The following is a 51,126-nucleotide window of genomic DNA, read 5'->3' as shown; positions in this document are numbered from 1 at the left end:
ATTATTATTGTTATTGCTGTTTATCTTTGCCATGAGGAAAGTAATACTTTTATCATTGGCTAATCTGCTTATGAAATTGCTTCTGATATTATAAAAGCCAAGAGGGTAGAAATTATCTAGGGAAATTGCTCAGCAGAGACCTACAGAGCTATACCATCAATTTCAGTGACGTCAGTTCTCCATGTTCTGATGGAAAACTGTATTTCAGTATTTTCCTCATTAACTCTGGACCATGGTTTGAGAAAAAACTGCTCCCAGCATTACCAAGTTAAGGTCAAGCTTGTCTTTCACTCCTGAAAATGAAGTTCTTTGGAAACAGAAGCTGTCAAAAATACAACATGAACACTATTGATTGATTGATTTTATGTGTGTGTATTTCACACAGACTATCCCAGTCTTATTCATCTTTATACTTGCATCCCAAATGGCACCCTCCCATAGCCCTCCCCCCACACTGGAGCCCTTATACTTCTGTCATCCCTGTTACCGTCCACTGTATGAACACTATTTATAAACATGTATCTTGGATTTAGCCAAGTATGGATCATGCTGGAGAAAGGACATGGCTGCAGAATTAGTGCTCTGCCTGGAGATGTGCTGCGATTTTGATATTGAGACTATATAAAGCACAGGCAGACATTCTGAAAAACACTCACCTTGGTAGGAAGTGTAGGAAAGAGTACAAGCCACCACTGCGAAAGAAAAAGAATAAATGTAAAAGACAAGACATCCTAAAGGGCTCAAAATGTTATGTTATTGCCTTTATTATAGTGTGGAAAGACTGACTAGTAAGTTGTCAGCAGCGACAGCATGAAACAATAAGTTTATTGGTCTGCTGTTAATCCCAGGAAAGCCATTAAGATTACTGTTTCTTTATGGAGCTCCTATATGGTCTATCCTCTAAATTGAGCTTGAAAATTTCAGAAAGATAGGTACTCAGAATGCTTTCCTTAAGCATTTCCATTTATTTCATAATTAGAAAACAGATAAACATTTACTTAAGAAATGTTTTCATTTTCAATTATATGTGTCTGTGTGTGGGTGTGTGGAAGTAAGTACAGATGCCCATGGAGGCCAGAAGAGGGTTTCCAATTTCCTAGAGCTGGAGTTATAGGCAGTTGTGAGGGTGCTGGGAATTGAACTCAGGTCCTTTGTAAGAGCGGTATGCACTCTCAACAGCTGAGCCGTCTCTCCAGTCCTATGCATTTATTCTGAGTGGTCTGATGGTGGACAAATGGGAAGGAAGTATAAATGACAAACACCAGTTCCTCTTCTGCATCTAGAGCTGTGTTGTTCTTTGAGGTGGCTCATGAGGCCACTGAGTTCTAAAAATGTGGCTAGTGTGCCCAAGGAACTGATGTTTTATTAATGGAACTCATAAACAATTCACTTTTACCTTCTCTGAGGCTAAAATTCTAAGTACCAATAGGAATACAACCCAGTCAACGAATCAGGTATGAAATGACAACCAGACATCTCAGAAACCACTCTTCCATTGCTTCTCCCTCCCTTTTCCCAAAGGTGCATGTGGGTAGGTGCACCCATGTCATGCAGGGCTCACAGAGGTCAGAAGAGGGTGATTAATTATAAAAGATTGCAAGCAAGTTAAATATTTTCTTTTAAATCATTTGGTTTTCTTAAACTATAAACTACAGCCTGCAGTCTGCCAGCTCCTGCTTTTGTCCATGTTCATACTTCTGTGTGGTGTGTGCCCAACACATGGTGGATGGATGACCAAGTCCCAATGGCTGCTTGTGGGCAGTGAGTCTTGAGCTTTCCAAAGCGCGCTCTCCTTTCTTGGATAGTCTGAGTCCATGGTGTCAAATCCATTTCCAGCATACTTTCCCTTGTGCTGGTAGCATTTTCCTTTGGCCTGAAGAATTTTCCTTAACATATAGTGTACATATACAAGGAAAAGTTCTCTAAGCTTTTGTCTAAGGTTACAGCTTGGATGTAAGACACTCCCCACATGTGTTTGAATGTCTGATGCCCAACTTGTGGAGATCTTTTGGGAAGTTGTGGAACTTTTAGGGGGTAGGGCCTAACTGAAGGAAATAGGTCAGAGTGGAGATGGGGCTTCAAGTTCATAGCCTGGCCCCACTTGCTGTTTCTTCTGTTTCCTGGTCTTAGGCTTCTGCCACCAGAGTGTGGAGTCATTTGCACCGACATGCCTTCTATCATGATGGTCTGTACCCTTCAACTGTGAGCCAAAATAAGCCCTTCTTCCCTTATGTTGCTTGTTAGGTATTTGGTTATAGAGGGGGAAAAAAAATCTAAAAAAAAGTCTGTTTCATTTCCATTTTGAAAATTTCCCTGGATATGGTGAATATTCAGTAGGGTTCTTTTTCTGCACTTTTTATATATCATGTTTATGTCTTTTATTTTCTGATGACTACTGTCTCAATTATAGAGTCACAAAGTTTGTCTGTACTTTGATAAATATGCTAGTGATAGTTTGTTAGAATTACTTGAGGCGGCCATGGCAGTGAGAAAACAAAGGCAGTTCATAAGCCAACAGGTACAGCAGTGTTTCCAAACTTTGTGAAGAGGAGGCAGGACAGATCTGACCTGAGGGCTCGGTTCTATGTATCCATCCCTCTCCAGTTGCTTTTAAGACTTTTCTCTATCATTGTTCCTAAGTAATGTGATGCCTGTACCTTAGAGTGCACTTGCCTACTTTGCTAAAGCTGTTAACTCTTGGTCGTCACTTCTTAGATATGTCTTTGACATTTTACTTCTTAAAATATCTTTAACATTTTAAAGCTCCTAGCTTGCAAATACCCTTCTTTCCATTAACTTTTGATTAATCAGATTTGGTTTTTCACCTAGATGTGGGTTATATTTTCCTCTGTCTTTGAATGTCTCACAATTTTATCAGATGCTGGATATTATGAATTTTAAAATTAATTTAATCCTTGAAAAAGTGTTGGACTTTGTTTTACTAGCTGCACAAATAACATCTTTCAAGGTTTATGTTTAACCATTCCCGGGCATTAGAGATTCTTGGGGGGCAATTTACCTCGACTGCTAAATCTTATGCTTGACCAGGACCTTTATTGAAAGGGAGAGGAAAAAGTACGGAAAGAAGCTTGCTACACCAAGACACAATGGAAAGGCCAGAGACTAGAAACATGATTCCACAACACTTTCTGTAAGCCTTTATTAATGTGTGGTTTGCTGAAGTTCTTTGCTTATTTTTTTCTGTCACTGCTCCTCTACTATAGACTGTGACTTTAGCTTTGCAAAAGACTTAGGTAAAAAATCTCAGTTCTGAGTTTTACTAGATGTTTGTTAAGCAACTTTCTTACTTCTATTCCTATTTCTTTCTAACCTCGGTCTTTATCTGTAAGGAGGTGGGGAGGGTATGGGTAGGAATCCACTTACAAAGTACTGTGAGTTAAAGACAAATGTATCTGCCATCATGCCGCCACAAAACTTAGCATTGTTAGTTCCCTTGAGTAAAAGTCCTAGGAAGAACACTCCTTTAGGCCAAGCTCTCAACCCAGCCTTCATGTCTAAAATCATATCCTCAAATGTTGATGCCCAATGGCCACATTTATTTCTGGGATGAGGCCAGAACATGGATTATTTAAAAAGTTTTCCAAGTGATTTTAACACGAGTGCAAAGTAGAACAAAATGAAACAATGCCCTGCCGACTGAGCCAGGGAAAGCTATCCTTTTCATCTCCCCCAAATCAAGGGGTATGTGTGTGTGTGCGTGTGTGTGTGACACAAAGCAAAACATATTAAGAGAAAAACAACTGCAGGCTATAACAGACACTGACAAGAGCTGGCAATACACTTGGCTGACTTCTTTGATTCTATTTTTAATATTAAATCCACACTGGTTATGTAACATTGGGGCTAAAGTTTTTACACAACTCCTTTTGAATGTCTGAAACTCAGAATGTTGATTTTATAAAAATCTTGGTTCTCATTTCTTCAAAAAGTATTTACATGGCAATTTCTTTTCATATGGGAAAGCTGGAATTTAACAAGTTATTTTTTTTAAAGGCACTGTTGACTGTGAATCCTTTTTTGTTAAATCTTCCACTCATTCTGAGGTTCATTCACATCTAAAAAGGGACTCTGCAAAAATTAATGCAGTAAAACAAAATAAGCCCAACACTGAAGCTATGACAACGGGCAAATGCTCAGTACAGGAACAGTGTACACTCAGAAGTACTTTTAATCTGGGATACCTTTAATTAAAATTTCCTTGTGCTCAAACCTCTTAGTTACAGGATCACATTGCTTAAGATCCATAATCTTCCAGATGATGTTACTGATATTTTAATAACAGTTAACATTTCTTAGGTTTAAAAATAAAATGTAAATCCTCCTCTACTTCAGGTAGTTTCAGAAACTTAAATTCAATAAAAATAATTTATGTGGTGGAATGACATATAAAGTATAACATTCCTTTTTCTTTTTTTTTTTAAAGACAGGATCCCATTTGTCTTAGGCTGGCCTCGAACTACTTAGCTGAGGATGATTTTGTTAGGATAATTTTGAACTTCTGCCTCTGCCTTTCAAGTGCTGATAAAAGATGTGCACCACCATGACTGGTTTAATGCAGCAATGGAGAACAAACTGAGGGCTTCATGCATGCTAGGCAAGCACTTTCCCAAATGGAACTACATCCCTAGCCCTAAAGTATACCATTCTTGAGAAAAGATACTATATACAAATGCACAGTATCATTTCCTTGAATTATTCACTTAAAAAGTATTCTAGGTATACACTACAAGATGCATACACTTTGAGCAAAACAAACATCAAAATGGTAATTTCCAGTAACTAGATATACCAATCTTTTTTTCTTAAGGGTGTGCTGGGCACAGAATAAGAATCCAATCCTCATTTCTAAAAGGGTAATATTAAGTGATATCTGGAAAGACATATTTTTTGTAGATAACATTATCATAAAAAGAACAGAATTAAATGAGCAAAGAAAATCACACATTTTTATTTATTGCATGCATGTGTATGTGTATGTGTGTGCGCCATGGCACGTGCATGGAGGTCAGAGGACTGCATGTGGGAATTGGCTCTCTTCTTCCACCAAGTGCATCCTGGGGTTTGAATTCCGGTCCTCAAGCTTCAGTGGTGGCAGGGACTTTTATGCTGAGCCATCTCACTTACCCCAAGAAAATGAAAGATTTAAGACTTTGAAATTTTTTTCTTTTTAGATGTTACTAAGCTGCTTCAATATAGCACAAGGATTTCATGTAAGAAATTAAGACTTGATGAAGGATTTTTATCTCTACATCAAAGGATTCTAATGGCATCTTAAGACTTGAAGACAAAAAAGTGCTATAGTTTCCCCGACTATTCAGCTGGAAGACAGGCAGTGAGAGTGTGCTTGAATGAACCAGAATCATTCCTTCAACTTGATATGTAAGTCAAGGAGTCAGAGTTGTACATATACTTATCAGTAGACACATTAAATATCTTCCAAGACCATATTCTATAATTTCCTTCCTTGTATTATCTCTTTAGGGAAAACAATTTCTCTTTTTCAATGTATAAACAAATGTCTTTCAAAGGGCAGACAGATGTCTAGTTTTACATTTGTGTTCATAGTGAAGCCTAATTTGTTCTCTTTAACAGCATTGGACTGGCCTGTGGCCATATCTGTGGGATATTTTCTTGAGTTTTGAGTGATGTGGCATGGGGGGGGGCAGTCCACTGTGGGTGGTGCCACCCCTGGGCAGGTTGTTCTGTGTTGTATAAGAAAGCAGGCTGAGCATGGGCCAGGAAAGCAAGCCAGTAAACAGCATCCTCCATGGCCTGTGCTTCAGCTCCTGCCTCCAGGTTCCTTCCCTGAGTTCCTACCTTGGGCTCCCTGATGAATTGTGACCTGGGAGATGTAAGCCAAATAATCCCTTTCCTCCCCAAGTTGATATTGGTCAGAGTATTTTGTCACAACAATGGAGAAACAAGCTAGAACATCCTCTCATCAGGCTTTAGCTTGAAAACTTAACACTTAGAAGAAGCAGAGGAAAGTATAACCAGTTAGAAATAGGTGAAAGACTAACAGTGATTAATAAGACAGTAATAAAAGAGGCATGGGGGGGATCAGGGTAATTCAAAGTATCACCTTATTTAAAAAAGTTCAGTTGGATGGGCTTTTGAGTAAAGTTTGTTACTCAGGTTCTAAATGATGAAATTCAGCAAGTAATCGGTACTTGCTATACTTTTAATCTTAGAAGAAACTATTTTTCAAGTCATTGGTAATGGTTTTCAAATTATAATGTGAATAATCCCAGTATTATATTACTAGAATTTAAATTTTCATTTACAATATTCCATATATATTGTCTTGACACACAAAATCCTTGAAATATCTGATGTTCATAGATAAAACTGGGGGCTTACTGCTTTCCCAGAAGTTCCTGAAGTATCTTAGTCCAATATTAATCCAAGTATTAATGATCTCGTCAATTTCAACAAATGCTAAGATGGACATATCTGGTTCTAAGTTACTATCCAGCTAGCAACTGGATAATGGAACATGCAGGGTAAGTCAGGAAAACATGTTAAGGAGAGGAAGCCCACTGAAAAGCAAATCCTTCTGTTATTTACTTACAGGGAAGATAATTCTCCACTGATTCTACAGAGCATTTCTAGTTTTAACCTAGCTATTTTCTGAAATGTCCTGGCGACTGGAACCAGGTTAGGAGTGGGAGCAGCAGAATGAAGATAAGGGTTGTTTTTAAGCACTGCCACAGAAGCTTGGGAAAAAGATAAACCTAGAATCACCAAAGGTCATTATTTCCTTAAAATGTTTTCAAAATAAATGTGAGACTAATCTTCAGAACAATGCACAGCCATGGATAAGTCAAAACCTCCAGGAAGAACCATATTTGGGACAACTCTTAAATACTATATAATCAAGACCCAGGAGAACTGACATGTTTCCGGTTTCCTGGATAAACAAACAAAACAAAACAAAACCCAACAACAACAAAACCCAAACCCCACTCCCAAATCAAAAAGGAAAGAAGGCTAGAAGGAATGGTAGGGTGTGGCATTTTAATACTTTATGAAATAGAAACTGTGTAAAGCATATAATCTCAAAGGAAAAAAAATCTCAAATATACAACTCTAAAAATGTTAATCAATGTTTAATGTTTTGAGGATAAAGTAACAAATGATTTTTTTTTTAAAACTCAACTAGCTTAATTTCCTCTAAATTTTTCTAAGAGTTAAAAATTTACCATTACACTTACTGATTTAGAACCATCAAATTTTACTTTTGAAAAATCTAATACCTTTCAAAAAGTTATAATTTTAATGTTAGCACAAAAATTACTTCCCTAACATTTTATTTTTAGAAAACTTTTCTGCAGTCAGAGAAACCTATTTTTGCATTACATTACTGCAAGGCACATACAGAACTCGCCTCCTTCAAAACACACAGAAGATATACTCCCTGAAATAGAAGTTTAAAACCCTTGGATAATTAGAAATACCACAAAGTTAACAATTTTTAGGTTAAAAACATTGCTCCTACAGGATCATGCACCTTTCTTAAAATCAATTCACCACATATGGATGGTTTTAAAACCACTTGCACTTGACATGAGAATACAGTGACGCTGAGAACAGACCAACACCAACCTGAAGTGACAGCCTGCTGCGCGGTGCTACCGCCTCTACAGACACTGACCATCTCCACTATTTTCAAAGACTTGAATTTAGTAATGTGCCAACTGGACCAGAAACAAAGAGTTTCTTTTTAAAAAAACCAATACATGTATCAGTTTCTAGACTCAATTCTTTCATAAAGAATGCTAAATGAATTATAATTTTCACTCAGTAAAACTGAAGATAGGCCATTTATGCTTCTACCAAATTTAATGCAGCTTAATTAGGGACCAGGTACACTTTTTTCTTCTGAACACTTCTGGTCAAGCATGTCTAACCATAAATGCAAATGGAATTTTAAGAGGTAGATATTCTTTCCATGATGCATTTTGTATTGTCAAGAAAATAAAAACAATCACTGAGTGTGTTTTCTTAAAGTATAAGGGTCTAATGAAAAGGAAAAATAGTAGATAGATATAGGATTTGTTACAGTTTGACATTTTAACAGTCATAACATTGAATGTTTTGTGACCAAGTGCATTTTCTATTCTCTCAGGATCAAAATACGAGTCTGCCAACTGTATTAAATCCTCCTCCACCCCCTCCACCAGTTGGTCCACAGCTTCCTGGTGGATCATTGTCGTCAAATCCATTGGGCCGAAATGAACAGGAGGCAGAAGCAGCTTGTAGGGCTCGTGCTCGAGCGTTCAACTCTTGTTCCTAAAATTAAAAACAATTTTTATATAATTAAAATGCTAAATACAATCTATCCTAAGTCCTACTGAAGTACCCAGTTACCTTGCAGGAAACAAGGCAGAGAGACTAAATTCCTCATAACTCTAGAGTGACAGATCCCAAAGTCATCTTCAATATCTCACTTTACAGCAGACTAACATGAAACTCATAAAATGCTCTAATACAAGAGGAATGGAACTTTTGTACAAAGAAAACACCGATCATCACAATGGGTTATCTGCTCTGTATTATCACTGATGCTATTGTGGAAGTGGATAATCATAGTATGTTATAAATCACAAAAGTATGAATTTCTTTTTCTCTCTTTCTTTCTTTCTTGGTTCTGCTTCCTTAGGTTACTTCTTAACAAACAGTAAGGTGGATCCCAAGAAGTATGGATATGTAAAACGAACCCTATCTCTTTAGTAGTACTTAGAACTTTCCCTAACAGGTTACTAGAAATTATACCAGAAAACCAGTCATATTTGTCTATGTGTAGGTACACATTAAGTGCTTAATAAATAAAATGCTCTGAATTTAGAACATTAGTAGCTATTGGGCCAGCAAGATGGCTCAATGGGTAAAGATATTCGCTGCCAAACCTGATGACCCGAGTTTAATCCCTGGAACTCGTACGGTGGAAGAGAGAACTGACTCATACAAACTGTCCTCTAACCTCCACATATGTGCAATGCATGCGTGCAAGTGCGCACACATACACATGCAAAAAAATTAAATGAAAACAAAATAAAAAAGAAAACAGAACATTACTCAGCTTCAAAACGAGCAAATGTGAATAAATAGTGCTAAATTCATGTGGCAGGGTGTAAAACCGGATTCTAAAGCAACAGTGAAAAGAATAGCTGCTTGTGATCCAGTATGTGCTCAGAGGCAGTGGGGTAACCTGTAAGTCAATGAGACCTGGGTTTCGTTCTCAGCAGCAGCAGTTATGGTTATAAACGCGTCTGTCAGTTCAGTCAGAAACTAGACCTCTGATAAATATATCTTAATATAGATAATCTGTTTATTTACAAAAGCAAAGATTGTACTGGGCCTTATAGTATACATTTTATGAGATAGACATTTTCTATTTCAACTTAGCTGTCTTCTTCATTCTACCTTCACCCCACCTTCAAAACTGTGGGGTTAGAATTAGTGTTCAAACGACACAAGGTAAGGAAGATAAGAATTAATACAGTCTACTTCTATTATCTTGATACTAAGGCATCCAACTGAGTGTTAGTATTTGGTACCCAGCCAGTTCTAAATTTATTTTATTTTGTAGATTCTTTTTTGTGGCATTCTAGAATACTGTGATACTCCTTTAAAATGTATCATGTATCATTATTTGGGTATTTTATAATGCAGTAAATTTGAAATCTTTTTTGAGAGTGTTTCCCTAAAAATCAGTAATAATGGCTCATTTCTTCTCTAGTATTTTAGGGGGTCTGTGACTGCCAAACACAAAACTTTTAAAAACTTCATTTAAGCTCATGTGAACCATTCAATTAATATTCCTATCATTTCACCTGTAATTTACTGCTGGTTCTTTTTTGTTTTGAGGGCTGGGTCTCCTTATGTGGTACATGCTAGGCTTTACCTGGTCATCCTCCTGCCTCTAGGTAGTGCCAGGCTTATAGCCATGCACTGGTACTCCAGCTTTCTGGTCCTTTTAAGTTGAAAGAAAGCTGGAAAATGTCAAAAAAAACCAAAAAACAAAAAAACTTGCAGCGGGGGCTGGAGAGATGGCTCAGTGGTTATTGAGCACTCTTGCAGAGGACCCGGGTTCAATTCCCAGCACCCACATAGAGGCTAAGAACTGTCCTTAACTCCAGTTCCAGGGAAATCCAAAGCCCTCTTCTGATCTCTGCAGTATTGCACGACACGGGTGCACTCACATACATGCAGGCAATACACTCATACACATAAAAAAAAAAAAAACTTGCAACAAGACCTTGACTAACATTAAATGAAGTAATTTCTCCAAAAAAAGAATAGTCACAGAAACTTTTTTTCCATAGCTCTTACTTAGCTAATTGTTCTATCATCCCCTTGGCTCTGTTGCTATATCCTCTAAGAACAAAGATCTTTCCTTCACATATTCATTTAGTATTTTTAAATCTTACTATCTGAATGTCAGTAAGTTTCCCTTAAAATATTTACAAAAAGACACGCCTTTAATCCCAGCACTCAGGAGGCAGAGGCAGGCAGATCTCTGTGAGTTCAAGGCCAGCCTGGTCTACATAGTGAGTTCCAGGACAGCTGGGGCTACAGGGAGACCCTGTGTCAAAAAAACCAAAAAAAAAAAAAAAAATTTACAAAAAGAACCTTTGGGAACCAACATCAAATTTAGCAGTTGTGGGGTCAGTGAGATGGCTCAGTGGGTAAAGTGTGTGCTCTGTAAGCTAGAAGACCTTACTTCAATTCCTGAAACCCATGTAAAGGTGAAAAGAGAATGGATTCTACAAAGTCCTCTGACCGCTACATGTGCACCCACACTCATGTCAACACATACAGAACAATAATAGTAAATTTTTAAAAATTAGTTGTTTTCCCTGGTATGTGGACTGAGGGGAAGGGGGAAGAAGATACTAACATTTTATTAAATGTTATGTTTCTGTATGGCATGATTTTATAACCCTCTCTAATTAAATTCATCTTTTGCAATTACTAACAACCAAGATGCGTCTCTCTAATTAAAACAAATAAGGTCTTCTATATTGCATCTAACTGACACTTTTCATAACACACTGACATTAGAACATACGATGGTTCATTTCATATAAATCTAGATGTAAGCTTCAGTATTTCTTGAAAATGAGTAAAGCTCAAAATTAGTACATTAAAGTAACTTCCTAAAATGAAACTTGTATTTGCAACTTACCTGTAAATACAGTTTATTGTCTTTTGTTATCGCGTCCATAAGTTCTTTCTGTAGAGGTGGGTCTCCACTGACCCAGAGTCCATTAGCTGGATTATTACTACTTGGCTCATTAGTGCTGTTTTGTTTTTTATACAAAAGCACATATGCTGTGTCTTTTGGAAATCTACTTGTAATTTTCTGGACTGACTGAAATGAAGTAAATGTCACTCTGCTGTCATTAAATAGAAACCATTCTTTTGACATTTCCTTATTTTCCAAATCCTGTTCAGTAACTGAAATGGGACTCTCTCCCTCTAGTAAATGGCACATCTGGTATGAAGACTCTGTACCTGTTATATTTCTGGCATAAGAATAGTAATGCCCACTTTCAGAGGATATACCAGAGTGAACAACAACAGAACTTAATAGGTAGGGCACCAATTTGGAACAGAAAGCTTCTTCAGTCCCAGAAGGCTTTAATTTTTTAGCTAGGTTCTCATTAATATCAGAGAAGTCAACATCTATAGACCAACTTTCTGCCAACGATGAGAAGGAAGTAGTTCTTTTAACTGGTAACTCCAACACCAGTGGCAGTGACACATTGTCTAAAATTTTTCTTCTCACATGATACTTCTGATCATATGAGAATCTCAGGAGCGTAAGAATAAGGTATTCAGGTTCCTCCGTGATTTGCATAGTTTTCTCAGCATTCTGCAGAGAGGCACATTTTTCACAATAATACTGGTTATCACCAGTAAGAATTTCTGGAGCCAAAAAATAATTTAGTAAGTCAGTTACTGAAGGTGTGGTTTCACCTCCTGGTTTCTGAGGTACATCTTTACTGAGGAGAATCTTCGCAGATTCACTAGGGACAGAAGTGTTTTCCATACAATGAAACTCATCAGGAAGACTGCCTATTATTTTTTCATTCACAATTGAGTCATAGACAAAGGCAGCTGTTGCTGGATTATAAACTACTGGTTCTTCTGGACCAGGGACACCAGTTTGCATTAGGCCATCATCTTGCACATTGGGTAATGATGCTGGATCTTGGAAAGACAAGTTTTCCATAGAAGGGGTAGGACAAAAGGCCAGTGAAAGATCCGTGAAAGCTTCCACTTTTTGTGAGGTACTCCTACAGTTCAAGCAACATATATGAGTCTGTAGTTTTCCTCCAAACATTTTTTCTATTAAAGTCTTCTCACCATCACTTGTGCAAGGGGTCTCTGCTGGTATAGCGACCTTATTGGCTACTTTTTGCAAAGTTTCACTGCACCCCAGACCCTCAGAAGGTTTGTGTGAGGACTGAGCTCTCAAGATCTTTTCTTCTTCATGGAGTCTGAAAGAGGATATATTATATAGGCAAGTTTAAATGTCATCTATATTTTGATATTGGTGGCTTATATAAGCAAGTTATTATTATTATTGTTTTGTCTTTTTGATACAGGGTTTCCCTGTATCCCCAGCAGGCCTAGAACTTACTATGTAGATCAGGCTGGCCTCGAACTCATAGAGATCCACCTGTGCTGGGATTAAAGGCATGCGCCACCATGCCTGGCTAAATAAGTTATTTTTATCAAGGATAATGCTTAATTAAAACATAAGTTTTCTCTTCTTTTAATCAAAAGTATGAACAGAGAATCTAGAAAAAAAACAGGAAACTAGTACTACTTTATTTCTCACTTTGCTTTCTTTGTACTGTTTTATAGGACATATTCCACTGCAGCTAATTATATACGTTGCTTAACTGTCTTCTATATAGCTGCCTGGTGTAAACTCAGCAGTCTAGCACAAAGAAACCAATGAACATACCCTAGCTGAAAAGGAGGAATGAAGAGGCTGAGCCCAAATGATTTCACTAGTAACTCATACAACAGAAAGGAATGTACACTGAAAAATATACAGATATATTACTTTTAATATTTATCAATAAGAAAACAGTAAAACATACTAAGCCCATATAATTATAAATTGGCTTTTAAACGTTTTCATTCCAGGGTCCCTTTGTAATCACTAAAAAAAACCCCTACGAAACCTGAGAGCTAAAGTTATTTGGGTACTATACTGGGGTGGTTTGAATGAGAAATGCCCCCAAAGCCCATGAACACTTGGTTTCCAGTTGGTGGCACTGTTTGCAAAAGGTCATGGAATGTTTAGGAGGTAGAGCTTTGCTAGATGAAGTCCATCTGTCACTGGAGGTGAGCTCTGAGGTTTTGATAGCTTGGCCCCACTTTCTGTTCTCCCTCTGTGCTTCATGTGTGGATGAAATGCAGATTGATCTCCCTGCTTCCTGACTGCCAGGCTGGTCTCAAAATCCTTGCAGCCATGCCTTCCCCACCATGGACTCTATCCCTCTGGAACTGTAAGTAAAAATAAACCTTTTCTCCTCTAAGTTGCTTTTGGTCAGGGTATGTTATCACAGCAACAGAAAAGTAACTAATACATACATATTACTGATATTTACTATATTAAAAGCCTGAGAATAAAAGTAATAAAATGATACATTTGCCAGGCGTGGTGGCGCACGCCTTTAATCCCAGCACTCAGGAGGCAGAGGCAGGCGGATCTTTGGGAGTTCAGAGCAGCCTGGTCTACATAGTGAGTTCAGGTCAGCTGGAACTACAGGGAGACCCTGTTTCAAAAAGACAAAAAAAAAAGCCCAAAAAAACAAAAACAAACCAACAAAAATAATGAGCCTGTTATCATTAATAAATATAGCATTTTTAAAATGAAAAATAATGAGAATGGTACTGTTTTACATTTTGTAAGTATTCTAAGCATCTGGCTTCAGAGAAGACAGCTGGATACTAATATCTGTATTGTATTCTATCTATTGATGCATTTTTTTAAAAGATGAAATATGTGAAGAAAAGCTGGTCTCTCATAGACTTGTAATTTGAAAAAAAAAAACAACCAAAACAAAAGACAAAAAACAAAAAAAAGCAAAACCCATAGATTTCTAAGTTTTTTGGGGAATGTTAGGAATCCTTCTATTAGACTTTGATACTTGCTCCAAAGTAAAAGAATTCAAAAAAAGAAACTAAAAGAAAACTTAAATATATAGTAAATGGAAGGATATTTTAAAGATCAACATATACACTGAAAACTAAAAATAGTATTAAGTAGAAATGAAGTGTTGAGAGAAGGCAGTTTAAATTGCAAGCTTGAATTACTTTTTACCTGTCTAGTAGAAACCTGAGGTATTCAGAACAGTCTTGCTGTGACCTGGGAGTAAACCATGGCGGCCTGGAAGCCTCAAAGAATATCCGAGGTGCATATGCTTCCCTCTTAAGAGCAGTAAAGAAAATACAAGAAAGTGATTCTTATAGCATGAACCAAGTAATGAAATCTTACTATATGATATTTAATAAAGGTTACTTAAAATATTTTATTATTTTATGTGTCTGAGTGTATTGCTTGCATGTATGTAAGTGCACCCATGTCACACAATGCCCACAGAAGTCAGATGGGGGTGTGAGATACCCTGGAACTGGGGTTACGGATGGTTGTTGGGAGCCATGTGAGTGCTGGAAATCGAACCCAGGTCTTCTGCAAGAACAGTCAGTGCTCTTACCACTGAGTTATCTCTCCAGCTCCTATTCCTTAAAACAATATTGTACACATTGTACTCTATCTTTCCTAAAAAGTGTCAGACATGGGGGCAACTCAGAAGCTGAGAAAACAAGTTTAAGCTAAGTAACCTTTAGTCACAAGTTCTCACCTCTGCAGAGCTGATACCCAAAGAAGCTATGAGCCTTGCTCAGGTCAAACAGCTAAATGAACAGCAGGAGAGATTACACTTGAACTCAGATATTTCAGACTCTCGATATGCACTGTTTGTGGTATTCATCCCTCTAAGACAGTCATGTATTTGAATCTCTAAGTTTTCGAAAAATAAAATGTGATAAAGATGTGTTAATGAACATGTACTGTGGATCAAGTAATTAGGAGCAATGCATATCTACTTCAGTTGAAAATTCCTCTGTGTGGGCACATGCCATACATGTGCAGAATGGGAGCACTTGGGTTAGGGATCTTGCTAATTTTCTTCTCTCTTAAAAAAAAAGTACAGAGGCAGTTTAATCTAGTGGTTGATCATGAACTTTGGGATCATCTAGACTCAAATCCTAGATTTTGCCATAAAAAAGAAAGAAATAGACATATGAAAAGATCTGATAATGACCTGAAAATCTGAAATTCTCTCAATATTTTGAATATTTATGGCATTTATCAATAGTGCCATTCTCAGTTAAGGAAACTTTTACACACGTTAGGAAGAAAGTTCAGCATACTAGTTGATTGCCAACTTCAAGTTAGGCTCATTTTTTTTTTTTTAGCAAACTGGAGATATATATATATATATATTTTTTACCAGACAGATTGGTTTTGAGGATAAAGAAATAAAAGACTCTGTACGAGGGCTAGAAAAATGTTAATGCTTGGTAAATATTAGCTTTACTAATAAGAGAAAAAGGCTTTGCAATTATTTAGGGAAAGCTACCTACCTAAAATAATCCCTGTTGTTCTGCTACCAGAGAAGGTCTCAACTGTCATAGAACTTTAATTAGGCTTTCTTGTTAATTTCTTTCTTCTTTTCTTGAAAGCCGGGAAACCTCCTAAGGTTTTCTTTCCTAATAGCTCTGATTTAGTAAGTTAATATAGTATATATATCTGCACAAATATACATACATATACATTTTTATGTATAATATAGTAAATATAGAGTAGTGATAAATACAGAAATCAAATTACTAGGACACAATGGGAGAGGGTAAAGCTAGGGATCTTTTTGGTTGTTGTTTAATCACAGTCTAGTATTGCTTTGCAGTCAAGACTAGCCTTAAGACTTTTGTCTGATCCTCCTATCCCAGATGCCCAAGTACTAGGAGTACAGGAATATGCGACCATACCCGGCGAGGAGAGAGCGTTCATTCCCCCTCAGTATTAATAAAGCCATCATTATCATATCTCAGTCCTGTTTTGATGCTTTCCATTTAATAAGCTATATTTGACCTGCAATCCTAGCACTTGGGAAGCAGATGTAGAGGCAGGAGGATCAGGAGTTCAAGGCCAGCCTTGGCTACATCGTTTGAGATCAGCCTGTGCTACATGAAACCCTGTCTCAAACAAATAAGTTATACTTGAGATATCTCTCAGCTTGTAGATGGAAAACAGGAGATTCCAATTAACTCAAGTCTTATCAGTTCTGAATCTCTATTCTGGTTCTAGTTACTGTTTTGACAGACCTCTGTAACACAACTGCAATTCGAGTAAAACCAGAAAACAATATACATTATATGTGATGGACGTATATAATTTCTATGTATGTTCAAACCTAATTTAGATTCCTTGAAAACATGGTTTCCCCTTTAACTCTTATAAGAGACTCCATATAGCATCTCTCAATGTCTGTCTGTCAAATGAATTATGTGACCTTCAGTCATTGCCATAATTTATTTCCTTATATTACTTTGTGAATATAAAAGATCACTATAAAATAAATCACTACATTTTAATTTCAAGAACCTAACAGATAATAGATCTGTAATTGTAATGAAAGGTACATATTAGAAAACAGAGAAAAAAAAGCCTAGCACCAGAAAATTATTTTAGTTGTTCATATTTGTGCAAACTAAATCAAACAAGCTAACAAATAAAAACTAAACCCCCAAACAAAAAACACATACATGTAATTCTTTTTGTTTTGAGAGAAGGTCTTTCTATACAGCCCAGGCAGACCTTGAACTCAGGGCAATGTTCCTGCCTCACCCTTTCAGAGTGCTGGGATTACAGTCAGATACCACCACATCCAGCTTTAAAATTATTTCTGTATTAAGAGATTTATTGGATAGGAAATCAAACTTTATGCATAATAGCTTTTAGGACAATAGATCAGCTTAGTATTTATCTATAAGGATGGGAAGCAGGGAGAATAAATAAAAACTCTAGATATTTGAGACAGCATCCCTTTAGAATTTCTAAGTGAATTGCTGCCTTGGGTAAGATATGTGATATATCATTTCATCAGTTAAAAAGGTTCATAATAATAAGTAGTTTACAAAACATTATCATGAAGTTAATATACATACACTACACACATATACTCACCTGTGTATGAGCCAAGAAGGCAAAAAGATGCTGTAATTTTTTCATTAATGAATTGCGCCCATTTAGATTTAAAGATAATACTTGTCTTCTGAAACTGAAAGAGAAGTATTTGTTATACACTAATACATGCACTTAGAAAAAAAACCTAAAGGAAACTAGGTTTGAATTTATTATCTTCAAAGTTCCACTTCACTTCCATGATAGTCCACTGTTTATCAAAGTTAATGGTACACCTGTAACACAGTGAGGGAGGGGAAGATGACAGTAAGTAGATACTACCATGTGGCCTGGCATGGTCTACATACTGTTCTACTTCTATTTCCTGGGCTAACAAATGTAAATAGGCTAATATATTAACTTATAACTTACAAAAGCAACTTTTAAATCTTTTAAATATTCATGCATCAAAAAAATCTTAGATACATTTTAAAGTTAGGGTAATTTAAAGAAATGTGGTACAGGACTGGAGAGATGGCTCAGTGGTAAAAGCATATACTGCTCTTGAAGAGGACCAGAGTTTGGTTCCCAGGACCCATGCTGGACAGCTCAGTTGCCTTTAACTCCAGCTCCAGGGGATGTGATGGCCTCCAAAGTCACCTATAATCATGTGCACATACCCACACACAGACACACACAGACACATACACATGCCTAAGAAAATAAAAACACAGCTTAGAAAATTAGTGTGGCCCAAGCCAGGTGTGACGGCATACACCTGTAATTTCATCACCCAGAAAGATGAGAGAAAGAAGAGTATGCATATGAAACCAGCTTGGAGTAGACAGTGAGCTCCAGACTGATCATGGCTATAGAGACTCTAGCTGAAACAAAAGAAAAGAAAACAAAACAATTCAACAACAAAATGAACTATTCAAAAACACAGTGCAAGAAGCAAGAATAATTGATTAAATATTTGGAAAAAAATCATTATCAAGTAAAGAAGGGGGAATTTCTATGGGTCTGAAATACAGACAATACAAAAATGGAAGATGTGGCTACATAAAATTACATATATCTAAAAATAAAAAACACTATCTAAATTTGAATACATCCCTGGAAGAAAGCATGAGTCATAGGATTATCATGCAGAATTTATATAAACCAACATTAAAAACAAAGAACTATACAGGAAGACACACAAAGAAAAGGTCGCTCATTTGTTTTGTTCTTTTGAGTAAGGAGGGGAAAATTCTAAAATGGTCAGCAATATGCAAATAAAAACAAAGGAACCTGAGTACACACTGTGTGCCTATAGTCAGTCCCAAATACTCAGGAGGCTGAGGTAGAAGCTTCATGAATTTGAGGCCAGGCTGGGAAACACAGCAAGACACTATCAGCAAGACACTTATTAAATCAAGTACCATCAAGAGGTATGGGATCACAAGTACAATCATATATTAGTAGATAAGTTAAAAAATTGAGCTGGGGAGATGGCTCAGTGGGTCAAGTAAGGACCTGAATTCACATCCCCAGTATTCATGTAAAAGCTGGGCATGAATGCCTGCATCTGTAACCCCAAGTGCTTGAAGGCAGAGATAGGTGAGTCCTGGGACCTTGCTGGCCAGTCAGCCCGCCTAGCTGAAAAGGGGAGCTCCAGGTTCTGCGAAGAACCTCACCTCAGAAAAATCAGGTGAAAAGGTAGTTGAGGAAGATACTGCAACATCAACCTCTGGCTTCCACATGATCTTTCATGGGAAAGAACATTTATACCACAAACACAGACACAGACACAGACACACACACATGGGAAGGGGTGGGGAGACTCTTAAAGCATTTCAAAGGAAAGCAATTTGGCATCTTCTGTTCAAAGAAAATCTTATCTGCACGTGGCTAGAGAAATGTTATTAGCAAAACAATCCGATAAGGAGTATGGTTAAGTAAATGCCAGGGTTGATGAGATGGTTCAGCTAGCAAAGAGCCTGCCATGCAAGCCTGATGACCTGAGTTTGATCTCTGGAACCCACATAAAGGTGGAAGGAGAACGGACTCCACAAAGTTGTCCTTTGGTCTTTACACGTGTGTTATGCCATGCATGCTCCCACCCCACGGTAATTAAACAAATTTAAAATAAGAAGATAAATCATGTCATACTCAGTCAATCAGATTCACATTGTTCTTACTTCCAACACAGTTATTAAATGCTAAAAGCAAGTGGCTGGCAAGGAATAGGATTCTCTAAAATTAAGCAATCCAGGTGTTTTTGTATTAAATACTGATTTATAATCGTACAAAGATGGCCTGGAATAATGCACATAAAACTGATAAATTTTGAGAACAGGTGTGTAATTTTTACAATATATATTTATAGAGTCAGTTTTTTTAACTTAACCACAAAAAAGAAATCATATGTTATTTGAGAAAAAATGTTATGCTATTCTGATATACCATTATTGGCACCATAAAATAAGACATGGTTTGAACTGTTCCTGTCAGCTACATTGCTTTCATGTCTCTGCTTTCTGACATATATAAAATAAAATGGTTGGCCAGATGACCTCTAGTGGTCATATATGGACTGTTTAGTCTTATATCTAATAGTCTATGATTTCTCTGGGCAGGTGTTAACAACTTGCAACATCTTTTGGAGAAGTTCTACAAATATGTTATTGGTATTATAAAATTCAAATTCAACCACATTTCGGCTTTTAGGAAAAGTTATTTTGTGCTTTCAAGGACAGCATTTTTTTTTTTTTTTGGACAGGGCCTCATGTAGCCCAGGCTGGTCCTGAACTCATTATGTAGTCAAGGATGACTTTCAACTATTGATCCTCCTGCCTCTACCTCCCAAGTGGTGGGATTACAGGCATATACCACTAAGCTGGGTTTTACAAGGTACTAGGGATTGAACATGGGGTGCTACATGCATGCTAGGCAGGCACTCTACCAACTGAGCTATATCCCCAGCCCAAGGATGACATTCTTCTAACAATGAATTCTCATTTATTTGTTTGCATACAAAAGAAGATGGCTTTGAAAAGTTCACAAAAGGGCAAAGGAACATGCCTATTTATACATTTGTCTTGTAACTATCATGCTCGGGTAGAAACAGAGTTTATCTCTGCTCCCCTTTTTTTAAATTAGGGGAACGTATGAAGACCCCACTACCACAAATCATGCAGTTGAATTCCCATATTTGGAGAAATCACAGGGGTCAGCACATCCAGAGTGCAATGGATAAGCACTGCTTGGGAAAACCACCTTTGTGAGCATATCATCTCCCCTGCCAGGTACACTCCAAAAGACATATGGATTAAAAAAACACGGTGGGATAACAGAAACAAAGATACAGGAAAAGAGCACTGAAGTATTCTAGGGCACTTACACCCTTTGGAATAGGTTCAGTCAATCCCTTGATTACATTATTAAATATTAAGGCACAGTGATTTAAAAAATAATAGCACTGTAAATACAGAGTGCAATCTAATCACATAGAATTTACATGTTGGCATTTCAATACTTCCTAAACATTAGAAGCAGCTTCATTTCTGAATGAGGCAACTGGACATCAATGTTAACACTTAGGACATTTATAAAGAATGAGCAGACAATCCTCACCTTCTCATGTTTCATCAGCATGTACTAATTTCTAGTTAAAATTCAAAGGTTCAAATTAAACTTACTCTGTAGCCATAAACAATGCTTGTATAACACTATTCATATAACACGTATTTCCTAGGTTGATAAGACCAGTTTTCCCAGTTTCAGATTTTCCAGAAAGTCTAGACAAGCAAGATGCCAAAGCATTGGATTGAGAAGTCCAGGCACTTTGATTGAGAATCAACTTAATCTTCTCTTCACTGGGCTTAGGAAAATCCTAATTCATAAAAAGAAAAGACAATTGAAAAATAAAGTAAAAACTAATTTTGTTATTAAATTAACAAACACCATAATGAGACTCTTCCACTGACACTTAAGGTTTCTTTGCTCCCACTTAGTTTGAGATCACTGACAGCACTTGGTTAGTCATTAAAAAATCAAATTACAGCTGGGTAGGGTGGCATGAACCTTTAATCCCAGTACTCTGGAGGCAGAGCAGAGGCAAGAAGATCTCTAGGAGATCCAGGAAAGACTTGTCAATATAACCAGTGCCAGGCCAACTGGGGCTACAGAGAGGCTCTGTCTCCAAAAAAACAAAACAAAACAACAAAACAACAAAAAAAATACTTCATGCCTGAGCAGTGGAAAATAAGGAAAATTGGAAAACTCATTTCCACTTAAACAGATAGCTTTTTTTAGACTGAGAGCACCATCTAATACTCAGACCATAGAAAATAAACCTTTAAAATGGAATTTTAAACTTCAAACCTCTTTTGTTGTTGTTGACAGCTGTGAGAAAATACTTAGGAAGAACTATGGCTATTAACGTAGAATGGTGAAAGCAAATAAGATTATGTCCTAGCGTTAATGACATCTCACTTTAACTGCATTTTTTAAAAAGAAAAAGCTTATTTCTGTAAAATAATAAACTGAATAGTTGGCTGTAGAAATGTTCTACCACAATTTCCCATTATACTATAGTGTGTAACTCACAAATATTGGCACAACTATCATCATACCTTTACTGCCTCCAGAATAGGTTCGTAGAGATCTGGAAATCCAGAATAATGATACATCATACAGTGTATCAACTCTGCTAACTGCACTAAGAAGGCTGTACTGGAAGGCAAGCCATCACTTTTCAAAGAGTGAACCAGATTAACTACATGGGGGACAATCTGAAGAGAAAAAAGACAAATATTTCTTAATATACAAACTGACAGCATATCCTCCAACCTACAAATAGAATGCAAATGTATGATCAGCACATATGTATCTCTATATTTCATCATAGCCTTTTTCTAAAGAAGTTATAGACATTTTGGAATAGCAAGGTAAGTCTACTTTCTGAAATCATATCTTGATTATACTTACATTAAAAAATCATTTTATTTTTTAAATTTATGTGTGTGTCTGTGTATCTGCCACATTTGTGTGAGTGTCTGCAGAGGCTGGAAGAGGGTGTAGGATCCCCTGGAGTTGGAGTTAGAGGTGACTGTGAGCTGCTTGACATGGGTGCTAGGAACTGAATTAAAGTCCTTTGGAGCATCAGCAAACATGCTTAATTGTGGAGCCATTTCTCCAGCCCCTGTTAATTGCATTTAATATGCCTTTTTTTCTGGCTCAGTGGTTAAGGCAGTTTGCCACCAAACCTGATAATCTGAGTTTGATCCCTGGAACCTAATTGGTAGGAGAGAACTTACACACACAGATATGCACACAAAAGCATTTTTAAAAGGGCTGGCAAATTGCTCAGTACGTAAAGATGCTTGCCACCAAGCTGAGGACCTGAGTTCGATCCCCAGGACCCACAAGGTAGGAGGAGAGAATTGACTTCTGTAACTTGTCTTTTGGCTTCCACATGCATATCATGGTACATGTATGCATGTACACACACACACACACACACACACACACACACACACACAAATAAATGTTAAACACTATGCTAAAAACATAATATGCTTCTCTTATTTTAAGCACAAACTAAGGTATAAAACACTATTTTTAGTCCTTGCTGAATTAAAAAAAATTATTTTTGTGGGGGGAGAGCTAAGTCTCAAACTACAGCCTTGTGTATGCCAGGCAAGTGCTCTACTATTGTATTCCCAACCCCCCCAAATTTTTTAATACCACATCGAAACTCTGACAAAACCCTAAACTGGAATTGGCTAAAGAGCTCCATCTAGTGTGAGAATAAAATTTTTCAAGGGAAAAAGTTATACATACTTTGCATAGTGAAGACTTCAAGAAAGCCTTATTTTTTTTTTTTAAGAATTTATATATTTAACTAATATGTAACTAAAATGTGCCCAGATAACAAGATTACATTTTTTCTTTGAAAAGTACAGGGATGATGTCTAATTTACAGAAATGCCTAATAATTAGTATGATAGTATGCTTTTCCAACTAATTATTATTAGTGTAATTTGATACTATATATTTATACTTCTGAAGGTAAAGGCATCTTTATGTTCTATTTGCAAAGCAGCTCTTTGCTTCTAACTCCTGATAAAGTCAATTCACACCTCTGGCAGGGACAGGTCATCATACGGTACTGTTCCAATCAGCAATCAGCTACCTTTCTCGGCCCTTCCTCTGCCCAAAGAGTCACATAAATCAGATTTTTAAATAAACAGTGATTTCTAATCTGCTCTGTCTAGATTTATTCTTGTGCCAAATGTATTAAGTCATATTGTAGCCTCTACATTACCTTCTTTAATTTTTACCTCTAACAGAGCGGTGGACATGGCCAACATATGACATCTCAATACCTATAAAGTATTTTAGAACTGTGCAATTGAGTTCAAAACAAAGCAAAACAAAACAAACAAAATAAGACAAAAAAGGTTGGGCTCAGTGGCCCACACCTTTAATCCTAGCACTTAGTAGGAAGAGGTACTCAGACGTCTATGAGATCAAGGAAAGCTTGGTCTACATACCAAGTTCAAGGCAAGCCAAACACAAAAACTCATGTTTTAAGTACATGATTTTAAAATTTTAATTTTTTCCTAATTTTGTCCTTTACAATTTCATTCATGTACATAAGCACTCTAATTACTCTTACCTCATGTACTCAATTATCTCCCTTGTGCCACTGTCAAACTGCCATCTGCCCAACAAATCTCTTTTCAAGTAAGTTTACAATTTTGTACTGGGCCACACTCATAGCTATCTTTGGCTATGTGTGGCTGCATGCAGCTTGGACATGTCTGTTACCAGTTCTTAATGAGTTCATCTTATTGCTATCATCTGTCTCTGTCTCTGTCTCTGTCCCTCCCTCTGTCCCTCTGTCCCTCTCTTCTTCCTCCCTATCTTGAGGATCCAACCCAGGGACTCCTGCAAGCTGGATGAGGGATCTAACACTAAGCAATATTCCTAGCCCTCATCTCTATTATTTCTAAACAAATCTTAATGATGAATTTGCCCCGTAAGACTACAATCTGTCAGATACTTTTTTGCTAAAATAGTCTGAAATCCAAAATGATTTTGTTTCCTTAGAGGTGAAGGAAGAGAGAGATGAAAGAAAAAAAGAATGTTTAAAATGGAATTTATAGGTCTAAGTCATTCCAAAGCTTTTCTACTATAGACTTGGTCTTGGCAATCAGGTTATAGTTGTATGCTATTAAGTCCTAAATGGGTAGTATCATCACTGACATAGAAATAGGACTTTAGTTCTCCACAGTTACACAGACAGATTGCTAAGCAAGATGCTACCTTCTAAATACTTTCTCTGAATGTGTGAAATTAAATGTCTTTAGACACTATTATAATACACATTAAATATACTAATTGCTATTTGAGGCAATGTATGCAACTTATTTAATTAATAGCTGGTATTTTTGTTTCTTCATTTTAACTATCCACCTTAGCATCTAAAATTATTTTTTTCCATTCATAAAAAGTATATGATGGGTCTGGAGAGATGGCTCAGAGGTTAAGAGCACTGAATGCTCTTGCAGAAGACCCAGGTTCGATTCCCAGCAACCACATGGTGGCTGCAAACTGTCCTTAACTCCAGTTCCAGGGGAAACTGAAACCCTCTTCTGATATCCACGGCACTGCACGACTCGGGTGCATTCACACACAGGCAGGCAATACACTCATACATATAAAATAAAAATAATAAGTAAAAAATAATTTAAAAATATGAATAGCAACTTGGCCCATAACAATATCACTCTTGGTTCCCCCTAAACTTTTCTAGACACTTAATGTGCTGACTGATCTATTCAATTCAGGTTATTACTAGACTTGGTCAGCCTTGCATCCAAGTCCAACACTTGATTAATTGGAGATGCTGTTAATTGAACTACCACATGCCCCGTTACTAGATGCACGAGCTAGTTTTAGCTGAGCAGACAGTATATTGAGTACGTAGGCAACAATCAGGTTTGGCTTTTAGGCCTAAATTAGATCCTAATTTTCAAATTTCAAACCTAAATATTCCTTAAATAGGTGATATGAAGCTTGGTTAATCTCAATAGACAAAATATCAAAGTCAAACATTTGTTATTTCAACTACTTTTTTCAGAAGGGAAAAAAAAAGCAATCTAAAAGGCAAGTATTTATTTTTCATCCTTTAAAAAACCGTGAGAAAAACAAATAGGGTTGGAGTACAGTCTAAGTAATTAATCACAGATTAAGGAATGCCTCAGTATGAAAAGCAATAAACAGAATAGGTGACTAAAGTATGTCATAGACTCTGTTTCCTAGAAACTTTGGAAAAGAAGTCTTTTCTCAAATGGCCCCTATCAAACTGTGCCTAAAGACAAGGACAAATACTTGATGTTTTCTCTTCTGGAACACTTTGCTAGTATCTCTGTTAAATTTCTCAAATTTGAGATTTGTTTGACAAAGAATCTTACAGTTTCACCATTAGTCTCACCAAAATGAGAGCAATGGCTACAAAAATCACTCATTCAAAATGTGAAATCTGAGTTAATGCTAACGTTTGCTTCAAACAATATCTGTGGATTTCCCCCAAAGGAAGAGACATTGAGTGGCCCGTGTGGATATGCTTCTCCTAGGCTGTACTACTAGCTGAACTCTTCACTTCTTCATCAGTCTCCCTGAATTCTGTTGTGGTATATTAGTATCCCTAAGATGGAGGATGTACTGTGATGAGTTTCTATTACTGTAAAACTGAGGATCAGCCCCCTTGGGCAAAGCAGGTAATCTCATGAATGCTTTCCTGTGATGATCTAGACAGGTAAATGGGCAGAGTCCAAAATACCATTTTGTCATTCCTCATCTTCACTGACTCACAAATAATTGAAACCAAATCAAAGCCAGCAATGGAGCTGGCTGTGAGTGCTGGAAGTGTAGACATAGTTTAAAAATGGAGCTAGGAGACTGGAAGGCAAGCTAAATCTCTGGTTAAAACATGTTTTCCTGCTTTCCAAACTGGACAGTCAGTAGTTTTCAGCCACTTTAATCCTGCACTTTCCATATGTGTAGACAGTCCAGCAAAGGCATCTCCCAGTGGGGCAGTAGCTTCCATTGTTTACAATGACTGGAAGTGGGGCAGTTTTGGAGAAGCACAAACCTTTTTGAAAATGTATTCTGTGGAGAGATATTCCACAAGCTCAATTTTCTAAGGAGCTGTAAAGCTATATGAAAACAGGTACAAGCTAATCTACAATCTTTTCTTTATAGAGCTATGTGAGCTACATTTTGCAAACAAGGTTTTTCTAGTGTAGAAAGCCTGTATTTCACTTACCAAATGGAAAGCCTCTGGAGAATGCTGGAAGCTGAGCAGCATGTGAGAAAGAACTGCGAGAGCACCAGGCCTCACGAGAGGAAACCAAAGTCGGTTAAAAACCTGCAGAACAGGACACCCATCCTGAGTTAATAAGAACAGCATTCATCCAGTCGTTATTTCCACAAGGTTATTTATGTGACTGTCCCCATTCCTGGAAAGTCTTATCAGAATATATGTTATTAGATTTGGGGGGAGAAGGAAAAAGCAAGTAACCATATCAGTAAGATCAAGGAGAATTTTATGGCCTAATCAATTTTCAAAACTCTCTGATTAAGTGAAAATATGTCAAAGTTCTAAAATAAGATACAGCATTCCGATTCACTATTCAATTTATTCAATACACATTTTGAGGCTGTGCGCAGTTATGCACACCTTTGATCTCAGCACTCAGGAGGCAGAGGTACATAGGTCTCTGTGAGTTCAAGGCCAGTGTGATCTACACTGCCAGTTGCAGGCCAGTCAGGGCTACATAATGAGACCCCCATCTAAAAACAAACAAACAAAACAAACAATTATTTATTGAACACATACTATTGTTTAGCACTGTTTCAGGTCCTGGGAAAACAATACTGAATCTAAAAGAATCTCAGTCATACACAGCTTATGGTCCAGAGGACATGTAGATAAAAAGTAACAAACTGTGTGTGATAAGGAGTGAAAAAAATATAGAGTACTATGAACAGGAATTACTGGGTGGCAAAGGAGTCTGTTATTTTATAAATGGTGTTAAAAATATCTCATGAAAACGGACTATAAAGCTGAAGGATATGCTACAAGCCTAATGGGCACCAAGCACAAGAGTATTCACAGACACGGCAGACAGTACTGCAAAGGACCCAGGTGTTCCAGACTGGGGTGCCAGCGATGTATCAAGGGCAGTGTCACTGAAGCAAGGACAGTGTCACTGAAGCAAGAGATAAAAACTAGAGATGGGGTAAGAGAGGTCTTTTGTAACATTTATAAAGAACCAAAGGAGGCCACTGAAATCTATGCAACAAGACTGATGACTTTGGACCATGGTAACAGTGATGTAACTGGCTAAAAGTGGTAGAATTCAGGGTATAGTTTAAAAATGGAGTTAGTAGGATTGGTAGGACAGGGGCTGAGAGATAATGAAGAGAAGTAAGGATAGCTTCAAGGATGATGGCCTAAGAGAATGGAAGGATGGAATAGTATTTACCAAAATGGAGAAGACTAGGTTTGGGAGAAAATATTGTAAATAAGACTGTGGATAAGGTGAATGTGAGGTTTGAGTACAGGCTACCCCTTTCTAAGTACAGACTGCCCCCTTACTACTTTCACTTTCTCTTGCTACAATAAATCTTTTGAGATCTTGCCAGATGTTGCCTTTGAATTGTCTCACCCTCTGAAAAGGATTCCCATTGCTGTGTGCCCAGCCTGCCCTCAGTTCTTGGAACAGCCACTTTGTTGGGGGAAGTCCCTGTGCTTGCCCTGATCCCTGCAATTCCATCTGTATGATCCAAGTGGGATCTGCCATTCGTTCTCCAAGCAGGCCAATTGGAGTTTCCCCTGGGATTTCCACATTAGAATCCTGGTCAGAGAGATAGAGAGAGGAGAGAGAGAGAGAGAGAGAGAGAGAGAGAGAGAGAGAGAGAGAACCTGAGCTTAGATGACTGAATACATGGATATGGAATTTGAGAGAGAACAATGAACAAAATAGGTCTCTGCCAGCCTTTATGCTGCACACCTTCTATGATTGCTGCATGGCACAAGGCACCTACACTTACAGTAGGTATGGACTGAGCTCTAAGGCAGTCTAAAAGTTAGAAAGGAGACTGGCATGCCAGTGAAAGACAAAACTCAAGAGAACTAATGTCTTGGAAATTAAGTAAAGAAAGTGTTTTTTAAAGTGAAGAGATTTGGCTGAGGATGTGGCTCAAGGGGTGGAGCACCTGCCTAGTCCTGAGCTTTATCCTTAGCACTGGGTAAAATCAAAACAAAGAATGGTGATTAATTGTATCCTGGGTTTGGCAACATGGAAAGCCCATCCTGAAAGGTAATTTTGGTAGGCTGATAGTGGTAGAAGCTTGATGAGCTGGATTCGAGAGCTAATGGGAGGTAGGCATGGTGCTGCATACATGCATCCTACTAGCTGTGAGGCTGAGGCAGGAGGATGAGTTTGAGGCTACACAGTAAAACCTTGTCTCGAAAAGAAAAAAAAAAAAAACAAACCATCATCAACTGTTTTTACATTAAATGCTTGAAAACAACAAATTAATTTTAATCGTCTATCCCAAAATGTCAGTGACTTTTTCCCTTAAAGTCTATTTAGAATGAAAATACATTTCAATAGATTGAGCTGCTTTCACTCACCAGTTCTATTTTCAGCAAAGTAACATCTATCAAAATAGTAAACTTCTGAACAGCTGCGAGTCCTTTCAGGAGAGCGATCACCCATGTATCCACATGCTGAGCCAATGGCCAAGACAGCCAGTCAATCATTCTGAAATTTAATGAAAAACACAACTATCAGGACTTACAATATTTTCAGCATTATTTAGTTAGGAATAGCAAGAGTATAACAGAAAACCACTCACTTTGTGACTCACTACTTCCTAAGCTTTCAGTAAAAAGACACAGAAATGAGAAAAACTGTGGCCTATCTTCAGGGAGTTAGCAATCTTGTAATCTGACAGTTCCTTTATTTGATACATTCCCATAGAAACATTTCTCATAAATGCCAAATTTTAAATGGATGCTATATAGGGATCTCAAGAATTTATTAAACTTACTGTAAAAGGAGTTTAAGTACAGACATCTGAACTAAGATGAGAGTATCAAACAAGCTTTTGCTTTCCTCGTAAGTAATACAGTATGAAACATACTATAAAAAAGGCTACATTTGGGGTTGTGGAACAAGTGTCTTCGTCTTTTTCACAATCTTACACACAATGACAAGAGAAGAAATATTCAAATACATAAAAGAACATTGACTGCATAAATATTCTAATGACTGAATTTTTGATTAATGAGTGTCTTCCTTCTTAAATATTAACCCAGTTCAATGGAAAAAAGACATAGTAAAATGGGGTCTGATGGAGATTATTCCTAAAGTTAGCTATAAAGCAGAATGAAACCTACTACAACTCTTTTGGAAAGCAGCCAGGCTATATGCTCATGTAATTTGCTCCAGTAATCTATTTTAGAGGATTAACTACTAAGAAAATAGTAGGGAAAGACACTCTTCAGGTTTTTGAAGTCAGGGTGACTAGCTTAAAAATCTCAATTCACAATTTATCAGCTGGGGAATCAAAATAGCTTACTCTTCCTCTCACTTATAGAAATGCATGCTTATTTTACAGGGCTATTAAATAAATTCAGAACACTGGAAATACTTATTATGAATGTATCCCTCCAGTAAATATTAATATGGGGGCAATAAACATCTTAAAATTTTTTTTCATTACTGTTGTATGTGAGCATGAGCTCACATGCACATATAACATGGTGCCATGTGTGGAGGCTGGAGGTCAACTTTGTGGAGTTGGCTCTCTCCTTCCACCTTTATGTGGTTTCTGGGGATCAAACTCAGGTTGCTAGGATTATGTAGCAAGTGCCTTTACCTGCTGAATCAGCCCAACAATAAACATCCTGATTGTACAAAATGTCAAATATAAATACCAAGGACATAAATTTATGAGTTAAAAGAACAACTATTATGCTAAAAGGACTGACATCTAAATTAGTCTGGCTGTTTTCACAAAAGTGGTATATATAATCTACATTCATACTGGAATATGACCTTTACAAAGTTCTTTATTTTTGCCTTTGAAATAGGGACTCACTCTGCTGCCTAGACTGGCCTCAAACTTGTGGCAATCCATCTGTCTCAGCCTCCCAAGTGTTGGGTTTATAGGTATGCACAATCAGATTTTTGCTTTTAAAATTAAAATGTCCCAACAAATATAAAATGTGGTTCCCAAAGTTCAATTGATATTATTGACTGCCAGCTATATGGACAATCCCTCTATCCCCCTGTATACAAATCTTATCTTTCTGCTTTTTCTGGCTTCTTCCAACAATGACAGTTACAAGTTATTGAATCACTTGCTGATGGCTATTCTGTACCTTCAACTACTATAGGGCTGATTTTCAGAAACTTTTGCAGTCATTATATATACATAAAGAAAGAAGAGACATATTTGTATTTCTGTATAAAGTATTTTCATGTTGGGGTTCAGGTAAGTAGCTGAGTTGATGGAGTGTTTGTCTAGAATGGACAAAGTCTTGGTTCAATTCTTAGCACTTTACAAACCAGGTATGGTGGCATATGCCTGTAATCCCAGAACTTGGAAGGAGGATCAGAAGCTCAAGGTCATCCTCAAGTACATCTTGAATTCAGGGCCAACCTAGGATACATGAGACTCTTTCTCAAAAAATTAAAAACAATGCAGGCATGGTGTCACACACCTTTGACCCCAGCACTCAGGAGGCAGAGCCTGGTCTCCATAGTGAGTTTCAGGTCAGCTGGGGCTACAAAGAGACCCTGTCTCAAAAAGACAAAAAAAAAAAAAAAAAAAAAAAAAAAAGAAGAACAAGCCAGACATGGACATGGTGGTGCATACCTTTTATCTTAGTATTTGGGAGTCTAGGAGGGTAAGGAAGGTGGCTCTCTGAGAGTTTGAGGCTAACCTGCTCTACGTAGAGGAAGTTCCAGGTGAGCCAGGGCTACACAGCGATACTCTGAGTTCTAATTTGGTTTCTCTTCCTGTGACAAACAACATGACCAAAGCAACTTGGGAAAGAAATGCTCCACTTCATTCAGTATCATTGAGGGAAGCCAAGGCAGGAACTCAAGGCAGGAACTTGAAGCAGAAAGCACAGAGGAATGCTGCTTGCTGGCTTGCTTTAAGTTCAGCTAACTTTCTTACACATTCCAGGCCCACCTGCCTAGGGATGACACTGCCAATAATGGGCTAGGACTTTCTATATTGATTATCAATCAAGAAAATGTCCCACAGACATGAGGAGGAGGGGGAGGAGAAAGAGGAAGGAGGAAAAGGAGGAGTATATTCACTGTAGCATTGTTTAAGACATGGTTGAACTACAAAAACCCTAAATATCCACCAATAAGGAAAAGATAAATGTTCTCTAATATTGATAATGTAGAATACTAGAGTTTTAAGAATGAGGTAGAATGAGATATGAATTTATCCATGGCAACCTAAAATAGAAATATTTGATGGCTCTTTTGTAATCCCAGCACTTGGGAACTTGAGACAGGAGGACTGCCATGAGTTTGAGTGTAGCCAGTGCGGCACAGTGAGCTCTGGCCAGTCTGGGTAGGGTACAGAGTGAGGCACTGCCTCAGCCCATCATCTCCTCCCCACAAAGATATGAAATAGTGTTAAATTAAAAATAATACTGACATGCCTTAGCAATTAAGAGCATTATCCACTCTAGCAGAGGACCTGCGTTTGGTTCCCGGTTACATGGCGGATAGCGACCATCCATAACTCCAGTTCCAGGGGGATCTGACACCCTCTTCTGACCTCTGTGGACACTGCACTACACGGGTGCACTTACATACATGCAGGCAATACATTCATACACTTAAATAAAACTAACAAATATTAAAAAATATAAAAATCAATACCAGTAGCTTGTTTGTGTAAGGAGAGAACTGATTAGAAAGAAGAATAGGCAGGGAAAAGTTCACTTGGCAATGGTTTTTTATTACTATTAATCTTTTAATCAGCCATGTCTTTAATTTTCCTTTTCTTCAGCCTTCCCATCTGAATAAATCTCCACTCTACTTATCTCAGATTTAGAAATTATAAGGTGTTATGGTCTGAATACTTCTTAAATTTATGTGTTGAAATCTAATTTTGAATCAGGAAGTAAGGCCTTTGGGAGGTGGCTAAGACATGACTGACACTACCCCACACATGGGATTACTGTGCTTATAAAAGATGCCAATGGGAGCACCTCTGCACCTTCCACCATGCAAGGATACACAGAAGGCTCCATGGTGTCTAGATCAAGGAATTTTCTACTCATCTCTAAGAAATGTGTTTCTGTTTATAAATTACCTAGTCTAGGGTATTTTGGTATAGTGGTCTAAAAAGATTAAGATGTACATCATTCATGTAGGGTGTGGTGGCATAGCCTTTAATTCCAGCACTTGGGAGGCAGGGACAGGCCGATCTCTTTGAGACTGAGGCCACTCTGGTCTATATAGTGAGAACTAGGCCAGCAGGGGCTATAGGGATACCCTTCCCTAAAAAATAAAAAAACAAAAGATGTGCTATTCATGAAAAAATTATTTGAATGTTTATTACATTCAAATTTTTAAAATACATAATTCATTCTTTATTACTAAATAAATTGCTTTATTAAAGCTAGTACTGTATTAGGCACTGAGACTGTAACAGTAAGATATGCTTTCTACCCTCAAATTGGAAAGAAAAGCCAAACAAGTATCACCCAGTACTACTGATATTTGAACTAAGCTTTGCTGATGTAGAATGTGAATTTATTTTGTGTAGTTTAATTTTAACTGTAGTACTCATTTATGTATTTCGGTCTTATCTCCTCTAGTAGACCATAATTTAAGAGTAGTGATTCTGTTGTTTTCATCTAATACTGTGGGGATCCCTAGTACTTAGCACAGGGCTTGGCACTGATTATTGGGAGCTCATTTGATGAACAAATAAAACCGTTTATTCCTACAGCTAAAGAAATTAAAAAAAAAAAAAAGAAAAAAGCAACTTTAAAACCATAACATTGACATAGACAATATCACAAAATGCAGCAAAACATATTTAATCATAAATTATGAAGTATAAAACCAACCTTTAAAGGTAGCTTGAGGATCCTACCCAGCTTTCAGTCTTACTTGGCTCAATGTTTTTTAAAACGTGGAAATTTCACACAGAATTTAACTTCAGCCTTCTTAGTTATGGATGGTTGTTAGCTGCCATATAGGTGCCAGGAACCAAACATCTGGGTCCTCTATTGTGCTCTTAACCATTGAACCATCTCTCCAGTCCTTCTTTTGAAAATTTTGATGAAGCATGACTAGACTCAAATTTCCTTGTGTTATCAGACACATAGATTTGAGGACCATCTTTGTTTTTGGAAGGTGCTTATGTACCCCAGTGTGCTGGATAGTTTTAGTGTCAACTTGACACACCTGGGTTGAGGGAGCTTCAGTTGGGGAATTGCCTCTATTAGACTGTCCTGTGGCCATGTCTGAGGGGCATCTTCTTGATGAGTGATGTGGGAGGGCCCAGCCCACTGTGGGTAGTGCCACCCCTGGGCAGGTAGGCCTGTGTTGCATAAGAAAGCAGGCTGAGCAGGGGCCAGGGGAGCAAGCCAGTAAGCAGCATTCCTTCATGGCCTGTGCTCCAGCTCCTGCCTCCAGGTTCCTGCCCTGAGTTCCTACCTTGGGCTCCCGGATGAACTGTGACCCGGAAGATGTAAGATAAATAAACCCTTCCCCAAGTTGGTAGTGGTCAGAGTGTTTTGTCACAGCAATGAAGAACAAACTAGGACACTCAGTCACTATTATTTCATGGATTCCTGGCCTGTTTCATATTTGAACATTACTCATGGTCCTGGAATTATCTGACCAACTAGAAAATCGTTACTGATTTCCACAGACAGTGGGAACAGAAAAAGTGACAGTGTAAGAAATACCCTTAAAGAAAGAATTCACAGAAGTTAATGATATAAATTAAGATGAATAAGGAAAAGGATGGAGTTGAAAACTGTTTATAGAATTGTGATCAGAGAAATCAGAAGTAAAACTAACAGATTAGTTGATTCAATTAAGTTTAACAGCATACAGAAAGAAGAGGAAATTGGAGTTTTTGATATACAGAGTGGCATTAATACACATGGAGTTTTCTGTGAACACAACATAAAATACTTCCATTTGCATTATCTGACAACTATAATTTTATAACAGAGGCACAGAAACCATTTTGTTTTAATTCTCACCTCCCATTTAAATGGGCTCAATATACAAGAGATAAGAAAATTTAAAACACAAAAACTATGTAGATTTGGAACAATAAGAGAAAGTTGAAGTTCAATTATAAAACAATATTGTCACTAAAATAAAGACACTCAACATCTGGAATAAACACTATGGGTGGCAGCTTTAAAAAAGCAGCAAGTTTTAGGACAGTGCAGATGCTCCCTGACTTATGACAGAATGTCTTAAACCTATTTTAAACTGAAAACACCTTAAATAGTAAATGCCTTCAGTACACCCAACCTACCAAACATCCTAATTTAGCAACAGTACCCAGAAGAGTACTGGGAGTTTACCCTTTGTTTGTGTGGCCAACTGGGAGCTGTGGCTCCCTATTCCCACTCACTATTTCAAGAAAGTGTCATGACCTCCTAGGCTAGCCTACGAGAAGATCAGAATTCAAAACTGAAAGCATGGCTCCTACTGCATGCTTGGTGTTCCTGCATCATCAAGAAATTAAGAAATCACAAACTGAACTAACCCAATCTGACACTGTCTATATTGATTTTATTCTCTTTAAATACCCATCATTTACTTTCTCTTTAGTATGGTCACCTCAATGAACCCATCCTTATCCATCTTATTTATGGCAAACCTCCAACTTATACACTGTCTCTCCTCTTAGCTGCTTTTCCCAATAAATACCACTTAACATACTAAATTATTTACTGTATATTCTAAAACAAAATCCAAACCTAAAACAAAATGAATTTTAATTATTCAGCAATAAGGCAAGAAAAGCCACGCCAATTTAACTAGGGTACCCATTAGTGCAAATTTCCACATTGTACATCTTTAAAATCAGGATGTATGCTGGAATCAATGATGTGATAATAAATTACTGTCAGTTCCTCCAAATATAAAGAAAGCTCATTTAAGGCTGACACTTAAACATGTTATCAGAAAAGCCCAACTTTTCACAAAGGAATGACTATCAGATTGACAGCTGGGTTCCCATCAGCAACAGGAGATGCTTGATGACAATGTATTATTACTTTTAAAATGTTAAAAGAAAATAACTATCAAATCAGTATTCTATATCTTGCCAAATTCACCCAGTTAAGACTAAGGAAGAAGGCTGGGCATGGTGGTGCACGCCTTTAATCCTAGCACTTGGGAGGCAGAGGCAGGTGGATCTCTGTGAGTTCCAAGCCAGCTAGGGCTACAGGGAGACCCTGTCTCAAAAAAAAAAAAAATCCCGACAAAACAAAACAAAAAAACCGAAACCAAAACAAAACAAACAAAAGAAGACTAAGGGGAACAAAATAAAACACAGCTTCACAAAGAACAGCAAAACCCACAGGGAAGAAATAAGTTTGCAAGAAACAGTAATAAACAAAGAATTCAGAAAAACACGATCCAAACAAACAATTTCAGGTAAGACTCTAAGATAAAGCAGAATAACTTGTCTCAAACCTACGATTAATGTCTGGAGTCAGTAGGTACCTGCAGAGAGCCTGGGTCATGCTTGCATCTTTTACATTTGGGTCTGTGGTAAGGCTCCTGATGAGGACAGTGATCATCTGGAGAGGAATATGCTGAACAAGGCTTGCCAAGGCTACTGAAGGCTCAAATGATGCATCTATTTAGTTAAAAAGAAAAAGAATTATCACATGAGGTTCAGGTATAGTTCAGGAAAACGAAACAACACACACGCACTTGCAGTAAAGGTGCTAATTCAAGAAGTTTTTATATTATGTACTGTGAGTAGACTTTGAAAATGAATTTACAGCAACAAGAGATTAGAGTGAATAGGAACAGCCAGGCGTGGGGGCGCATACCTTTGGTAGCGAGCACTTGAGAGGCAGAGGCTGGTGATCTCTGTGAGTCTGAGGCCAACCTGGTCTACATAGCGAGTTCCAGACCAGCTGGGGCTACAAGGAGACCCTGTATCAAAAAAGCAAAAAACAAAGTAACATGATAAAAAAAGTGAATAGCAATAATCACTCATTTTATAGAGAACACTGAATTATAAAACCTTACCCACTGCTCCTAGATTTAGTCAATAAGCTACTTCATTCTTTAATATTACATTTTTGTGTTAAGATACTGATTTGCAAAGTAGTAATCAGAGAAGACCTGCAGGGTGTCATTGTAATTTCCATGTCAGAGACTCCAAAGTAGTTTAAAAAATATTACAGTAGTTATTACACTAAGGAAGGCTTAAGAAATATTAAGAGTTAAAATTAGATGAAGGGCTGACTTTGATTAAACTGTATAAACTTGAGCAGATTCCACACGAGCACTTTTTCTACTACAGCTTAAAGACTAGGACAACAGATGTTACAACTAAAATTACAGCAAGGAAAAAAATAACCAACTCAGACAATATAAACGTATATATACAGCTGGTATGTATTAAATCCATACAGTACATGAGCTCAACCCTCACTTCTGGTTAAGATAAAATGAGGACACCTTCACCAGTTCAATTCTGAACCACAAGGGGTGTAATTAAGAATGGGTCTATGGAGTAGAGAGGAAGTGAACCTGGTGATGAACCTGTGATGAACAAGTGACAGAGTTTAAAGCCCCCAGGCTTTCAAGAACAGAGATAAAATTCTAGGTGACAGTGTGTTCTACTAAGCTTCTCATCTGACCCTTCCCAGGCTGGGAAGAACAGAGCTCAAGGCACAAGCCAAGACCAGCACCAGTTTTGGCCTGGTTCTCCCTGCATCCCCCTCACAGGGACTGCTGCAGACAAAGAAGGCCAACACTTAAAAACGACAGCAACCTGCCATGATGAGTGACAGGTGAGGTCTAACCAATGGAGTTTTTAAAAACGAGGGCATTCAAACCAGAAAATATCACTCCAACAAGATGAAAGGGTTACATACGGTAGTAATTTGGACTCACCATCATACTACCATTAGTCACTAATGACTAGGAGCTCTTCCCAGGCGCTGTCAGCCTCAAAGCATCCCAAAACTTAAGCAGAGGCTGGGTAATTAAGCAACCTGTTGAGTGACAGCGACCTAGATATTCTCCACCGTTTTATAATGGAATTGTTTATAAGCCCCAAAGTAACATCCTGATCAAGGCAGTGAAGTGGAATCAAATTTTGGATAAGGGTATCTGGATTCCCTCTTCATCAGGGACGCTTCTTACTGAAGGATTTATTTAAATAAGATATGCTTATTATCACCCACTGGGGAAAAAAAAGGAGACTGTTTTCAGAACAGGAAGTGTTGTGGGTTTATGCTGGAGACAAGGTTGAATTTGCAGACATTCTCCTGGAACTAGACCCTTACCTGTGGAAGAGATGCTTGCAAACACTTCCTGCAGGGAAGGCAGCAACGTGGAGGGCTCTGCCTTCCAGATGTTCTGGAGCAAGTTACTCACTTTAGTGACCTGGGAGACGTACTCCCGTAGCTCTCGCTCCTGCGTGGACACGCACTGGAAGTGGCCTATCGTTCGAACCAGCTGTTGACAGAAGGTCACGGCCAGCTTTCCCTTGGGGATGCACTGCACGAAGTCAGTCAGAAGGTCGCTCAGCCGAGCGCAGAGCTGCGGCTCAGGCCGCTCGCACACCATGCGCAGCACCTCCACCTGCAGCAGGCTGAAGAGGTCGAGCACCGATGGGCAGCTCATGATCAGCTTCAGGCCGTTGTGAATGTAGTCCAGGATGGCTACGTCCTTCCTGTCCAGCGAGTGGTAGCCCTGCTGAAGGAGGCCCAACACGAAGGTCTTGTTGAAAAAGGTCTCGAACTCGGGCCGGTGGTACCGAGCGTACGCTTCGAGCACCTGGTGGCCCACCTGCCGCTGGAAAGGATCCTGGCCCTCCAGGATGAGCCGGGTCGTCAGGTCAAACATGGCCTCGCACTGCGCCTCATCCAGCCAGTGCTCGGCCGATTCCACTACCTTGCGCACGATCATCCGCTTGAGGGGCAGCGGGTGCGAAGAGCTCACCAGGCCCTCCAGGATCTTGTCCATCGTCGCCACGCTGCAGGGCCGGGCCCAGGGGAGAAGGGGCGGGCGGCAACAGCCCCGGGCTGGGGCCGGAGAGCACCGCGGCGGAGGGGAACGTGGAGCCGAGCAGCAGCGGGACCGGCCACCGCCACCGCCGCCTCAGCAGCCACATTTATTGAGTAGAAGGGCCCATCCAAGCCGCGACGGGAGCCGGCGATCCGGCGCCGCGGAAGGGCAGCCAGTCCCCGCCCCCCGCCTAAGGCACCGGAGGCCCGCACTCGGCCGCCTCGCGGGGCCGGTGATCCCGCTCAGCATCAGGAGGGAGGGGCCCGCAAAGCCCCCCGACTTCGGCGAAAGCTCGGGGCCGGCCGGCAGCCGGGCAGCGACTTCGCGTCCCGGGGCGGTGCGGGCGTCCAGGCTCTTGAAGGTGGACAGAAGAAACCCGGCCCGGGCTGAGTCAGGAGACGCTGTCACTGAGAGTGCCGGCTAAGCCGGAGAGAGGAACAGCAGGAGCAAACACCTCTAACCCGGAAGCAGAAGTACCGGAGACAGGAAGTGAAGCTCGTCGGTACCTCGGAAAGGCCCTCCCTTGTCACCCGCCCCTCCCATTCCCCCACTTTCGACTTCCTTCCTGTTCGCGCCCCTCCTCACCTCAACGCCTACATTCGACCAGTTGCCTGGCTCGGTCCTCCCCTTCGCCTGTCTCGTCCCGTCCCTTCCCCCACCGCCCTTTGCCGATGCGCAGACGCCGCAGCTTCTGGGCGAGTTACTGGATCAAGGCCGCGTCACTAGAGAATGAATGTCGAGTCACAGGCCGACTTCTGGGAGGACCAGCCCCGGCGGTTGATGGGGAGAAGGTGGACTCTGGTTCTCCCAGGGCACCATTGCTCGTGAAAACTGGAGGAAGTGCTGTTAATTTAAAATCTTGTGACTGAGAAAGTCTTGGAAATAGAAGAGGAGCATTGGATGAGAAACTAGGAAAAATCGAAAACGAGGATTGAGAAGTCTGTTTTTTAAGGAGAAATCTCTTAAGGTCCTTGTTCAAAACTGTGTTAGTTCCTAAGTAACCCTGGCGTTTCCTTACAGTGTGATTACTAAAGAAAGAACTGTACTGGTAGCAGGTGCACTTAGTTATGATTTGTTGTCACTAGAGTTTTAGCAATTGTTGGTAAAAATATAGTGAGTTTTTGTATTGTATGCAAAATATATCAGCTGATCCTCAATGGGGAGAGTAAGGTAGAGAATAAAAATATGTATATGTACCTATATAAAAGTATTTTGAAAATAGAAAACTACTGAAAATATCCCTAAATTTTACAATAAATTTTTTTTTATAATAAAGGACAAAAGCAGGCATCATGTATGTGCTCTATCAAGTGTGGAGATTCAAAACATATTTTTAAACTCGGGCTGGGGTTGTGGCTTGGTGGTAGAGTACCTCTCTAGTATGTACAAGGCCCTGGATTTCATCCCTTTTACCAAAACAAGAACTTCAATCATAGGCTTTTATATTGGAAAATGTTGCCTGATTATTGTTTCCTTCAATATTGTTTAATAAACAGCTTTGAAAACAGACATTAACGGTCCGATTGATTAGTCTATTACAGATAAAGCTCTAAAAAAAAAAAGTTCCAAGTGTTCCATAGGAAAAAGAAAAAATAAATGCAACTTGGTAGATTGTTTCTATTTCCTAGAGTGTTTAGTTATTTTTTTTCTTCCCCAATTAGCAAACATGATTGCATCAATGTATTTAACATATCCATTAGGATAGTATTAAAATAGCAACTGAAGGTGGGCATGGTGGCCCATGCATTAAATCTTAGCACTGAGGAGACATGGATCTCTGTAAGATCAAGGCCAGCCTGGTCTCCATAGTGAGTTCCTGCAGAGGCTATAGGAAGACCCTGAAAAAAAATTAGCAGTTCAGAGTTGATAGGAGCTGGGTTAAGAGGAAATTGAGATCCAATTTATTTGTAGGAAGAGATGGAAGAATGAAAGAGCGAAGAGGCAGGTAATTGGTGGGCCTACAAGACAGGAATGGCTTTCATCTTCCACACTGTCCTTTTTCAAGTAAGTAGAAGATAGAGCTACAGAGGGAAGTTTGGCTTGGCTTTCCTGCTACACTTCAAGGTAAACACAGCAAAGAAACTGAAGTGTTAAGATGTGCTAGAGTTACGATTTTTAAAAAAATATTTTTATGTGTATGAGTGTTTTGCCTGCAGGCACATAAGTGCATCTGTGTTGTGTGCTATGCCTGTGGAGGTCAGAAAAGGGCATCAGATCCTCTGGAACTGGAATTATGGGCGCTTGTTAGCCACCATGTGGGCGCTGGGAATCGACCCCCAGTCCTCAGTAAAAGCAGCCAGTGCTTTTAGCCACAGAGCCATCTCTCCAGCCCCTAGAATTGTGGATTTTATTTTTATTATTTTTATCATTTTGTCCAGGCTGAACTCAAGCAAACCATATAGTTGAAAATTATCTGAAACTACTGATCCTCCTGCCTTCCATCTCCTGAATGCTGTGCTTACAGGTGTCGTGTACATGAAATAAAATAGGTTTTACATTTCTGTAGTCGATTTCATATCTAACAGGACACTACTTGGAACTTACTAAACAATCTAACAATGTTTTAAATGAACAATGCTGAAAAAAATGCTTGTGTTTGTACCAAGAATAAAGAATTTTGAAAGTCAGAAATAAACAACTTGTATATCAAAGCATACCATCAAGAGTGTGAAGACAACCCATATAATGGGAGAAAGTATTTGAAAAAGCATTTGATAAAAGATTGTACAGACTTATAATATTATAGTTCCTACAACTCAAATAACAAGTTTTATCAAGGATGTGGAAAAAAAATTTTTAATGGGATTCTGAAGGGTCCCTTCTGTGAAAAATAGTCCAGCAACTCACCAAACGTTTAAGCATAGACTACTGCCACTTCTAGGCATATACCTCAAAGAATTGAAGCAGTGACGCTTAACAGATACTTATACACCAATGTTCATAGCATAATGGCCTAAATGAACAAATGTAAAATGTACACACACACATTGCTCAGCCTTAAAAGAATGGGATCTTGATACTTGCTACAGTTGTAGATGGACCGTAAATTAGGATGGCTAAATGAAAGAAACCGGTCAGAAAATGATAAATATTATATGATTCTGCTTATATGAGGAAATTAGAACAATGCTTATATGAGGTAACTAGAATAGTAAAATTAATGAAGGAAAGTAAAATAGAGGTTTCTAGAATGAGTAGGGAAGGAAGAATGGCTATTATTTAAAGGGTATGTATTTTCTGCTTTGGAAGATGAAAAGTTCTGGAAATGGATAGTAGTAGTGATTGTATGTATAATGCAAAAGCATTTTATGAGTACATGTTTTTTACTTTTTTAATCGAGCTTCTTAAATTTCCCACTCAAGTCTGCACCCCCTCCCCCATGCATGCCCCCCCACCCCCCGCTCCACTGAACCCTATGCACTCTGCCATACATGCTGAGTCCTGTTCATTCAGGTGTTTGTACCCAAATGTCCTGCCATGTAAATGCATCCACTGGAGTCTAGTCAGCCCATCCAGTGGTCATATGTAAGTCATATTCTCCCTCACCCAGCAGCAATTAATCTCAAATAGTTCTTGATCTAGTGCTGGCCTGCCACCTATTTCTCACCTCCCTTTTGGGCCCTTGTTTAATTGAACTGACATGGGTTGCATGCTTGACGCCACTGCTGCGACAGCCTCACATGAGCAAGCCTCCAGTGGCCTGGAAGTCTCCAACTCCTGCATTCATGAGCCAGTCCTGGATCTTACCATCTTTCCACCTCCTCTTTTGCAATGGTCCCTGAGCTGTGGGTGAGTGAGGTTCCATATAGGAGTCCCATCTTGTACTCTACAGTCTCTTATTCTCTGAAACTTGGCCAGTTGTGGCTTTCTGTGTGCATCATACTCTGATGTACATGGAAGCCTCACTGGCGCTCTCTCTGCCTATTATTCTGCCATGTTCCATGAGCCTTGTGGAGATTCAACTGTAGATGTGTCACCTCATACTGGGCATTTCCCAGGTGTGTGTTCTCTATGCCTGACCAGATGTGCAACTCTGCAGTAGCCTCCATCTGTTGCAAAAAGAAGCTTCTTTGATGAGTACTGTACAGTATGCTTCTCACTCTAAGGGAGGTCTCTTCTATCTGGCACTGCATTCCCTGCCAAGCAGCTCCCAGGTACACATATGCATTAATGTTCAGACATTCTACGTGCATTTCTCATAGGGGTTCTAGGGCATCACTTTTCCCTCTAGGTTTCCTAGCCCCCCAAGATTCACTCATCTCCACTTTTTTTCTTCTATCTGGCTTCCCTCCTCCCTTTCTTCCTAGTCATAGTGACCCCATTATTCCCACCCTCCCTCCAATACCTCCTAACCCCCACCATCTTTCTCCTGACTTCCCTCCATCCTCCACACCATGGTCCCTTGCAAGTCCCTCCCTCCTCTCCTCCCTGCTGATTACTCCCTCTTTTTCCACCTCCCTCAGGTAACATCTGTTCCCCACTATCCCCCTTTCAGGTTGTTTCTTGTCCTTTGCCTGGCTTCTGGTGTTATGTCAGAATTCATATACTCACATATAAGGGACTGGTGCTACAATCCACAAATGAGGGAGAACATACTTCACTTGCTTTTCTGTGTTTATGTTACTTCACTTAGTATAACACTGTATAGCTCCATCCATTTACCTGCAAGTTACATAATTTCATTTTTTCTTACTGCTGAGTGGAACTTCATTGAGTAGATGTACCATATTTTTATTAACCATTCATCAGTTGAGGGACATTTAGGTTGTTTCTGTGGGAGACAGGCTTGATCCTAGAGTGGAAGTCCTAATGACAGCTATACAGCAGGTCTGAGGCAATGGCCTGATTGCTGGAGCCAGGAGGAATGCCCTGTGATTATTGCTCCATTTGGCAAGTCGTAGGGCTGATGCTTGAGGCTCGCCACTCCCTAGTTGCCACCCCTTGAAATTCCAGGTTGTGGTTTATCTACAGCTTGCAGCACATGGGCATAACAACAGCCATGGTCACATGATTTACTGGAACCAGGGCTGCCCATGTATGGCAAAGTCATTGTGTCCCTGTCTGATTGGTCCAGGAATCAGGGCTGCCCGTATATGGCATAGTCATTGCATCCTTGTCTGATTGGTCCAGGGACCCTACATAAGCTTGTAAATTCCTCAATAAAATAGATCTGCGTCACTGAACCTGGTCTCCTGTGTCTGAATGTGGCTCCACTAACACAGTCTCCTCAGCAGCCCTGGGGTCCAGGATCAGGCAGTGGCGGTGGCAATTGTGAAGGCAGACTGGCTGGCCAGCTGCAGTTTCCATATCTTGGCTATTGTGGAGAGAACAGCAACAAACATGGATGTACAGGTATCTGATGAGCTCTTTGGGAATATGCCAAGGAGTGGTATCACTGGATCATATGGTAAGTTCATTTTTAGTTTTTTTGAGGATTCTCCATACTGCTTTCCATAGAGGTTGCATGAGTTTGCATTCCCACCAGCAGTGAATGAGTGTTCCTCTTTCTCAACATCCTCTTCAGCATTTGCAGTCTTTCCTTCTCTTGATCTTTGCCAGTCTGACTGGGGTAAGATGGGATCTTAAAATGGTTTCTATCTGCATTTCTCTAATTACTAAGGATGTTGAGCACTTTTTAAGGTCCTTCTTAGCCATTCTTATTTCTTCGTTTGAGAATTCTCAAACGAAGGTCTATTGCCCTTCTTTTTATTGGGTTGTTTAATTTTTCTTTCTTTCTTTTTTGAGTTCTTTGTATATTCTGGATATTAATGCTCTGTTGGATGTATATCTGATGAAGATTTTCTCTCACTCAGTGGGTTTCCTCTTCCCTTCCTTAGTTGTTTCTTTTGCTGTACAGAAACTTTGTAATTTAATGAGTTCCCACTTACTTATTGTTGACCTTAGTGCCTGAGCAGCTGGTATCTGATTTAGAAAGTCCTCTCCTTCACCCATATCTTGGAGGGTTCTGCCATAGTCATTCATTTCTTCAGCTCTTTGTATTGCTCCCAGAATTCTCTGAAGGCTGGTTTTGAGGAGAAGAATTCCTTCAGCCTATTTATGTCACTCTAGCCCCGCAGGTTTCAGGTTTTATATTGAGGTCTTTGATCCATTTGGAATTGACTTTTGTGCATGGCTGTTTAGAATTGGGAATACTTTGTTCCATGCTCTTCTGGCTTTCATAGTTTGCAATGAAAAGTCAGCTGTTATTTGGATGAGTTTTCCTTTATATGTCACTTGGGTTTTTTTCTCTAGTAGCTTTCAGTACCCTCTCTTTGTTCTGTACATTTAATATTTTTACTATGATATGTCATGGGGACTTTCTGTTCTGATTGTGTCTTGGTGGTGGCCTCTGTGCTTCTTGAATCTCTATAGTTCTATCTTTCCTTAATTTAGGGAAGTTTTCTTCTGTAATCCTGTTGAAGATCTGTTTGAGCCATTGGTTTAAGTTTCTCCTTCTTCCTGTATGCCTGTAATATGTAGATTTAGTCATTTCACACTGTCCCACATTTCCTAAGTATTCTATTCCTGTGTTTTTTTTAATTTTGTATAGTCTTTAAGAAATCCAGATCTTCAACTTTATCCTCAATCTTGATATTCTGTTTTTCATTTCATTCATTCTGCTTGTGAAACTTTCTCCTGTTGTGTCTACTTGGTTTATTGAGTTTTTCAGTCCTGTGTTTATTTCCATTTGAGTTTTCTTCAGTATTTCTATCTTTTTACTTCATTTGCTTTTCAAGTTATGAATTGTTTTTGATATTTCATTAAGCTGCATATTTGTGTATTCTTGGGCTTCCATCAAAAGTTTATGCCTTTTCTCTTTGAGTTCTTTGAGTTGTTTGTCTGTGTTTTCTTTTATCATGTTTATGATTGTTCTTTTAAATTCTGAATCCTGAGGTTTTACATGGTGGTTCTCAATGCTGTGCACTTCTGTAGGATTCGTGGTTTTTGTTGGGGACATATTTTTCTGGTTTTTCATATTGTTTGTGTTTTTGTGTTGGTGTTTGGGCATATGGATATTCTTTGTTGGTTATGTGTTCAACAGGAACTTCTACTCTGTTTTGTTTAATTTAATTTTGGGTCTGTTAATATTGTTTATGTAGCTTAGTTACTAGTTACTTAGTTTAGGTATGGAAGACAAATTGGTGGATATTTCAAGTTCTTGCTGCATAATAGACTTGTCAGAGTCCTGACTCAGCAGGTCTGTCTGCCTGATGGGACGCTGGGAAGTTGGTGGTGAGGGGACCACCTGCGGACAGCCAGGGAAGAAAGCTGTTCTCTGGTGTGTGAAGGCAAGTTGGGGATGGGGGCAGGCTATGAGGTCTCTGGAATCCTAGGTAGGTTGGAGGTGGGGGCATCCAAGGAAGAAGGCTGGTCTCAGGTGTGCAAAGGTAAGTTGGGGTTGAGACCAGGGTGTGAGGTCTCTAAGGAAGTAGACTGAAGAAATGGATGGTTTGGGTGCAAAGGATCAGGAAGTAGTGGGGGGATCTGGGCCAAGAGGGTAATCCAGGGGTCTTGGGTGCCAAGAGAAGAGTGAGCCTGTGTCCAAGGCTAGAAGGACAATAGGACGTGGGAGCTGGGAGATTGAATCAGGTTGTGGGAGTTAATGCACAGTGGGTGGGGTCAAATTTATCAGGGAAGGAGGCTGGCCTCAGGAATCCCAGACAGGTTGGGGGTAGGGGCAGCCAGGGAAGAAGGCTGGTCTCAGGTGTGCAAAGGCAAGTTGAGGTTGGGGCCAGGCTGTGAGGTCTCTAGGGAAGTAGACTGAAGAATGGGGTGGTCTAGGTGGAAAGGATCAGGAAGCAGTGGGGGGATCTGGGCCAAGATGGTAGCCCAGAGGTCTGGGGTGCCAAGAGAAGATGTGGGCCTGTGCCCAGAGATAGAATGACAATTGGATGTGGGATCTGGGAGATTTAATCAGGTTGTGGGAGTCAAGGCCAATGTGAAAGTATTTTATGCCACTGAAACTTATACCTAATGATAGTTTTTATGACTGAAGATGTAGTTCAGTTGGTAGAGTGCTTGCCTAACAAGTAATCAAGTCTGGGTTCAATTCTCAGCATTAAATAAACTGGATATAGTGGTGCATACCTATACTACCAGCATTTGGGAGGTGGATGCAGGAGCATCAGGAGTTTGGGGTCATCCTCTGGAATGGGATATATGATATCCTGAATTAAGAAAACACAAAAACTTAAAAGAATGCAAATGTCAAACAATCTAATCTAAAAGGAGCAAAAGACATGAAACACATTTCATCAAAAAGGACATACAGATGGCAGGTAAGTACAGGAAAATATGTTTAGCATCACTAGCCACAAAATAACATAAACTAGAACCATGAGATAAATAACACATTTGTTAGAACAGTGAAATAAAAATAATGTGACAATACTAATTCTGGTAAGGATGAAGAGAAATTAGATATCTTGTAGATTGTTGGTTGGAACACAAAATGGTTTACCCTCTCTGGAAAATTATTTGGCAATCTGTCTTTCTTTTTTGAGATAGGGCCTCATTACCTAGCCCAGATTGCCTCTCGAATACGGCCAATAAAAGACTCCAAAACTGTGTGACATTTCTCTGAAGGTATTATATAATTATCATATGACTACATAATTGAGATCCTAGGTATTTGTTTTAGTTTGCTTCTCTGTTGCTGTGATAAAACACCAAAATTGACTTGGGAAGAGAGGGTTTATTGCACATTATAAGTGACAATCCATTATTAGGCAGGAACTCGGAGGCAGGAATAGAAGCATAGATCACAGAGGAATGCAGTTTGCTGGCTTACCCTTCTCGTCTGTGCTCAGCCTGATTTCTTATATAACCCAGGACCACCATCCCAGGGTGGCACCACCCACAGTAGGCTGGATGTTTCCCTATCACCAAGCAATCAAGAAAATGTCTCACAGATATGCCCAGCAGCCAAGCCAATATAGATAATTCCCCAATTGAAGTTCCTTCTTCCTAGGCATGTGAATTTGACAACTGAAGCCAACCATAACAGTGTTCAGAGAAATGAGAACATATGTTCACACAAAAATAATCATACACAGATGTTTATAGCAGCTTTATGTGTAGTAGGTTAAAAAAATGGTAGTCAGTGAAATGGTTAAACACTGATATGTCCAAAATGTGTGGTACCAGCATGAAAGAGGAACAAACTATTGATGGTCAGAATTACTTAACTGATATAAATGGCATTATTTTTGTTTTGTTTTGTTTGAGACAAGGACTCTACATAACCATGGCTAGTCTGGAACTCTGTACATACACCAGGCTGGCCTCAATCTCACAGAGATCCACCTGTCTCTGCCTTCAGTGTGCTGGAATTAAGTGGGATTTAATATGTGAGACACCATGCTAGACATCAAGGGCATTATTCTAAGTGAAAAAAATCTCAAAGGTCATACATGTCAAATCCCATTAATATAGTATTATCAAAAAGAAAATTTTTAGATGATCCTTTGTGGTGTACTGGTTCTGCGCCTTGTTAAAATGGCATGTAGTTATATATGCATTGTACCAATGTCAGTTTCCTGATTTTGATATTGTACTATAGTTAGGTGAGATTTAACACTGGGGGAAACTAAATGAAGGGTTCAAAGGATAATATTTGAAACTCACTGAATTTTATTATAACTATTTAAAAAAAAGAGACAAACAGCTCACTCCTCATTGAAACTTAGTGTATAAGTGGTCAGATCTACAATTAGGTCATTTTGTTGTGCCCTGTATTATTTTTACACAAGAAAATACCCTGTAATGTTTAGAAACTATGATGTTGGAGCTTTCCAAATCATATTTCAAGAGACAGATATAAACAGGACTATGCATAGACAGTGAGTGATTATCACTAGCCACAGATTGTTGCTTTTATCTAATTAGATATAATGGAATAATATATGAATAAAATCATGGTGGCCAGAAATAAGTGTTTTTATTTCTAGTCATTATTAAGCTAAAAAATATAAACAGTAGGGATTACTTATATACAAGTTCTGTGTAATAAAGATGCAAATACATCTGGACCCTGTATGATATGGAATTTCTGCAGTAGATTGTGAAGCATAATGTAGACAGAAAAGCTGTAGGTTGCTTGGGATGCCCTAACAGTATACCACAGACTGGTTAGCTTGAGTAATGGCCTTGTCTCTGTGTGCAAAGAGAGAAGAATCTATTTCTCTCTCTCTCTCTCTCTCTCTCTCTCTCTCTCTCTCTCTTTCTGGCTCTGTCTCTTGTCTTCAACCCTATGAGAAGAGAATAACTAAATGGGGAGCAGAAGGGGTCCAAAGAGAAGGTAGATGAGAACAAGAAAGTAATTGGGTGCTGGATAGGAAGACAAATAGCATCGCTTTCTTTGTGGAATATAGATTTAAACACACACACACACACACACACACACACACAATGATTTGAAGGCAGAAGGGCAACTATTTGTGGGAAGAAGGGGACTAGTGGGAGGGAGGCGCACTAAGGGAGGGTCTGTGTTGAATATGAAAAGAGTACACTCTATATGGATGAACATTTCATAATGAAGCCCGCTATTTTGTATAATAAATAAAACAAAAGTAGCTCAATCAAACAAAACAGCAATAAGAGAAACAAAAGAACACTAGTCCTAGTGTCTTAAGGGCCACCTTTAATTTTCTTTTAATGGGTTTAGCTCCAAATATGATCACATTGAAGGTTAGTGCTTCAACATAATGAATTTGGGGTAGGGCTGAAGGGGGAGCATAATGTAGTCCAGAACAGAAATCAGCCCCCCTCACCCTGTGGACTATTATTTGAAAAGCCTTCAGAAAGTTTTCCATCAATGTACCACCTGAAATTGAGATGACTTAAGTTTTAAATTGGGGTAGGTTTCAGAAATATGAAATTTAGTAGGCCCTATATGATTCTTATTCATATGTTCAAGTATATTTTAAGAAATTACCTTCTTGCACTATATAAAAGGTAAAAAAAATGGGTATGAACAAGGTAAGTCACTTATCGACAGAACTCTACAAGTTTTATGTTCCTTAGTGTATAATTGCAGTAAAGTATTTTTTTCAATGGTATGGAAAAAAATTCACTTTGAAGACTGAGAGATTGAAGGCATCTTAAAATTCTGGGAAAAGACGGATTGACGAAGCAAATGGGCTTTAAATCTGTGTTTTGAGCCAGGTGTGTTACATACTTGTAAATCCTGCATTTGGGAGGTTGAGGCCAAAACAATTCAGAGTCATTCTCAGCTACATAGTGAATTTGAGACCAGCCTGGGCTACATGAGACCCTGCCTCAAAACAATAAAATCCCCAACAACCAGCCAAATACCAACCAAAATGTAAGTGTTGTGAACCTCAGTTTCTATTATAGTAAATAATTTGTCCTCTCTGGGTTGAGAATATGAGATTTGATATGAAAAGCAGGAGCATTTAGAAAGTGTTAATACTTAGCTGATCTGCTCCAGATAGAATTCATCTGACATCACTTGGGAGGCAGAAGTTGGTGAATCTCTGTGAGTTCAAGGCCAGCCTGGTCTATATAGCAATTATCAGGATGGGGCTATGGGGAGATCCTATCTCAAAAAAAGAATTCATCTGAATAAAAATGTATTATAATTCAAAATTGTTTTCAACCTTGAAAGGTTCTTTCTTCACTTACCGGTTGGACGCTTACTTCTCTATGGTGCATATATGCATTCTTGGAGTTAGGTGGGAAAAAGATAATACATAGGTACTAATGTGTACTTTGTGTTAGTTGGCAGGATGTGCTGTGAAGAAAAATATTTCAGGGTAGAGGGAGCTTGGATAGGAACCAGAACTTTGAAAAGTATCATCAAGAAATGCTTGTTAAAATGGCAACAGTTGAACAAAGATCTAAAGGAATATAGAGATTTGGAGGAACTAGAAACTGCTAAGACCAGTGTGGTTGGAGTGTCAGCAAGACAAGAGGAGAATATTAGGAACTGAGGTCAGGTAGAACAGGGTATTAAAACACTGAATTGTACTTTAAGCAAGACAAATGTTTTTGTTGTTGTTTTTGACAGAATCTTATTTATTCTTGACTGGACTTAAGTTCAATAGTATGGGAGAATAACCTTGAATTTCAAATTCTCTTGTCTCCTATTCAGAGTACAGGGATTACAAGTGTGTACCACCACATGTGGCTTGTGTAGTGCTGGAAATAGAACCCAGGTCTTTGTGAATGTTAGTAGTCTTTGTGACTACTGAGTCACAGCTTCAGCCTAAGTCCTTGTTTTGAATAGAGGTATTTAGCTTGATGTTCTAAAAGGAACAGTCTGGAATGCCATAAAAATCAGTTTATATTAGTTACTATTCTGTTGCTGTGATAAAACACTGTGACCAAGGGAACCTATAAAAAGAGGAGTTTATTTAACTTATTATACCAGCTGCTATCAGAAGGTAACACCCACATTTAGGGTGTGTCTTCTGGCTTTAGATGATCCAATCAAGAAGATCTCTTTCATTTCAGTTAATCCCAGATCCAGTCAAGTTGACACCCAGGATTAGCCATCAGAAGTCCACCCCTTGTCAACTTGACACA

General features: G+C 38.8%; 1 protein-coding gene and 1 non-coding gene across 2 annotated transcripts; both read right to left on the bottom strand.

Annotated features, from left to right (window-relative positions):
• Positions 1-7,113: 7,113 nt before the first annotated feature.
• Usp38 (ubiquitin specific peptidase 38) lies at positions 7,114-40,065 on the bottom strand. Its single transcript, XM_008843443.3, has 10 exons — positions 37,854-40,065; positions 36,049-36,184; positions 28,935-29,064; positions 26,559-26,660; positions 21,856-22,014; positions 20,920-21,113; positions 17,300-17,393; positions 14,372-14,478; positions 11,213-12,530; positions 7,114-8,313 (listed from the first exon to the last, which is right to left on the bottom strand). The coding sequence occupies exons 1-10, from the start codon at positions 38,533-38,535 to the stop codon at positions 8,152-8,154; spliced, it is 3,084 nt and encodes a 1,027-aa protein (XP_008841665.1). The 5' UTR covers positions 38,536-40,065; the 3' UTR covers positions 7,114-8,151.
• On the bottom strand, positions 20,378-20,534 carry LOC115072104. Its single transcript, XR_003851164.1, has one exon. It is a non-coding gene; the product is annotated as a U1 spliceosomal RNA (small nuclear RNA).
• Positions 40,066-51,126: the final 11,061 nt, after the last annotated feature.

Source organism: Nannospalax galili, unplaced genomic scaffold, assembly GCF_000622305.1.
Source record: "Nannospalax galili isolate Female #2095 unplaced genomic scaffold, S.galili_v1.0 scaffold359, whole genome shotgun sequence".
NCBI lineage: Eukaryota > Metazoa > Chordata > Mammalia > Rodentia > Spalacidae > Nannospalax > Nannospalax galili.
Note: the sequence above shows the minus strand (reverse complement) of the source record. Positions and strands in the feature narration are given on the sequence as shown.

What these genes read in the sequence shown, in the direction of transcription:
- Usp38 (XM_008843443.3), bottom strand. Translation starts at nt 38,535, where the DNA reads ATGGACAAGATCCTGGAGGGCCTGGTGAGCTCTTCGCACCCGCTGCCC. An exon ending in TGCAAGCATCTCTTCCACAG is followed by an intron (nt 36,185 to 37,853) that starts GTAAGGGTCTAG and finishes TTAACTAAATAG; the next exon opens with ATGCATCATTTGAGCCTTCA. An exon ending in ACAATAAACTGTATTTACAG is followed by an intron (nt 8,314 to 11,212) that starts GTAAGTTGCAAA and finishes TTTTAATTTTAG; the next exon opens with GAACAAGAGTTGAACGCTCG.